Source organism: Diospyros lotus, chromosome 8 (assembly GCF_014633365.1).
Source record: "Diospyros lotus cultivar Yz01 chromosome 8, ASM1463336v1, whole genome shotgun sequence".
Classification (NCBI taxonomy): Eukaryota; Viridiplantae; Streptophyta; class Magnoliopsida; order Ericales; family Ebenaceae; genus Diospyros; species Diospyros lotus.
In genome coordinates this window covers 24,744,793-24,816,881 of record NC_068345.1, presented here as the reverse complement: position 1 = coordinate 24,816,881, position 72,089 = coordinate 24,744,793, and the positions used below count along the sequence as shown (strand labels likewise).

General features: G+C 37.6%; 1 protein-coding gene, 1 long non-coding RNA gene and 1 other non-coding gene across 3 annotated transcripts; 1 reads left to right on the top strand and 2 right to left on the bottom strand.

The window, feature by feature from the left end:
* The first annotated feature begins 23,791 nt into the window (after positions 1-23,791).
* LOC127808855 (subtilisin-like protease SBT3) lies at positions 23,792-26,560 on the top strand. Its single transcript, XM_052347522.1, has 2 exons — positions 23,792-23,994; positions 24,130-26,560. Exon 2 carries the CDS (start codon positions 24,132-24,134, stop codon positions 26,442-26,444), a length of 2,313 nt encoding a protein of 770 aa, XP_052203482.1. The 5' UTR covers positions 23,792-23,994; positions 24,130-24,131; the 3' UTR covers positions 26,445-26,560.
* Positions 26,561-31,246: 4,686 nt separating this feature from the next.
* On the bottom strand, positions 31,247-35,561 carry LOC127807261 (uncharacterized). The gene is made up of 3 exons (XR_008024625.1): positions 34,619-35,561; positions 34,367-34,451; positions 31,247-34,058 (listed from the first exon to the last, which is right to left on the bottom strand). It is a non-coding gene; the product is annotated as an uncharacterized LOC127807261 (long non-coding RNA).
* Positions 35,562-56,759: 21,198 nt separating this feature from the next.
* On the bottom strand, positions 56,760-56,863 carry LOC127809030 (small nucleolar RNA R71). The gene has a single exon (XR_008025039.1). It is a non-coding gene; the product is annotated as a small nucleolar RNA R71 (small nucleolar RNA).
* Positions 56,864-72,089: the final 15,226 nt, after the last annotated feature.

The window sequence follows — 72,089 nt, the reverse complement described above, 5'->3', positions numbered from 1 at the left end:
GAATTAATGAGCTAGCTCAATCCATTAGGGTTTGAGAAACTCTAGGATATTTCTCTATAAATATCCCTTTATGAGTTGTCCAAAATTGAAGAGAGTTTTTGGTGTAGTTTTTCAAGAGTTGAAAAACGTATTGCCGTTCACTCTTCCCCATTTCTTTTTGGCATCAATTTGAAATGTGGGTGTTCTTTTTCGTCCATACACAAGCCGTGAAAAGGAGAATAAGCTATCACTCCTATTCCACTCTCCTTGCTAACGGACGCATGCCGCGTATCACGAGTTAGAGGCCGGACGCTTGGACGGCTCAAATCTGCGAAGGATTCGAAAATCTAAAGGTTAGATTTATTTTATTATGTATGTGATTGTTTCATTTTGACGTTAATCCAATCGCCAGGATCGGGGTAAGGTTCAAAATTTTTGAACTACGTTACTTACCCCGTAGCGATCTTGCTTTACTTTCACTAGGACTATAACTGGTTGGAGGATTTGCATGGACTATAGGAATCTTAATAAGGCCACAAGGAAAGATCACTTTCCTCTACCTTTCATTGATCAAATGTTGGATAAATTAGCTGGTCATGAGTTTTATTGTTTCCTAGATGGTTATTCTAGCTATAATCAAATTGCTATTACCCCTGAGGACCAAGAAAAAACCACTTTTACTTGCCCTTATGGAACTTTTTCTTTCAGACGAATGCCATTTGATTTTTGTAATGCACCTGTTACTTTCCAACGATGCATAATGGCCATATTTTCTGACATGATTGAAAAGTTCATTGAGGTGTTTATGGATGATTTTTCTGTGTTTGGTGATTCATTTTATTTATTCTTGGCTAACTTAAAACTTGTTTCTCAGAGATGTGAAGACACTAAGCTTGTGCTAAATTGGGAAAAATGCCACTTTATGGTTAGGGAGGGTGTGGTACTTGGCCATAAAATTTCTTCGAGAGCTATTGTAGTTGATTGTGCCAAAATTGACATAATTGTCAAGTTACCACCTCCTACATCTGTTAAAGGAGTAAGAAGTTTTCTAGGCCACACAGGTTTCTATAGGAGGTTCATCAAAGATTTTTCTTAGATCTCTAAACCCTTGTGCAACTTGCTTGAAAAAGATGTGTCATTTGTTTTCGATACTGCATGCATGAATTCCTTTCTAATTCTTAAAGAAAAATTAAATTCTACATCTATTATTGCTACTCCTAATTGGAACTTACCTCTTGAATTGATGTGTGATGCTAGTGATCATGCTATAGGTGCAGTGTTAGGTCAACAAAAAGGTAAGTTGTTTCATACCATCTATTATGCTAGCAAAACTCTTAATGATGCTCAACTAAATTATGTTACTATTGAGAAAGAGTTACTAATCATTATTTTTGCCTTTGAAAAATTTAGATCATACTTGATTAGTTCGAAATTTATTGTTTTTACTGATCATTCTGCAATCAAGTATCTTCTTTCTAAATAGGATGCCAAGCCAAGACTTATTAAGTGAGTATTGTTGTTGCGGGAATTCAACTTGGAAATCAAAGATAAAAAAGGTGCTGAGAATCTTGTAGCTGACCATCTAAGTAGATTGGAGAAACATGGCAACAATGAGCTAACACATGATGAGATTAGAGAGGAGTTTCCCAATGAAAAAGTACTAGCTATCCAGACCTCTCAGATTGCTTGGTAAGTTGATTTTGTCAACTTTATTGTAAGAAATTCTTGCATGATGTTAAGTATTACATTTGGGATGAACCTTACTTGTACAAAATTTGTAATGACCAAATGTTTAGGAGATGTGTGCCTAGTGAAGAATATAATGACACTTTGACACACTGAGAATGCCTTAGAATATGGTGGTCATTTTTTAGGGAATAAGATTGCTACAAAAGTCTTGCAGTTAGGTTTTTATTGGCCTACTCTTTTTAAGGATGCCTTTAACTTTGTTAAAAATTATGATAGATGTCAGAGAATAGGTAACACATCTAGCAGACATGGGATTCCAGTAAACATAATGCTTGAAGTTGAATTATTTGATGTTTGGGGTATTGATTTCATGAGATCATTTGTTTCTTCATTTGGAAAAAAATACATCTTAGGTGCTGTGGACTATGTTTCCAAATGGGTAGAAGTAGTGGCATTGCCTAAGAATGATGCTAGAGTGGTGACTAGATTTCTGAAAAAACATATCTTTACTAGGTTTGGCACTCCTAGGGCAATTATAAGTGATGGAGGTTCACACTTTTGTAACAAATAGTTTGATGCTTTGCTTGCCAAATATGGGGTTACCCATAAAGTTGCCATTGCTTATCATCCACATACTAGTGGACAGGTCGAAATTTCTAATAGGGAGATTAAAAGAATATTGAAAAAGATAGTGATTGGGTCTCGGAAAGATTTGTATCAAAAGCTTGATGATGCATTGTGGTCAAGTCAAGCTAAAGACTCAAAATTAGGACTATCATTTCCCTTTTTCCTCAACTTTTTAGTTTCATGATTTCTTTATTTCTTTATTTTTTTAGCTATTTTTTTCTTTCTTTTTGAGTCCTGCTTTGTTTCTTGTGTTTTCTAGTGTCTGCAGATTTCATGGATGGTGGTTGTGAGTCAAATTCAGACTGTTCTTCAGGAAGTTCAACACCTACACCTTTCTATGTGCACCATTGTCTTTCCCCTTTAGCACGTGAGCCGCATGTTTCAAATTCGCAATCAGGGGAGTATTGTTTTTATTTTCATCTTCTCTTGTTTTTAAACATTGAGGACAATGTTTAATTTAAGTGTGGGGGTTGGAAAATCTTTTATTTTCTTGATTGTTTGTTTGAAACTTAAAAAAAATATATATAAAAAAAAGAGAGAGAATAATGTGTGTGAATGATGATTCCTTTAAAAATAAAATGTCTTATTTTCATGTGTAGGCCGAATTCATGTTTGCTAGTTAACTTTGGTCAATGCATAGTTAGTTCAAGATTGGGAATTGTTCTATTTGATTATTGATTCTAGATTTAGCAGTATTAAGGAAAATGAATTAGTTATGCCGGATTATCATGATTGTTGAAATATATACTTCTCGACAAAATTCATGGGATTTTATGATCATGCATGATGGATTATGTGAGAATAATATTGTGATTATTTCTCGAAACTAGGCCTAAATAGAGTTGAAGTAAAATGGGATAATGAAAAAAAAGAGAAAAAAAATTATTATTGTTATTTATCTGCTCCTATGTTTTGAGCTACTTAGTAGTAACTGGGGGTTGAAAGTGTGCTCCTGCATTATCCATCACATCAAATGGTGATTCAAAATACGAGTATGCAAATGCATTCTAAACAATTATTTAGGGGAGCAACCGAGTGTCTTCATCACAAAATGTCAACATTTGTGTCAAAAAACCAAGTAATGCTTAGGAAAGATTGAAAAAAAAAAACGAAACAAAAGCAAAACAAAAACATCCCTGTTACTCCTTATGTTTGTAGTAGTGGAGAGAAATGATTACAAGAAAATTTTTTCATTATTTAATTGTGTTAGTTGCAAGGTTTCATGAATTAATTTTGAAGTATGCATGGCATCAAAAGTGATGATTTTACATGATTAATTCTTTCAATTAATGCTTTTGGATTTAGAGTTAACATGATAATATGGATATATAGTAACCAAGGTTGTGATTAATTATGCATTGATATGTTGTTGGAATTCTTAATTTTGGCCTATCATGAAAATAAAATATTTATTGTTTTTAGTATCTTCTTTACTTTGCTTGAGGACAAGCAAAAAGTTAAGTGTGGAGGTATTTGATAGAGTTTAATTGTATGCATATTTTTATCCACTTTTCATCTTAATCTTGTACTATTTTTTCTACATAAAATGTGTTTATATAGATTTTAAATTATTTTAATCTCTTTTTGTTGGAACCCAGCAAAGGATATTATTTCCAAGATTCGAGTATAAAAAGAAAAGAAAAAAATATTATAAAATTAATTTCAAAATTAATATTATAATAAAAATAAAAAAATAAGTACTATAAATAATTAATGTTATAATATAATTAATAGTATATTATATATTATAAATTATATTATCTTTATATATATATTATATTATATATCCTTAATAGTAACGTGAATGCTTGAGTTTGTGATTTGTGTGTGTGTGTATATATATAATAATATATTAATATAATAAATGGAGTCCAATTGCAATACAATTGGAACTCCATGCCCTATGTGTATATGATATATATAATAAGAGTAGAGGAATTGGAGAACTGGTGGGCGACAACCATTAAAGAAAATCAAGAAGGGGGAAAGTTAATGAGTCTAGTATGTGCGATGGAGGAAAGGATGGCAGCTCTTGGCTCAGTAAGGGGGGTAAAGCTCCAAAACTGCATCTTTGGGGGCTTTTCCCTTCTCTGCACCTTTACTGCCCTGTCTGATCCAGTGTCATGTGTTCTTCCTTTTCTTTTTCCTTCCCATGCTTCTAGAATTTTCATTTGGACAATGAACTGCTCTGCCCGGGCAAACAACTCGGTCATTGAATCTGACTCGAAAAAGGCTAGAGATCTTCTAAGCGGGGCGTATGTGGTCATTGAGCAAGGCTGATGCTGCTAAATCAATTGGGAGGTCCCTCACTTCTTGTGCTGCTGCTCTAAACAGCTCAATGTACTGTTTTAGGGATTCATTTGGCCTTTGTTGCAAGCTCATCAAATACATGACACTTTTCTTCTTCGGGACATAAGTAGAGAATGCTTCCAAAAACTCTTTCTTCAGCTGCTTAAATGATAGGATATGCCTGGTCGGTAACTCAGTAAACCACTGTTGAGCCTGTCTTGCCAGCGAAAGCAGGAAAACCCTACACCTGGTGACCTTGTTCCACCCATGCAACACAGCTATTGCGATGAAGTGTTACAAGTGTCTCTCGAGGTCCTCCTTCCCTAAATATACTGAGAGCTACGGTAGCTTGAATCCCGATTGCATTGGATGTCTCTGGAGCTCTTCGAATAGTGGGAATCCCTTCGTGGGTGCTTCCTTCGGTGTCATCACCACTTGCTTCTGTTCTAACACTTCCTCTATGAGGCGTTTGAAGTTGGGCACCTTGAGCGTTTCTTTTTTCACTTCATACCTACAGGGAGACGAGATGCAAAGAGCTCTGGAGTGGGTAGTTTTTTCAGTCTCTTCATACATAAGAGCTTTCCCTGGCCTCCTGTTATAATCTCCTCCCCAGTTAGCCCTTTTTGGGATTCGGTCATTAAACTTGGGGGTCCCAATCCTTATCCCTTACCATGGGGCTCTCTGAGGGTGATCTTGGGATCTCTAATGCCCTTCTCTTACGCTTGGTTGCTGTTAGGAAGCGGCCAACCGTGAAGCTTCGATTCTACCTTGTTTGATCTGTAGAGTCGCAAACACGAACTCCTCCAAGTCGGTCCACACGATCGACCCTTTCCACGAACACCTCGAGTAATGCTAGTAACCCTAGGCACCTTTGAGAGATACAAAATTTTCCTTATCTTTTTTCCAGCTTCTTAAGTGGCATATTTATAGAGTTAAAAAACCCTAATTGTGCCTTTGGAAAACCCCTAAACGATTTAGGCTCGGCCCATAATCACATTGGGCCGAATCTCTCTTTTAAATTGTGGAACAGGCTCGACCTAAGTGTGTGACCCCTTAGGTCCACCATTGAGCTAGATGTAGGGCCAACTCTATTGGGCTATATGAAGGCCCAACTCATTAGATTAATTAAACTTATGGGCTTCTTAATTAACACATCTCATGGGCTTCTTAATTAAACTCTTTAATTAATAGTTTTAGAATTAATCAAATTAATTCTAAAACCCTACATATCATGGTTAACATCTAGCAACATGCCATGAATACCTAGCCAACGATGAAAAAACACGAACCTTTTCAATTGCCATTACCGTGCAGTAAAATCCTTTCATCAATCTATGTCCCGATTGAATTTAGGGTATGGTTTTATGACGAAACCCTAATCATTCAATAACTATGTATCCATTCCAAATTTATGACTTGATAGGTGAAATCAAAACACCTTTTGATTTCCACCTCACCTTGGCCAAGGATTTCCTCAGTCATGAAATCATCGAAATACATAGGACATCTTCTCATCTTATTGATAAGTAATGAATCCTATTTCGACATTCACAAGCCTTCATATGTGATAAGGTTACACCAAGTGATAATTTGTTAATGACTCCATTGGAATCCAAAAAGAATCAAAGCGTAACCAGTTAAATATAAGACTACCATGATGTCTCAAGTCTAAGGATCAATCTGCACTATTGCAACACAGGAATTGTTGAGTTCTAACCTAGTCAAGAGGGGGGTGAATTGACACCTTTTAAAACTCTAATGCAAAACTTATGCACGTATATATATGAGAAAACAAATTTAATACAAACCAAAATTGTAGTTGAGAGTACGGGAGCACTTAAATACTATATGGATAATATGATATCTGCCAGCTATGCTAGAATGTGTTTTGGTCCAATATACTCTTCAAATTACAACTTGGTGAAAACAAGTGATTTGAATGCACATAATAGCAAGTATAATCAAGCAAGAATAAGTAAAAGTGAAAAGAAGAACACAACGATGTATAATGGTTCGGCCCTTATGGCTTACATCCACTACCTAAGGATTTCTTTGCTTAGGATTTTCAACCAAATCCACTATATGAAACTTTTGTTACAACCACCGAAGCCTTCACTTGGCTTCACCACCACCAAACTACTTCTGGAGTCTCACACTCACTAGTTTGGATTTTGTTCGCTCTTTACAAGATACAAGAATAGTAGAGATTGAGAAATAGGGTTCTCTCAAAATAATACAATGAAGCATAGAGAACTCTCTTAGTTTTCTCTCAAGAAGATAGAGGAAAAGAAAGATTTAGAGAGAATGAAAATCTCAGCCAATAATGTAGAAAATAATAGGGCTTCCAAAAGTTGTTCCAAAGCCTTCAAGAGACCCTTTTATATAGAGTTAGAGAAGACTTTCCTTGATCAATCTCAGCCCTCCATGTGTTAAGTCTTCAAGCCAATCTTAGCCCTTCATATTGAATTCTTGATTTACCTTCCATAATCAGCTAACTTGATTGATCTTCGAGATCTTTGACTTTTGTTGATCTCCAATCAGCTTTGAATGAGCAAATCAATTCTAGTAATGCATAGCTAATTTTAAGGATTAAAATATCATCACAATCCTTCATAATTCTTGCAAAATTGTCCATAAATCAGAAATGATCAATTATGACTTCTAGATGATCTTCAAACACCTTTGATTGTGCAATTGACCCCTCAGCTTCCAAAACAATCATAGCTAATTTGAAATTTGAATTTAAACCTCCAAATGGTGTAAAATCCATCCAAATATTCTCAAATAATGAAGCAAATTTGTCCAACAATGAAGATATCAATTATAACTTCAAAAGCTCATAATTGATCAAGTTTCCATACAAAAACTGTTGACAAGTAGAGAATCAATTTGTGTAGCTGAATATATGCAAGATATCCTTTGAATATTCTCCCATAATGAAGATATCAATTAGCCATAATGAGTAGGATACTTGATTCCATGATTTGAGTCTCCATATCCTTTTAATGAGAGAGAATCAGCAATAAAGGAAAGTAATATCAATCAAGGTTTAATTTTCAAATCTTAATTTCCTCCATTAATGTTGAACAATAATGCCGAATCTTTAACATCTCCATTTAAATGCAATTCAAAAAATTCTTCCATATTTAACTGAGTAGAGGAGCTTTTAAGAACCTTTAAATTTACTCCATGATTCTCTTACCATATTTAGACCAATGAGATGATGTAGCCTAGATGAGTGTGCTCCACATGGCTGTCATGTCGTGAAAATGCCACATTAACAATGCCATGTCGCCAAGTTACATATACGGCAACTCTATATAGTGGACTACTCCAATCTCCTCAAAAACTTCCATATAGATCTTTCGAACTTCCCATATCTGAACAAGGATTCCACATATATATCTTCTAAACTTTCCATTCCAAGAAGAACTTTCCATACATAGCTCAAATACTCAAATCTCTAGGAAGCTCTCTAAAAACTTGTTTCCATATATAATGAAATCTCTATATAAGTATAAGAAGTTTCCATATATAACCTGTGTCATGAAATCACTAGAGAATAGCTTTGTAAGCCTTATGAAGGCTTCATGCTTTGTTAGTACATAAAATATAAATAAGCATTCACATTCACACATGCCAATCATTAATCATCAAAATCTACACTCAACAAGAATTCCAATTCGACATTAAAATAACCATTAGGAATTTTGTAGCAGGTCAGTTCAGTGTACTTATTCTTATAATAAGCACCCACATATATGCACTAGTGTCCCCACATCAATGTCCATGAAACGAGACATTCTCCTAATTGAGCATGCATCATATGTGCTAGTCTATCCAAGTTATTAGTGTCCAATCCTAATAACTCTATGACTAGGAACATTTAAGATCAAGGCTTGTAAGGAATATGTTTCATGATCGTCATCTCTATGCACGACCATATTCCATGAGCCTATTTGATCTATGGACTTTGTCAAGAATGGATTACAATAAATAATGACAAGCATCAATGACAAATAAAAACATCATGCCTTGTAATAATAATTGATTGTTCCTAAAGAATCAAAATGTAAAGTATGATCAATTACATGTAAATATAATTGGCTTGTGGGGCATAACTCTAACAGTTGCCCCAAGTGAGGAATGTGAATATCCGATGTCAATTCATGTAAAAGAGCAGTTATCCTTTGCAACTTTCTCATGCTCTATTCATTGTTCGTCTTGAGCTCATCATTTTGGTGCTTTAGCTCTTCAAAGTTCTTCTATAACTGCTCGTAATCTCCTAGCGGGATTGTGGGCGGAACCATCCCGGAGGGTGTTGGAGGCACTGAAGTCGCCGTAGGGTTCCTTCTTTGAATCGATGACTGTCCCAGGGAGTGTTGTTCTTGATTTACTGGTACTGTAGTAGGGACTTGCCTTCCTTGCCTTGCCACCTGTCTCCCTATTCCGACAGCATGTACTTCTCCTTGCTCTGAATGCTCCATACCCCCCAATCTGATAGTCTGATGGCCTTCCAGCATTTGAATGTTTCCCGAGCGTCCCTCGTTGTCTTGGTGGTCTTCCAAAAGTCTAGGCACCATAGGATGTACCTAGCTGGGGTCTCATGTCCTGGTATGGGCGCTCATCCGGGTAGGGTTAGGTTGGTTTACCTAACCAGTTGATCTTGTCCCTCTCGGCATCTCGGCTTAAGATTGGCTTTTTGTTGCAGTTTCCCACAGACGAAGCCAAATTGTTGTTGCCAAAATATAATAATTAGAATTTGTAGAAGTGGGATGCTTGTAGATGCCAACTGTCTTGGGACTCGATTGAAGTTCGGTCACAAACCAGAAGTGGGCTTCCGAAGGGGTTCCTTCCGAAAGAATGCTTTTGAAGGGGTCTTCCGAAGTAATGCTTCCGAAGCAGTCTTCCGAATCTTCGTATGCACCGTACTTGCTGACTCAAGGGTTGTCTTCTGAAGAGTCCTTTCAAAGAGTCCTGTGGTCGAGAGGAGTTCTTGCAATTTGAAATGCTTCCGTAGCTTTCCTTCCGAAGGGACCTATACTTAAGAGGAGTTCCCTCTGAAGGAACTAGATAAATCTTCTAGAGTGCCTTCTCTTTCTTCTACAGTTGGGTCTTTCGAAGGAATGAATGTTAGACTTTCGAAGGGTCTGCAAACAGTGAACAAGGGTGAGAAGGCTCGCGTGATTTTCCTCTTGCGGAGACCCTTTGATGCTTAAGTCAAGAATGGAAGGAAAATAATCTTGCGGAAAAGAAAATAGGCTAAGCTTTTGAAGGAAAGTGAAAGTGATGCACCGATGTTCGGATCCCCTTTTTTGGGAACTGTAACTGGCTTTTATGGGGCTCAAGCTTCGAGGACACGTGCCATTTCCTGATGCATTTTTTCCCCAGGACCCTTCTGAAGGGTCCTTTCGAAGGCCTGCTTCTGAAGCAGCCGGTCAACAATTGGTTTTCTCCAATCAATGGAGCAAACGGAAACTTCCTTCTGAAGGAAGCTTCCGAAGCAATTGCTTCACCTTGCACAATTGGGGCCTTTTATTTCCTTCTAATTATTGGGGCACAACAAAAATCATAAATGGTTGCACGAAAGTAAAGAACAATACTATTTCGACGGGAAGTAAACAAACAACAGCAAGGAAGCATACGCCGTCAAGAAATTCAATACGTTAAGAAAGTAAAGAACTTCGTGCCATCTTAGAGGAAGGAACACTGACTTTTTTTCCTTCCTGGGAGCACGAACGCCACTTCCTTTATGACTCCCTTTGGTTATTGTGTTGTCTAGGAGATCTGCAAATCTGTTTCAACTCGTCGATTTCCTTGCTGGGAGCACGAACATCGCTTCCTATGATTCCTCTCTCTATCATTCGACTTTTCATGATCTCAAGGACGTCGGCGGCGGCCTTTGGTTCTTCTTCGTGCTCTTCATGCTCTCTACCTTCCAGGGTAAGGTTTAGGGTTTAGGGTATGGTTTGAATGTCTATGGGTTTAACCGCGGTTAACCACATAACCAACGTGGTTTTAATTTTTGTTTTGTTTTTTCTTTTTTCTTACACAGTAAATGTGGTCCCATTTAAATAGGCCACATAGCGTGCCACTTGTGCAAAGGCACATACCCGGGGATAAATTTAGAGAGCTGGCCAAAATTGCAACTAATTTCATAAAATCAGTATTTTTTGCCAAAACTGAAATGATTAGATATAATCGCAAAATTCCGAAAACGTTTGGTTTTTTTGTGCTAATTTACCTTTATTTAATTATTTGAAAAATCATGAAGTGCTTACCTTACTTTTGTGAACTTCAGATAAAAAAGTACATTGATAGATAGCCACCGAGCCAAGCGGTCTAAAGAAAATATAAATTTATTTTTATATAAGCCACCCCTTTTGTATAAAAATCATCTTTGTAGTTTAGATAATAAACAATTAAAGTTATACATTATACTAATTGTGGAACCCTTGCTCGGATACCCCAGCCAAGCCAAAAAACCCAAGCGAGAGCCCCACGAGGGGTAAAGAAACATAAGAGGAACCACCCTGACCTGCCATGCATGCTCAACTAGGATCGCTTGCACTCATACAGAAGAAAAGACAACGGAAACATAACATACATTCTAGGCATGCATACAAAAGATCACCAGTCTCAGGGTTACATGGTATATACATGTACATATACAAAATCGTGCCAAGCACTCAAAAGCTACACAACCATGGCACAACATCAAAAGATACACACACCAAACAAGGATCTGCTAAGACTACCCTGTACACCACCTATCGGGATAGCTCAAGGACTGTTAACCTCCCAACACTTAGCCTTTCCCTTATTTTAAATGAAGAGAAGCAAGAGTGAGTTATAAGACTTAGCAAGCATATAAGAAGGAAATGCTAACAAGAGCAAGGAGCTAAAGAATAATCCGCGCCAAAATGAAAAACTTATATAAAGCATGTCAACCAACCATGTAACGAACAATAGGTACCAACAACATAACAAAGATATGCACATACTGGATCTTAGGGTCCAAATAAAATGTACTAGCACCCAAATCCATATCACAAATCTACTATTGCCCTGAAGGCAAGTTGTACCTGTAACTCAAGCCGAAACTCACTCGGGTGGGAGAGACCAACACCCGTCTCGATACGATAGAACATCCAAAAACATAAAATTGATTCTCATTGCCCAACACCATACAGTTGTAATACTAGAACTGGCACCAAGAACCATGCTATGCACATATAAAATGCAGTGGCATAATGAGCAAAAAAAAATGATATATAGGCCCTATAAACCCATGCATCAAGCCCTGCTCTCCCATATAGGAAGTCACATATGATGCAGTGCTCGTGCCTAGCTAACCTAAGTATTAAAAGCATCTAACATGTTCGTGGCAAAGCACACCAGTAACATGAAACACTCAAATGCATTTGAAATAACAAAATATTGGAAATAAATTATAGAGGGCACATGCATTATACTCTCAGCCACAACAACATGCAACGAGAACCTACCCACAACAAAAGCTAGATTCATTCCAACTTCAAATAGAATGGAGAGCCGAGCCCTTTATAGCTCACAAGAAAAGACCCATCATATGCCAAGAATCTAAGGAAGATAAAGAAAACTAACAAGGATAGGCCTATAATCCTCAAAATATACTGTTTGTAACTCAACATTAAAGAAAATAAACCATTTTCATAAGAAAAGGCTCATCATCTTAGAAAGACCCAACCAACATGGAGAAAACTAGCAGTCAATAAGCCTATAATCCTCAAATAAAATCATCTGTAACTCACAATGAGGAGATCCTCAATAAATCCTCAAATAACAAGCTTATCTAAAAACTCCAAGTATAACCTTTAGTAAATCAACACATGGTAAGGAAATAAGTAAAACGAGATAAATGAGCAGATCTCTCTCTCTAGCTGAATAAGGATGCTATAGAAATAAGAAGGGAGTAGATGCTTGTCTTAAATAGAGAAAAACTAGCAATTAACAAACTTTTCTAACTAGCAAATTCTCAAATAAAACCGCTTGTAACTCAACGGTGAGAAAGCAAACTAGAGAGATAACAGTGAAGAAGAATTGACTTGAGTTGAAGCAATAATGGTAAAGGAAGGATATAAGCTTTCCTGACAGAAGAAGAGACCGTTTCCAAAAGCTTGTCAATGAATACTTCTTCTTCCTCTATTTTCTTCTTCTTCTTCTCCCTGCTCTCTCCTGAGCCTCAGTAAATATCCCTCTCTTCTTCACTCTCTATGTATATATATATGGGCAAGAGACAGAGATGCATGGATCTAAATGCATGGAAAAATCAAATGAAAAGTCATCCACCATGACCAGAAATTCGGGATCTGGGTTGAGAAAGTGGCCTAAAAAGTCGCTTTCTAAAAAGCTTATCTGGATGCTAAAGAGGGTATTCGAATATGGGAAGGTCCATCCGAATATGAAGGCACTCATCCAGATGCAAGACACAAGCTACAAATCAACATATTCAGATGCAAGACATATATTCGGATATGAGAGGCATTAAATGAAAAATGAAGATTCTGGACAGTTTCGACATTTCTTCAAAATCTGGGCATAACTCTCTCGTCTGAGCTCAGATTGAGATGATTTAAGATGTTATGGATGAAAAGAAAAATATCTACAACTTTCATGTTTTGCGTTTTGAGATATTCGGGCTGCATCAAGGTCGAAATCGGGCTGCAAGGGGTAGCCAAATTCCTAAAAGCATAGGGCATCCGAATGCCTTTACTCATATCTGAATGCCACAAGCCACATCCAAATGTCTCACCTCCACATTTGAATGTCACTCACAAGAACTCAAGGAAGACATCCGAATATGCTAGCCTTTCATCCAAATACAAGACTCAAAGGCACATATCTCATATGCCATCCGAATGTAAAACACAATTCTCTAACAATATATCCGAATACAAGGTCTCTCATCCGAATGCTAGACACAACAAACAAGGGCATATCCGAATAACCATGCCACCCATTCAATTGGCTTCCCTCATACCCGAATGCTTTGCCCAAACACACCCACTTATCTGAATATCTCTATTCCCCACACCCTTTAGCTGTAAACACCATCACTTAGTACCCAAATTACAAGATATATACATACATAGGCACCATGGAAAGTAATTATGCAATTTAAGGCTCAAGACATGCAAATAAAAACCCATTATTCAATAACCTTGACCCCTAACATCGGGTCATTACACTAATACTGGTATTATAAATAAACTTGAAAATGTCAAAAAAATAATTTGGTTTGAAATCCAAGAGAAAGCACTAGCAGGCAGGAACGTGCAAAGAGTTTTGGAACCCCTGGAAAGCCAACCCCAAAATTTGCCAACACATTCTCCATGCTCTTAGTCAACTTAGCCAAAAGACCACAATCAACTAAATGCCTCATTTTTCAAGACTTAGCAGTCTATCAAGCTTGTGATTTCAAGATTGAGACTCATCACTTCATCTTAAGGTGTTGATGTCTTTCAAAAAGACAATTATGCTTTCAAATGATTTGTCTACATCATTTGGTATTCCTTTTGCCAAAGTAATCCTTTTGGCAATAATTTTTATCTCAAAAAAACATTGAGCTCAAATTAAAATTGTTATTATCAAAATATAACAATAAATTTATAGTTGCGAGAGAGTTTTTAGTTTTTGAGAAATCTGTAAAATAAAAAATAGTCAAAGGGTGGGGGGTGTCTCTTGCTCAGGTTCTTCAATGCGTAAATCAATTCTATCAAAAATCAGAAGAGAAAGTAGTGTGTTTTGTGTAGAATTTTTGGCACCCTTATTTATATATAGATGCTAAAGGTAATAGATTGGAGGATATTCATATCTTTCGAGATTTTTTGTTTCGTCTTTCAAGTCATCAATTTCGAAGGTTAGTTAGCATGCTTCAATCTAAATCGCATCCATAGAGTCTCTGAGAGACTTATCACTCTCTTGATAAGTCTTCCCTTAATGTCCAAATGGGAGTTACCAAGGAGGTATTTGCGAGACCTAGACAAGAAGGCTCCCAACACTTTGTGGTTTCCTCTTTTATCCTTTAGGTTTCCTCTTTTTCCTCTGTTAATTGCTCCATACTATTTCTTCTAAGTTTCTTAGAGGAAAGAGTAATTTTGCTATTAGCTTTTGCTATTTGAGTTAGTTTTCACGCTCCATTCTCTTGGGAGGATTTCACTCATTGAGGGATTCTTACACCATTTACCTTGTTTATCTTTGCTAGAATTTCAAATAATGGTCCCTAGATCGTTTTTTTCGCATTTTCTCACTTTCAATGCTAGGCTTGTCCTATATCATTCTCACACTTTTGTGTTTTCAATTTTATTCTGTTCCCACACTTTTTGTGCTTTTAATTCTAAGTTTTTCTTCGCTTCAACTTTGCTTTTTCTAGGGAGAAGGGGTATTATGCTTGCTCCCCAATCTTTGTGGATGATGGATGCTAGATCATTCTTGTGTTTTTTCATTTTCAGTTTTAATCTGGTCCCATGCATTTTGCGCTTTTAATTCTAAGTTATTCTAGATTATTCTTATGCATTTATCACTTTTGATTTTGGATTATCCTAGATTGTTTTCGTGTTTTTGTATTTTTAGTTTTTAATCTAGTCTCATACATTTTTCACTTTTGATACTAGATTTTCTCTCTATATATCATTCTTGCAATTTTTGCATTTTTTATGCTAGTTTTATGATGGATGATGATTTCTAGATCGTTTTCATGCCTTTTATGCTTAAATGCTAGGTTTTAGATAATGAACCTTACATCATTCTAGTGTATTCCACGCTTTGATGCTAGTTTTAGATAATGAACCCTATATCATATTCTCACATATTCTATGCTTCAATGCTAGGTTCTAGATAATGAACCTTAGATCATTCTCGTGCACTCTACAGTTTGATGCTGGGTTGCTTGTTTACTATGGTTTTGGCCTTTTTTGTGTGTTCGTTGTTCTGAAAAACAAAATGCACAAAAAACAAACTACAAAAGGGTAAAAGTCATTTTATTCGGGCATTGTATATCGAATGACGTTTATAACCATTAAGACTCTTAATCTTGCTTATGATACTTCCTTGAAGTATATACAAGTGTTATGAATTCTTCTAAGGACTTTAGGCATTCAAGCTATGAAACATGCTTCTCAGGCCTATCTTTCATTAGATCAATAAGAACTTACATTATTTTCTTGCTCTTCTTGCCTTGAGTTATGCCCCTTGCTTCCAGGATAGTTAATTTATTCATCCTTCTAGGTTTTTGTGTCCACAAATTCTCTAAGTTGCCCTTCCTTGATTAAAGCCTCTATTTGATTCATTAAGTCATGACATTTGTCAGTAGAGTGACCATGAGTATTATCGAATTGACAAAAGGCATCCTTTTTTCTTCTTATAAGCTAGGGAATTCGATAAAGCCCAATCTTTCAATAGCTTCCAAAATAGTGGAACTTGATTTTGTGAGCAAGGTATAATCCTTGAATTGGAGCCAGGGATGACCATTAGATTTTTTGTCTTTCTCTGTCTCTAGCTTGTTGATGTCTATTTTTCGCAAGTGTATGGATCGCACAAGTATTAAAGTAGTGAGTAGAATATCGTTCCCACGAGGATCGGGTGATAATTACCAAAATTATATTAACCCAAATGTTATTTAAACAATTGATTAAGGGAAATTAATTTAAGAAAAGAAAATAATAACACACAAAGTAAAAATGGAGAGTTTCAAGATTTGGAGAGCACTAGGGTATTTTAATTTCACCTAATTAATTCGATTTAATTTAAATAGTTGATAATCCAAATTTAATTATTCATGCAATGATAATTAACCACACAAGTCAAATTTTTACTTTCGTTCCAATTATATTCTTATGGTCTTTATTATCTAGATCAAGTTATAGATTTTTCCTTCCGGTTTAAATCTATATCAACATATCAATCAAATATTGGCCAAGTATTTGATAGCATTAAGCATAATAATAAACACTTGCATGAATAAAGAAAATCAATTCATGAAAATCAAATTATCATAATTAGACTACATCAAAACACCATAGTTATAGAGTTTAGTTCATATTACAAATGATAGAATCCATAACAAAACAAATGAACATAAATATAGAATTTAAAAGACATGGAAGAAGAGAATAGAAATCTTTTGATGTGTAGGATTTCCTTCTTCAAATGTTGTCACCAATTTTTGAAGAAATCATCCACCAAGAATGCTCAAATTCTCCAATCTTTCAAGCTCTTTCACCTCCAACTCTTTAATTTTTCAGCCTTCCTTCTCTATTTATACTCATCAATTTCTTTTATTCCTTAATTTTGTCCTTAAAACATGGGATACCCTACCTCCATAATTTCTTCCTCCATGTTTTCCTCTGTTGTCTAGAAAAATACCCAAAATGGGGTAAATTAGGTTTTTTAAAAATTAATTAATAATTTTAACTCTTTTAAAAACTCTTAAATTTGTGATCTTAATATGTGGTGATTGCAGCAGAATTAATAACAATAAAATCACACAACCACAAGGAACAAAAAAAATTTATAGAGGTTCGGCTTTAAAGAGCCTAATCCTCTCTATCAAGACTTAACTTGAGGCTCTCAAAACTTAGCATAAGGTTTTTACTAGGGAGAATCAACATTAGCTTTTAATTGGAGTTAGAACCAACATACAATCTCTTGTCTAAGAAAGAACCACCAGCATACTACTAGCAAATACAATTCCCTCACACAACAAGTGAGTAAAAATAACAAACTTACAACCAGAGACAATTATAAACAAGTCACCAACGGTTGAGAATTCTATCAGCTAACACACTTCCAGCACTTCGAACATTTTCACTCTTGTTTGAATGCTCTATCAAGTTTGTTCTACCTTGAGCCTCCATACTTATCCTATATATATACATCTTCCAAACACACTAGCCATTAAAGAAATGGTTAATATGAAGTTTGAAATTCAAAAAAATGTTTAGGCTTTCTCAAACAATAAAAAAACATGTCTCACCTTTAATTCAAAATAAATTTATTTTTTTCATGAGAAATCAAGATTTGAAAATTCAAATATAAGCTTTTGAGACATAAATGATTAAAACAATAAAATATGTCTAAAAATAATTCTCCTTTAATTCAAAATAAATTTACTTTTTAACTGAGTAAGAGAAAACATGTTTAAAAATAATTCTCCTTTAATTCAATATTTGAAAATTCAAATATAAGCTTTTGAGACATAAATGATTAAAATAATAAAACATGTTTAAAGACAACCCACTTTTAATTAAAAATAAATTTACTCTTTGTACCCACTTTTAATTTAAAATAAATTTACTTTTCGAATGAGTAGAAAATACATTTATCTCATAAAAATATTTTTGTTAATCATCAAAACTTAATTAATATGAGCAAGTTGGCTCACTTCCATGTTTTTCTCTCCATGTTTTCCTCTTCCATGTTTCATGCCACCCATGTCCACTCAAAAGTTTAGGTCCCATATTCAATACAAGATAATCCCTCAAAATATCAAGAATTACAATTTAAAGAATTTTGTAAGATATGAGATTAATTTGATTAGACTTTTGAGCTAGCATTCTTAGGTCCAGTTGGGCCTAATTCTTCATTAAATAGGCAGCCCAAATAGCCCTTAAAATGCCTCTTAATCCATCTACAAATCATCCCAACTTGGAGAAAATGAAATGAAAAATTTGTAGGTAATGTTGAATTTGACAACTTTGACCTTTTGTCACTCCAATAGCCATAACTTTCTATAAAAAATTCAAATTTACGTATCATTTGAAGCGTAAAAAAGTATACATATAGAGCTCTCACATATATTTTTTTCATAATTTTTGGACATTTTAATTGGTACAACTTTTATTTTCAAGCGAACCGTTGAGTAGCGAAAATCCATAACTTTTGCTCTTCTTTCTCACTTTTCCTTCAAATCCTGTCAACATGATAAATTAACAAAAATTAATATAGAAAACATATATAAGCATAAGAATTAAGTATAAAATCAAGTAAGAATGGTATAGAAAATATGTAGAAAATATAAGCACATCACTTGTCCCTTCATCAAAGTCTCTTTCCTTTTTCTTCTTATCTCTTTCTTCATTTCCTCCAATTATTTGCATTACTTTAGCTTGCATAATGTACTTGTTGGCTTGGACAAACAAGTTTGATAGGGTTGTTGGTTGGTTAAGGGTAAGGGACTCTTGAAGAGGTGTGGACCGAGTCCGTTGAAGCATAGTAGTGACAACCACCCCCCACCTGCAAGTCTTGTATTTTTAATGTCACTTTTTTGAATCGATCGTTTGTTGGAGAGTTTCTTCATTGCTTCGCCAGATGCTAAGGAGGTAGGTAGTGTCTTTCTTCCTCTAGTTGTTAATGATGAAGGCTTAGATGAACTCTTTCCTTACTTGATCAAAAGAAGAGATTAAACCCTCAGCCAAGTCATTAAACTAAGCATACGCGTGATTAGTCAAAGTTAAAGGGAAGGCTCAACACATGATTGCATCTTCCTAACTATGAATAAGCATGAGGGACTCATAATTTTGTATATGATCATGTGGATCACTTTTCCCTGAATAAGTGGCCAACTAGTGCATCTTGAACTTTCATGGGAGAGATTTCTGCATAATTTCCAAAATAAAAGGATTTTTCCTCCTCTGTTGGTCCTCTTAAGCTAGCACCAGTCACTTTTGTTCCAAAATTTCTTCAATCATCTTCTTCATATTTGTTGTTTCTCAAGCATTGAATATGGATGGATTATCTACTTCTTGTGTTCTCCTTAGGTGACCTTTTGATAGGCTGCACCTTATTTGATGGTTGTACTTTCCATTATTTCGGGTTATTTCTCCTTTCAAAGTGGTTTCTTCCTAACCTTGTTCCTTTTTTTTTTTTTTTTTTTTTTAAGTAGGTCCCTAAGGTTATGCAGGCTTTGGGAAAGTCCTGGGAGACTCTCTCAATAATAGGCACTTCTGGAGTTCTCTAGAGGCAAGTCCTCATGGTCCTCTGGGAGGCTTGACAGGCCTTCAATCATAAAGTTTTGTAGCATTGATGGAAAATGAGCATGAGGTATTTGCAAGTGACTAGCCATTTCCTAGAGAGCCAAAATACTCTTCTCATGTTGTTTCCAAAAAGCTTCATATTCAACGACATGAATGGTTGAAGGAGCTAATCCAGATGTCTTAGTGGCTATGAAAGGAAGGGTCTTTCGTGGTTAGTGGTAGACGAAGAGTCTCCTATGGTCTTTGAGGGACTTCGGGAGAATAAACCTCGGGTTCTTCTTGGCTTTGTTGATTTCCAGCTGCAATTGATCTCGTTTAGGCCATTGTTATTTTATTTTAGCACTTATTTGTTGGTGTTCTGGAGTTTGACTCAATTGATGATGCTTAAGCAAAGTTGGTATGGGGGCCCTATTGCTCGGTTGGTAGTCAAGGGTTATGGGTCAATGGGGCGACATCCCTTACAAGGGCGTAGGGGTAAAGCCCCTAAACCCTAAATAGATATCTAGGAAAAGGCTTAGTCTTTCCTGTCAGCCCAAGAGATTTTCTCGTTTCTGGGGGAGGAAATAGTCTTTCATTGTCGGTTCAACAAATTTTTCCTCAATCTCTCAGAGGGATGTGGTTAGCTCTTCTGCTTCCCTTAGTGGTTTTGCGGAGATTGTCAACTTTCCTAGATACCTTCATTAGCCTCTCCAAGTTGACTTGGAGGATTCAAATTGTTAAGAATCTTTTAATTAGGTTCTTGATTGATTTTCTATGAACATCGTCAATTGTTGTTATTGAGATATAGCAATAAATTTATAGTTGTGGGAGAGTCTTCAGTCTTTAGGAGACCTGTAAAATAGAAGATGGTCAGAAGGTGCAGAGTGTCTCATGTGAGAGCCCTCCGATGCCTAAATTAGTTATGCTAAAAATCATAAGAGAAAGTAGTGTGTTTTATGTAGAGTTTTTGGTATACTTGGATTTATAGAGGTTGAACCTGATAGATGGGAGAGTATATGGATCTTTCGAGATATTTTGTTTAACTTTCAAGGTGTTAGTTTTGGAGGTTAATTGGCATGCTTCAAATGAGACTGCATTTGAAGAAACTCCAAGAGACTTGTCACTTTCTTGAAAAATCTTCCCTTAATACTTGGATAATAGTTAATGAGAAGGTTTTCAAGAGACCTAAACAAGAAGTTCTCCCAACCCTTCATGGTTTCTTCTTTTATGTTTTGAGTTTTTTTGGGTTTGTTTATTCTTGGATTTATTTTTTTTGTAAGTAAACAAAAAAATTATTTAAAACACTCTGAATCTTATTTGAATGCTTTGTATATAATTAAGCCCTTGACCTTATCCACTTAGTCTTAAAATCTGTATAATTGGCTAGTTTTTATAATTAAGATTATCAGACATACTCTTCAGGCTAATAACAAGTATCTAAAAATTGAAAAAAGTAATAAAAAGAGATGCAAATACTTGAATGATGTCTTTCATATCCTAAAAGAAATTCATGCGAAGCACTTTTAAAGGAATGGATCGGAGAAGATAGATAGATACCCGAGTTTGTTATAGAATATCACAAAATAGGTATTGGGTTGGAATACGAGTAAAGAGTCTTAAGACTAGGGGTGTGCGCGGTGCTGTTTGGCCGGTCTGAATCATTTTCAACACGTCAAACCACTAGAGTGATTTTTCAATTAAACTAGACCACGGTCTAGTTTTGGTGCGGCCAAACCGCACCGCATTTGCGGTCTGGTTTGGTGCGATTTACCGCAATTTGAAATGCTACTTAAAATCACTAAAAATGATATTTAAAAATGGTAAATAAATACACAAATATTGATAAATAAATAAATCAAAGGTAAATAAATAGGAGCAAAAAATAAAAACAAAATAGTGTAAAAAATAAATAGGAGGGGCTGTTAATTATTAGATTTTTATAATAATAATTTTTTTATAATTTTTATTATTATTTTCTAGGGCGATTTGGTTTAAAATCAAACTGGCAATTGTCCAAACCGCAAACTGCATGGTTTGGACATGATCCAAACCATTTTCGACCACCGAAAAGAAAACAACCGATTCGATTTGGTTTGGTTTGGTTTGGCTAATTTTCGCGATGCACTGATTTTTTTGAACACCCCCAATTTGCCATATTATTTGTTTTTTCTTAATAAAAAGATATCATATACGGTTAAAGATGAGGTCTTTTCAGATAGAGTTTTAGTTTTAGATAACATCAAATACTAAATTTATTATTGGATAATGCTACATGTCCCGGAAAAGTTACAGGAAGTTTTACAGGAAACTTTTTAATTTTTTTTTATTTTTATTAATCTTTCTCGGCATTTACGCCCCCCCCCCCCCCCCCCCCTATTTAAAGACTTAAAAAATCTGATAGAAAACTTACTCCCCCACCATATTTAAAAACTTAAAAAAATTGATAGAAAACTTGCTATCAGATTTCTTGAGCTTATTCAAAAACTTAAATATGGTACTGTACAACAAATATTAAGAAATCTGATAGTATAACGCCATCCGCATAATAATATTTGAAAAACTTAAAAATATTCAATATGAAGCCCAACTTCTTTGCCTTTTAATTTTTTGGTTGCTCATTTGGAGACCTAATCTCTTACAATATTATCAACAATCATGTGGATATGAAAATGAGTTTAATTTCAATTCTTGTCATTGTGCATTTTGTAACTGCCATTTGGTAAAAATTTTAAATAAGGATTTTGTTGGATATGAAAATGAGTTTAATTTCAATTTTTGTTGGCACTAAACACTTATTAAATATATTTTACCTTTTAACATCAAATTGTTTACTTGGCCTTTTAATTTTTTTTTCCTTATTTTTTTCTCTTCTTCCCTACTTCTCTCTTTCTTCCCTGCGCCTTCATCCTCCTCGTTCACTCGACTTGCGCATGATCGAGCTACCACTGTCGTTGTTTGTAGCGGCAACTACCTCCTTCACCAGTCGTCAGTCGCATCGCCCGTCAACGCCACCCGCACCGATTGGATCCAATTAGACCCGACTAGATCCGACCTAACCCGATTAGATCTGATCCGACCCAACCCAACTAAATCCGATGCATCATGCCCAGATCCATCATGCCAAGACCCTAATCTCGATGCGGTGTCTGCATAGTCTTGTATGCCCAATGCACCCCATAGTGCTTATTTACCCCTTACTTTAGCCATGAGAAGTGAGCTATTGATTTTTCTACCATTCACAGAGTTTTTAGTGTCAAAAATATCTCAATTCTCCTGGTCCAGCTTCTGGCAAGGGATCTAGTCGGACGGATCTGAGGGTCGGCGACGGCAGCTAGAAAGAAGGGGACCACGGATCCGATCAGTGAAGGCTCGACATAGGTGGAGGTCGATGACGATCGTGTGTAGGCCGAGCGAACGAGGAAGAAGAAGGCATGGGAAAGAAAAAGAGAAGTGAGGAAGAAGAGAAAAAAATAAGGAAAAAGAAAAAAAATTAAAAGGCCAGGTAAACAATTTGATGTTAAAAGGTAAAATATATTTAATAAGTGTTTAGTGCCAACAAAAATTGAAATTAAACTCATTTTCATATCCAACAAAATCCTTATTTAAAATTTTTACCAAATGGCAGTTACAAAATGCACAATGACAAGAATTGAAATTAAACTCATTTTCATATCCACATGATTGTTGATAATATTGTAAGAGATTAGGTCTCCAAATGAGCAACCAAAAAATTAAAAGGCAAAGAAGTTGGGCTTCATATTGAATATTTTTAAGTTTTTCAAATATTATTATGCGGATGGCGTTATACTATCAGATTTCTTAATATTTGTTGTACAGTACCATATTTAAGTTTTTGAATAAGCTCAAGAAATCTGATAGCAAGTTTTCTATCAATTTTTTTAAGTTTTTAAATATGGTGGGGAGCAAGTTTTCTATCAGATTTTTTAAGTCTTTAAGTAGGGTGGGGGTGGGGGCGGGGGCGGCGTAAATGCCGAGAAAGATTAATAAAAATAAAAATAAAATTAAAATTAAAAGATTTCCTGTAAAACTTCCTGTAACTTTTTCAGGACATGTAGCATTATCCTTTATTATTCTATCTACCCCTTTCCTTACTTTCCCTACAACGTTTTCAGTAATGTCCGAGTCACAGTCACAGTCACAGTCATACCCTTATCTTCTTCTTCTTTTCTGTCCCACTTTTTTGTTTATTTATTCCCTTGTCCATCTCCATCCCTTGAGTGAAAGGAGACTCTCTTTCTCTCCTTTCTTTTACTGTTTTCCGCAAACCGATCCCTAAGTGGCCAAAACTTTCCGTCTTCTTTAGATTGAAGAGAAAGGCCAGTGCAGTGTCCCTCCAAACAAACTCTTCACCACTCGTATCCAGAGACTTTTTCATCATTCAGAATAAAATTATCAGGTACGTAGTTTTCGGAACAAAAAAAAAAGTTATATTGTATACACACACACACAACTACGTCATGGAAGATGCATCCATATAAGTAGCATATACACTTGATTGTTGACTGATCAAACTTAATTCCGGTTGCAAAAGCTATGGGAAGCAGCAACAGGGAAAGCAAATTTCTATCTTTGCTGGTCTGCTCATGTTCGTGGCTTCTCTTTGCCCTCCAAGTTAGCACAACTCTGGCCAAGAGGTCCACCTACATTGTCCATATGGACAAGTCCCTCATGCCCAAGCCTTTCTCTTCCCATCTCCATTGGTACTCTTCCATTATTGATTCCCTAGTAAATTCTAGAGACCTTGCTTCCCCCACTGAAACACTAGTTCCTCATTCCAATCCAAGCCTTGTCTACACTTACGATAACGCATTCCATGGCTTCAGTGCTCTTCTCTCCGAGGAAGAGCTGGGGAAGCTAAAGAAGTCCCCGGGATTCGTCTCGTCTTTCATGGACCGCCAAGTGGAGCTTGACACCACTCACACCTTCGAATTCCTCTCCCTCAATCCTACCACCGGACTGTGGCCAGCGTCCGACTACGGGAGAGATGTCATCGTCGGCGTAATCGACACCGGGGTGTGGCCGGAGAGCGACAGCTTCAAGGACCATGGGATGACCCGAAATATTCCAAAGAAGTGGAAAGGGGTGTGCCAGGAAGGGCAAGAATTCAACTCTTCGCTGTGTAATTTAAAGCTTATCGGAGCAAGATACTTCAACAAGGGCGTAATAGCCGCTGATCCCAACGTTACAATCCGTATGAACTCGGCGAGGGACAATGAGGGTCACGGCACTCACACTGCTTCAACTGTCGCCGGAAACTACGTCCGTGGAGTCTCATTCTTCGGCTACGGTTTGGGAACTGCAAGAGGGATGGCGCCACGAGCCAGGCTTGCTGTCTACAAGGTTATCTGGAATGAAGGACGTTATGCTTCGGATGTGCTTGCCGGTATGGACCAGGCCGTGGCCGACGGCGTCGATGTGATGTCCATTTCGATGGGTTTCGGTCGAATCCCTCTTTACGAGGATCCTATTGCCATAGCATCATTTGGAGCCATGGAGAAGGGCGTGTTGGTTTCTACCTCGGCCGGAAATCGTGGTCCAGAGCGCGGGCGCCTGCACAATGGCATTCCATGGGCCCTGACCGTGGCCGCAGGCTCCGTCGATCGATGGTTCGCGGGGACTGTGACGCTAGGAAATGGGTTTACCATCAAAGGATGGACTCTGTTTCCAGCCAGAGCTTGGATACAAGGCCGATCTCTTCTCTACAACAAGACTTTATCTGCTTGCAATTCGGTTGACCAGTTAACTGAAGCCCCGGGTTCCATTGTCATATGTGACAACATCGAGGATTTCGGGACACAAATTGATGTTCTTTCAAAGACAGATAAGTCCGCAGCCATCTTTATCTCCAATGATTCAGATCTATTTCGTTCCAAACATTTCCCCTTTCCAGGGGTTGTAGTTAGAGTGAAGGACTCGCCTCCACTAATCCACTACGCTGAAACTGCCACCGAACCAACAGCTAGCATCAAGTTTCAACAGACCTTCGTGGGGATTGAGCCTGCACCCACCGTTGCTATCTATAGTTCGAGAGGCCCTGCACAGAGCTACCCGAGTATCCTGAAGCCAGATTTGATGGCCCCTGGGACTTTAATTCTAGCCGCTACGAGTCCAGAGACGTATGTTACTCGAATTGGTCAGAATATATACTTGTCAGCCGATTACGATCTGAGCTCGGGCACGTCCATGGCTTGCCCTCATGCTTCCGGCATTGCAGCGATGCTCAAAGGGGCTCACCCAGAATGGAGCCCCGCCGCCATTCGATCGGCCATGATGACCACGGCAAACCCATTTGATAACACTGGTAATCCTATCGTAGACGTTTACTACGGCTCTCATGAGGCCGCTTTGCCGCTGGCCATTGGAGCTGGCCAAGTTGATCCCAACAAGGCGCTTGATCCCGGCCTCATATATGATACTGCTCCGCAAGACTACGTGAATCACCTCTGCTTCATGAACTTCACCGCCAGCCAAATCTCCACCATAACCAGATCAAGCAATTACAGCTGCGCCAAGGCTTCGTTCGATCTGAATTACCCTTCCTTCATCGCTCTGTACACTAACAAGAGAACCAATGTTGAGACATTTCGACGGACTGTCACGAATGTTGGAGCTGGAGCGGCGATTTACAAGGCGGCAGTGAGAGCGCCCAAGGGTTCTAAAGTTACAGTGTCGCCGGAAAGATTGGTGTTTGGCAAGACACACGAGAAGCAAAGCTATTCATTGAACATACGGTTTAAGGTTGACAACAGAGGATCGATAACACATGGCTCACTCGTTTGGATTGAAGAGAATGGAAAGCACACAGTGAGGAGTCCCATTGTTGTGTCGCCCATAATCGACAATTAGTGAACTGAACCTGATTTAATCTTGGACAGAAAATGGTCTCTGCCATGAAAATAAAATTGTCTTTGCTTTGGTCTTTGTTCTGGTTTAAGGTAATAAAGTGTTTAATCTTACGTTTATGGATGTTTTTAAACAATAAGCTTGTAAATTATTTAATATAAAAATATGACCAATTACTTAATGGAAGCCTCAAACTAAGATCAGCTTCTCACTCCAAAATCTGCTTACCAACTCTATCAATTAGATGAGAATTGGGTGAGTAATGATACACCAACGTAAATGATTTCACAAATGTTGAATTCTCACGTCAATTCTTGACAATTTATATAATCCTCTAAACTGGATAACTCTACCTGCAGGCATGAGCACAGTTCTGGAACCGGCGGTTCTGATTTCAATTCCCTGATGGTTCGATTCTCGTTTCCAACGATTTCGATTCGAACAGATTTAATAAAAAACAAAAGTTTGAACTTAATTTATATAAATCAAGTTACTTATGTATTTTTTTGAGATTTAAAGGAATCAAACCTCACCTAGTTCACTTACCATTTGAATTTGTAACCCTCTTATCTTAATCAGAATTATTTTTTGAAATATCAGTTATTGTGGTTTCAGGTGTAATCTTATATAAATCTTCACTATTATTACTAGCAGTCTCTTGTTGTCGATATCTAAGTTACACTTTGATCCAATCATCCACTCAAATTTATGCCTCAATTGATTCTAGAGTCATACTTGTACGTGTCTCATTCAAATACTCTCTCCCGCACTAAATGCTAATCCAACCGCCATTGTCGAGACATAAGTTGCTAAAATTTGTTTAGTAGTTTGTGATAAAATAGAAAAATTGTTTGAATGTTTTTTCCACCATTCTAAAATTGAAAAGTCTTTTAAAGATGGACACATATTAAAGTCAAAAGAAATTGTTAGATATAAATTAATTTTAGATGTAGAATTTATCTTTTGCCTTTGAAATAATAGTTGTTACACCTTACTCATTTTAGAAAATTTCTCCATATTTAAAAACTAAGAAGATTGTTGAGTAACTTATTAAAATTAACACTAAACTTAATATACATATCATAAATTAATTTTCTAATGTAATTCACTTTTTTTGCAACATCGTAATCAGTTTTTTCTAAACATTCAATGATGTGTGATTTTATGCACAACTAATTCGGACAAGTGCACCCTAGTCAAATATGCATATAGTGATGAAAAGAGTGTCGATCCCACGAGACCTAGATCACAATACCAAAATAATTTTAATTTAACTAAGTTAAACTAATTAATTAATTGGATGAATAAAAATAAAAATAAAAATAAATGAAAAACTGAATTCCTTGTGAGAAAGATTAATTAATTAATGCACTAGAGTTTAGATTTCATTTAATTTGGGTTATGTAATTATTTATTCAATCCGATTCAAAACCAAAAATATCCTTACTGTATTTTTTAATTATTTGCATGTGATGGTGGATTTCTCTCAATTAATTAATAAGCGTTCTCAAGTATTTTTTACATATATTAATCCTTTATTACTTCAATTTTATCGTCAAATTTTTTAGTAGATATCAACGAAATAAATAAGCATTAAGTTCTTTGGAAACCTCTAATCTCGAAAGGGAATTTGACTTACTAAACTTCCTCGATTCTCACACATGAGCTAATCATCTTTCGATCCCATAGTCAAGCATGTGATTTATATTGTTTATGAATCTAATTTATAACAATCATTTAGTCAATCATGGATAAATCATTAAATAATTAAAAGGTAGTCAATCTTTTAAAACATTAAACACAATAATATAAATTCTTCAAACAAATAATAATCGAGTTTTGAATCAAACTAAACAAATAATCACATAATCTCAAAATTAAAATCCATTCAAACTCTAGTTAAAATAAATTAATTAGACATTATTAAAATAAAAATTAAATAAAAAAAGCGAGGCTCCCTGCCCAGATCTAAATTAGATCTGGATCACAATTTCTGCTTTCAATTCTTCCCTGTCGGCGGCTTCAATTTCTTCGTCACTGTGCGCCTATTTCTATTCAATTTCTTCTTCAGTGCGTCGCAGCTCTCCAGAGCCTCTTTAATTCCCGTCCTCATCTCAATTTAAATAATATATATATATATATATATATAGAGGATGTGCACGGCCGCCCTAGCTTGAATCCCCTTCCAATTTTTCTTTCTCCAATATTTTATTATATATATATATATATATATATTGCGCATGTGCCATGCCCTTAACTCCCCCACATTCACGCCACTACCACCAATACATAAGTTTCGTTTGTTGCAGCTTAATTAAAGAAATTATAGTTTATAACTTTTTAGATTATATCTTCTAAAACTTAGAATAAGTTGTGAACCTGTTTGCTGCAGCTTCTTAGAAGTTGTAGTTAAGTAGTTGTGGTATTTGATACCATAAGCTGTAAAATAACTTATTTTTATATAATTGTCCATAATACCCTTAGTAGTTATAGAATGATAATTTAAAAATTAATTAGTGTATATGTATAAATTTTAAGTGTTATAAAAAAAATTAATTAAAGTATATAGAGAGAGGAAGATGACGAGAGAGAGGAAGAGATTTGAAAATGGAGATGGTAGTGGAGAAGAAAAACCCATGATTGCGTAGACAAGAGGGTAATTCTTTGCTAAAAATAAGAGCAAAATTGTCATAAAAATGTAATTATTTAAGCAGAAGTTGTAAAAGCTGGAGTACCCCAGCTTTAAAAAAGCCAGCTTCTACCCCTTCTAAAAGGTAGTAGAAGCTATAAGTTAGAATTCTATAACCTAAAACAAACACTACATCCCAACTTTTTTGAACCTAGAAGCTAGAAGTTACAGCTTTTAAGCTGCAACAAACAGGGCCATAGACATATTATATATATTCTTTATAATATTATATATATATATATAAATAATACAAGGTGATACATAATATAATACATATATAAATATTATGACATAACATATAATATAATATTTAATATATTATAACTTTAATTATATTATAATATTAATTATATAAAATATTTATTTATTTTTTATTATAATATTAATTTTGATATTAATTTTAAAATTAATTTTATAATTTTTTTTTTCTTTTTACGCCCAAATCTTCAAATTAAGATCATTTGTCGGGTTTCTACAAAAAGAGATTAAAATAATATAAAATTCATATAAACACACATTTATGTAGAAAAATTAACACAAGGTTAAGATAAAAATTAGATAAAAATATGTATATAATTAAGCTCTATCATTCAACATACAAATCCATAGTCAACTCCTAGTGTGCCAAAGTCGACCATCACAAAGCCATAGTTAACTTAGCTGAAAGCCTATTATGCAAAGTTGATTTAACCGAGAACCTCTCTTAGACAGTCGACTCCCACTTGATGAGAGTCGACTCCAACTTCCTAGAAGTCAACTTTAGTGACTAAAGCACATCATAAGGATTTTTCAATGCTAGATTATTTTCCCACATTAAATAACATTTTATAACTCAGAGATTCTTCCAATTCACACGTTTAAGATCCATTAATTCCAACATATTCTCAATCCCAACGATAGCAAATTCAAGAAGGTGTTCCATATAAATTTCTTTAGAAAGTTGTCCATTCAAGAAAGTTGTCTTCATATCCATCTAAAATAATTCATAATCATAATATGCAACTAAAGTCAAAATTTCTCTAATAAATTGAATGTGGGAGGAAAAGTTTCACCATTACCCCATATTCTTGGGTAAACCCGTTGGCCCTATGAAGCCTTAAACAATTTAACCTTTTCCTTTGAATTTCTCTTCCTAGTAAAAATCAACTTCCATTACACTAGCTTAATTGAATTAAGAGACTCATGAAGGCAATCATGTGTACAGTAGTACAAGTAAAAATAAAATTTTTACTGTGTATCAAATATACACGTTATACATAACTTGAGTATTTAAGCAACACGCATATTCAATAATTGAATATAAATAAATTCATACCTACTGTCCGATGTAAGATTGGTGATGTGCACCCAGGTGCTCTGATACCAACTAATGCGAACCTGCGATGGAATGAACCCAAAAGAACTCACAAAAGATTGAAACGAACCCCCAAAAAGCCAAAATCGTATATAAGGCAAAGAATTCTCGACCTGTTGATTTACGAACCAATAACCTAGATTATATTAAAATCTAGACCTGTTGATATGCAGAAACAAGAACTAATAATTGTGTTGTTAAACACCACAAAGACTGCCCAGATCTTTGATAAGTTCAAGTCTTGAATGGCACAAAGAAATCAATCATTTGATAAGTTCAAAGTTTTGTTCATTGAAAAACAAGATATAAAAAAAGAGAAATCTCTCAAATTCAATTCATAATCTCCTTCCCTCCCTTCTTGTTTACAATGGAGAAGCCTTTAAATAGGCAAAAATAATTAAATCCTAATTCTACTTGAAAACTAATAAAAATCCTAAACCTAGTCATAAACTAAATCCTAAATCTAATGGGTTTTAGTTAACCCAATCCAAATAGAAGTAGAAATAACAAAAGTAACCTAATCCAACTACAAGTTGGAATAATAAAACTAGCCTAATCCAACTACAAGTTGGAATAACTTGCTAAACAAGAATCCTAGTCAAAAAGGAATTAGAAGTCATACAATTATATTTCCAAACTAAAAAGGAAACAAAAATCCAAAAATCTAGAAAAATAACAAATTTTTCGCCAAATTAATTAAAGTGCCAATTTGACACTCTAAATGACAGAATTTGCCCAAAAAACCAATGGGCTCAAGGGCTTTAGCACATGAGTTCTTCTCAATGGCTCATTTCTGTTTGAAAAACACATACTATTCATCCAATTCCGACACAGTTGACTGGATTGATTGATCCAATTGTTTCATTGTTAATCGACCCTCCATGATTCTCATCAGTTGGGGTACATAAATAATTTTTGAACTAAGACCATGTCCAGCTCACATTATGGTGGTTCTAGTCTGTCCACACCTAGTATGTCGAATGGTACCATTTCGGTCACCTCTTCCCGTGCCAGACACAGAGATTCTGTGTATCACCAGTGCGCATATCTCAAAATTCTACACGTAACAATTACATGTATAATTTCTATGGTAGTAGAATATTTTCAGAGGAAGCAAAGGAAGAAGAAGAAGAAGAGAAAGCTACTTAGGGAGAGCAAGAGAAGAAGGTAGAGGCCCTGCCTCTGTTCTTTATCAATTCCCTCCCCTTTCTTCCTCAATTTCAATTAAAATTGAAATTCGTCGCCTCTTACTATGTAATCAATTGTACAATCAATAATTGATTTCATTATGCACTATACATTTTAACTATTTGATATTCGTCGCCTTGCAACCTACTGTGCAGTCAATAATTGATTTTACTATGCACTATGCACTATTACTATGAACTATACTGTTGTTTAACTTTTGTATATTAGTTTTGATGATGAAAAACATCTATTGATTTAGTCCCTAAGTCATGAGTCAAGATTATAGTTTTCAACATATATCAATTTCAATATGAAGTATTATTGCATTCAAATGAAAACCAAATTAATTTAATTCTTATACATATGGAGATTTGCAAAAACAAGTATTAAGATTTAAAAGAATTTCCTAAAGTGATTTTCAAAATTAGCCTTGAAATCGTTGGTTAAAATGAAGTTAAAATTATTCTAAGGCAAAAGACCAACTAGAACATATTTTTAAAAATATTTTCATTTTGAAAAACTATCTTCCGGTATTTCAATAGCTAATATCCATTGGTGATAAAATGATTTTTAATTAATTTTTCAAAAAATAGAAAGTATGTATTTTGAAAGTGGTAAAATTGCTAAATTCTAAGTTTGTACTAAAACCAAAATTCTACTTTCTTATTCTTATGGATTTTGATTTTCTAAATATTTTTATTGAATCTAAATAGAGGATATTTGTTTATTTACATTTATGTATTAAAGTAAAGAGAAGATAAAATATAAATAAAAGAAAATATGGACATTTACTTAAACTAAAGAAATGTAAATATGTTGTAATGCTCTGGATTGTGTTGTTAAGCAAACCCTTTTGAAACTCTGTCATATTTATGTGCATGTTTCAAAACCCCTTTTGAAACGGTTTCAATGTTTTCTAAGTGTGTATGCTATTTCGAAACATCTATGTAATACATGTGTTTTCAAATCAGGTTTTGGACCATGTTTCGAAACCTGTATGCTATGTTTCGAAACCTACATCTTATGTTTCGAAACCTTTGACATTCTGTCAGTAGAGAATTTAAATCCAAGATGCATATGTTTTGAAATCTTTTTTTGAAGTATGTTTCGAAATCTTCATTCTCTATTTTGAAACCTCTATCAGCAGATCATGTAAAAAATCAAGATGCTTTTGGTTTGCATTTTTGTATTTATCTAAAAGCTTCTCAATCATTTATTTAATGCTTTCTCCATGCTTTAAGAATTCAAATTCAAATTTGAATTGGAGATCATGTGTATAATCATAGTGGGCATAAGATTTTGTCTCCCACTCAATGTTGTCTCTAAGTGTAAGTCCAGCTAGAAAGGCTGTATGTTTCGAAACATGTAGTCTATGTTCCAAAATCTTAGTATAAATTTGTGATGTTTCAAAACTTGTATGCTATGTTTCAAAACCTTCTTTTCTATCTTGTCTCTAATGGCTATAAATGGCCAAATTTCTATCTCTTGATATAAATAGCAGGTGTTTAAAGATAAAAATATAAGACAACAAGAGAGCACACACTGGAGACACATACACAAGCACAAGTGGTGATAAAAACATTTGATTAAGCTTCCAAAGAAGATCCATACATACATTTGTGGTGCTATGAGTGTATAACGGAGGAGCAAATAAAAAACAAGGCGTATCATCTCATTAGCTCTCCTCACCTCAATCTTAGAGGTTTGTGCAACCATTGGTAAGGCATTTCATTGCTATAACTTTCATTATGATGTAAAGATAAGTTTTATTTATCTTGTAGATTATTGAAGGGTTTGAGTTGAGCCTAAAACCCATTGTGTAACGACCCGCTCCTACTTACGGGCGCCACCAGTAAATAATCGACCAGATTACTCACCCGACAAACCACAACTGAAGGGTTGGACTATATTTCAACAGGAAACGCCCTAGGTGGGAACTAGGCTTCGTCCTTCCCTTCGCTCCACTCAGGAATCGGTCCCAACTCAAATAAGAAAAACTCAGCGGACCAAGACCCGAAACCCGAGTGAGCTTCACCTCTCTTCAGCTCACCCTATAGCAAGCCAAAGGTGACCGAGGCACAAAGCTAGCATACAAACACTTCGCTGAGTATTGGGGATTTATGAGAACATACCTTGCTGATCTTTACTCGATACGAAACTCGGCTTCTCCAACTAAGCCATATACCACGAACAATCCCACAATCATTTATCACACTACGATGATTTCAACAATTAAATACATCTAGTGCTCAATATCGTTTACATTCAATTACATGAACACATATAAAAATTACAGGAGATTACACAACATCACATCTCAGGCAACTAGCTAATTGCCACAACAGCCTCCCGGCACCATCCCTGCTTGCATCTGGACTTGAATCATCTACACACGAGGTAAAACCTCATGAGTCATAAAGACTCAGTAAGGGTGTAATGCATGTAAATATGAGTATAATCATGTTTATGTATGTCAAATGCATGCAAATGAGACTAGGTCCACTCATCCTCACAACCCACTAAGGTTTGAGGCATCAGCCTATCAGCCCCCACCACTAGTCCTCCATATAGCCACAGGTCCACTAGTTCTTGCATCACACAAGATATAACCACTACATGCCAGTGCAACATAAAAACATTATCAAGCATATTTACCAACTTGCAAGGCCACCTCCACGTAGGGCCGTCCCTTACCTAGCTCGAAGCCTCATCTCTACCTCGGCACGAACTCCAGCCCGAACTCCGAGCTCTTCTAGGATCACTGCCTCCCCGGTCGAACCTAGGTACAATACACACAAACCCAATTCTATCAACATTCGGCATTAAACCAATGCCCTCAACTTCGTCACACACACCATCAGAACCATCTGTCAATTTTCCAATCAATACGACATAATTCATTATCTCTCATAATGAAATTATTTTGGAAAGAAATAAATTAATTACCTCGATTAATTTGGAGAAGAAAACCGATCAGACGCCCACACTGGCGTTGGCTCTCGAGCTGCCGCTTGCACCTGAAATCTCGATTTTTGAGCTTCCGACACGCTCCTCAAGCCTCGATTTAATTTTCAGGACTTTTCCCAAATTTTTTGAAATTTTTCCTATTTTTCCAGATTTTCCACATTTCTTTTTATTTTCTTTTTCTTTTTTTTTTCTTTCTTCTTCATTTTCTTTCTCCTGCGTGCCACTGTTCATCTTCTTCCTCGCGGGCTTGCGCGCACAGCGCGCTTGCACGGCTGCCATTGCAGCCTGGCCTCTCCAGCCGCCACCCGTGGCCAAGGACGCCTCGCCCCATCATCCTCGGTCGCCACCAGCTGCCCAAGACGTCGCTTGCAGTCGCTGAGCGCCACCGTGGCCGCTCCCGGCTGCTGCAACAGCAGCTCTACGGCTGCCATGGCCACACATCCGGCCATCCCCATCGATTCCGAGCACCTCCTCGCGCTTCCCCCAATCAGCGACGACACCATCGCAAGCCAGCTCGCGTGCTTGCTGGACCAACTCCGCCGCAGCTGGCTCACCCGCGCACGCACACTGCTCGTGCTGCTGTTGCTGTTCGCTCGGCCATGACCACCATCGCGGCTGCTCCAAGCCGCAGCCATGGCCGATTCTTCTTGCTTTGAGCTGCCTTCAATCTGCCAGCTTCCTCCTTAAGTGAGCAACCTCGGCTCCCCATGTGTGCTTCCAGCTCTGCTCAAGCTTCGAGTGGCCCTGCCTCCCTTGGCCATGGCCAATTCTGTGGCTTCTTCAGGCCGCTACAGCTGCTACCGGCCTCCATCTTCCATCATCGGCCTCTCTCTCCCACGCATTGCTCTCCCTCTCGGCCACTAGCTCTCACTCTGCTCCCCTCTCTCGGTCACTTCAATTTCAGAGGCAAAGGAAGAGACAAAGGAAGCTTCCTGGAAGCTCTCTCACGCCCACAGTACATATATATATATATATATATTTATACATATTACACATTAGCCCATCAATTTCCTCATAATCTCACTTGAAGGTTTTTGACAATTGCACTTGGAGATCTACTAATTACACTTAAGCCCTTCAAGTTTAAGTTAATTACCATCAAGTCTCACAACTCTTAATTTTCCAAAATTGATAATCGACTTTTTAATCGAAATTATCGATTTTGTCCTGCGCCTACACGAGACATTTATTCGACCCGAAAACACTTAAGGGTTGCCTTACTCAGAAAACCGAACCACCATTAGGATCCCCTCGGCTTCCAGGAGGTCCCCTGTAACCATTCGGTATTGGCACTCATTCAGGCTTATACAGAATTTATTTCGAAAATTATTCCCGGTCGGACCGCCACCAGCGTCATTGATCTCATCTCGAGACGCTCACCAACTCCTTGCCTTCTTCCCTGGACATCCAAGTCCCGAGGCACTCCAAGCTGCCAATTCGACAATTTTTATTAATTAATTTCTCAAAATTTACCCTTAGGCTTCCCGGGCCACCCGGGATCCTTTCAAAATAATCCAAAATTTATTTATTTTCAATACCATGTAATACCGGGTATTACACATTGTGTCAAAGGTTTGAGTTGAGTCTAAAACTCATTTGGTGTAAGGTTTGAGTTGAGCCCGTAAAAACTCATTATACAAGATTTTGGGGTGAATCGTGGTAAAACCTTTGTTGTGGTTGATCATTAGTAAAAGTGATTGGGATTGAAAAATCCTTCAAGTGGGTAAGCTTGAAGGTAGTAGACTAGGCGTGGTGCCAAACCACTATATATCTCATGTGCAATTACTCTTTCGTTTTTGCTTATCCTTTATTGTTTAAGCTTTCAAAAGAATTGTTTTCAAAAACTAAAACATATCTTCCTTGAGCATAAGCTTACATATTCATATAAGCATATCTTTGATCTCAAACACCTTTGGTATACTCTTACTTATGTAAATCATCTTTTCCAAAGATCATTATTTTGAAATACAACTTAAAAGATTTCGAATCAAGCAAAACATAAAAGTATATTTCGAAACATACATTCTATATTTCGAAACAAGCTAAAACAGTGAGATATATTTCGAAACATATATAGTAGGTTTCGAAACTTGCAAAACAGAAAGTTTTATTTCAAAACATAGTATTCTGTCATCAACCATTGTTTTGATTATTGAAAAATTTATACAAATTCCAATTCACACCCCATTTTAGGATATATTTACCATCATTAGAACCAACATATGCACTATTGGGAGCGGGGGTCTAGAGTTAACTTTTAACCAATCAATTCCTAAGACATTATGGGCACACGATGGCGATACCAAACACAATACTATATGGTGTGTGACTTTCTAGATTCACTACCTGCTAACAATCAGATAATACTGAAACCGCTTTCGATATCGGTCAACCCCTTGACCTATCACCGGATCTTCTTCAAATCTTGAGGACATTTCGAGAGTTCCTGAATAACGCCACAACGGGTTAGGACAGTATAGGTGGAAGTGAAGTTTCATTTCAAGTGAACCTATTACAGTTGACGATTATCGCGCACTATAATTCTTCCATCACTTAACGTCCCGACTAAGCGAGAGTCATGAAGTGACAAACTCAGTAACTATGTGCTAGACCTCATTAATGTGACCAGATGACACATGAGGAAACACCTTTCCTGAATTTCAATTTTCTTTGCCTAAAGACTTTCCCATCACATTAATAGTAGATCACATAGAATGTTCATTCCATCAAATACTGACAAGGGTGGAAGATCCTATTCCCAAGACTTGTCTCCATATACCAGCAATATGAAACCACATAGATGAACGTTCTTACCTCCCAATTGGAAGGTTCGGCTCATTAGTAAATCCTACACACTAATACACAAAACAACCGTGTCAGTTCAAGTCTAAGGATCAAGACACTATCGCAACCTCATAACGTGCCCATTATCCACCACGCTATGTAGTCAGTCATAGGTGTCACATTCGGTTAATCGTTCCCCAACAATCACCCATAAGTTTACTAGATACATCTCATGTCATATGGTGAGTGGCACACTATCCTTCCAACAGTATCTCCATATTGAATGAGATAGTAACCTTTGTGCTAGTCCATACTTGATTAATCGGAGTCCCCATCCAAACAATCTAAGGACTAGGAATACTTTAATAAGTTATGTTACCAGATAATCTTGTCACATAGTCTCAACACCTTGAGAATAAGAATCTCACACAGAAAATCTAAAGACTCATTCATATAATTGATTGGAGAAAATATGAATGAAGAAAACCTTGTCTTTTATAGATACAAAGATACAGTGAATGCATTAAAACACTCCCGCTAGATGTCATCCAAATCTAGCATTAGGGTACACAACACTAACAATCTCCCACTTACACTAATGCTAATTTACATCACATGTACATATAGTGCTCCACCATCGGCAAGTATCAGATACCCATCTTCTTAGGATGACGATCCAGCTGTGACTGAGTCATAGCCTTGGTGAATGGATCAGCTATATTATCCACTGAATCGATTCTTTACAGCTGCACATCCCCGCATGTTATAATCTCTCGAATCAAATGAAACCAACATTTAATGTGTTTCAACTTCTGATGAGACATGGGTTCCTTCGCCTGCACGATAGCTCCATTGTTGTCAAAAATACAAATGTATTGGTAACAAAATGGCCGGAACCACATCAATCTCCGAAAGAAACTTCCAAATCCAACCCATCATAATTGAGTTGGCAACACTTGCCACCACATCATATGTGGAGCTCGACCTTCGGCTTTGAACCCATCATAAACATCACATTTACAGTTTTTTGGCCTGATGGACTATTTAGTTCCCACCCACTGTCCGGCTAAGTGCAATGAGTTGAACATCACACTCCCTCACATTTTAGTTACTTGGTTAGGTGAGACCCCTTGAACATCGCCCCATCTCATGGTTAATAGGAGAAATCAAACAATCTTTCATTAAATGCACCCTTACATTTACAGTTTTTTGGATACATCCAATCAAACTGATGAACCCCTACGATAGTGCAAAGTCATGATAAATCAAATTTACTGTTTAGATCTAATATTAATTTTTTTGTAAATAAGAAAATATAAAAACAAACCATGCCAAATCATCTACAACTGAAGGTCAAGGCATACCCCGAACCAAAAGAAAACCATCAGAGAAAAAACACAAGCACCCAAATACAAATGCTCCCTTGAACATCGCCCCATCTCATGGTTAATAGGAGAAATCAAACAATCTTTCATTAAATGCACCCTTACATTTACAATTTTTTGGATACATCCAATCAAACTGATGAACCCCTATGACAGTGCAAAGTCATGATAAATCAAATTTACTATTTAGATTTAATATTAATTTTTTTATAAATAAGAAAATATAAAAACAAACCATGCCAAATCGTCTACAACTGAAGGTCAAAGCATACCCCAAACCAAAAGAAAACCATCAGAGAAAAAACACAAGCACCCAAATACAAATGCCCCCTGATTCAGCCTAACAAAAAATATATACAAAATAAAAACACCAACCAGAAGGCATTCGTAGGCAACAAAACAAACATGAGAACCAATGGGACCCAAAAGAAGACTATAAGGAGAACAACACCAACTCTGAGAGCCAACAAAGCAGAGCAAGAAATGAAAGGATCAATGGAAAATAGAGGATTGGTCAGCTGGGAGACACCAGAAATGACTCAAAGCACTACTCTAAAGAGATGGCTAAAAGCAAATAGTGGCCAGACAAGCCCATACAACACACTGGATCTGATGCTCCAATTGTGACGCAGACCTCTCTTAACCACTAAAGCATCTGTTGTTACGCTCTTACCAAATAAAGTACACCAATGCATGAAGAGTTAGTCGGTTAGCCACCTGCCAAAGACCCTTTCCTTTCCATCTAGACACCGCCCAAGACACCCCAGTCTCCCAACAATGCCAGGGCCAACTAAATTTCTTAGATCTATGGAAGCATTACAACACTTGACGGGAAAAAAGGGCAATGGAAGAACAAGTGCTTATGATTCTCTGCCCTGCAAAGGAAACATCTATTCGGAATATACAAGTACAAATTAATACTATCAAAAGTAGATAACCTTTCCTGAACCGCCAACTAAAAAATGAACATATGGGCTGGAATACCATAGTGGGACCAAACCAGACGATGCCATGGAACTTGGGGCCGCTACACCAAAAGAGCCCGATAGGTAGAACAAACAGAGAAAACCCCATTCGAGGCAGGGAGCCAACAAAGCTCATCGCACCGCCCGATCCTAAGAAGGGTAGGCATATGGTCCCAAATAAGGTCTAAAGAGGGGGAGTGGTCCATCTTAGGCCAAACCCATAAACCATCTGAGATTATATCTAAGACTCTAGTCAAACTAGAAATACTTAATTGACGAGGCAATTGGCATGAGAAATGTTCTGTGAGCACTCCAAGAGAATGCCACTGATCATGCCATAGGAATACACTCCGACCATTCCTAATCCACCAACCAAAATAGGATCTAACCAAACACCAAATAGAAAGCAACTTTCTCTAGTACCAAGGGCATGCATACTATTTTGGAAGCAACCAGAAACATCTTTCTTTAACACGATAGGTATGGACCCACTTAACTTAAAGAGACTTGTTCTCTCTCAAGAATAGGTGCTAGATTAGCTTAGCAACAAGGGTTTGGTTCCAAACATACAAAGGTTTTAGACCCAAACCCCCTTGCTCCTTTGGATAACAAATCTCTCGCCAAGCTCATCAGGTTCCATCATTCATTCCACCACACAACCATTGCATAATAAAACAAACAATAAATTAACAAAGATGACCATGGGCTTGCACACAAAATAAACTCGAGATTTAAGAGTTAAACCATGCCACACATCAACTTCTTGATGGAGTCTTAGTTCACTGCTTCTGCTGCAATCAACTCCTTGACATTATCTGCATTTACAACATTTGTAAAATAAAGACTAAAAGAATCTACTAAAGGCTTATGCCTCAGTACATTCTTGAATAAATTAATTATTACAAATTTAAATTAAATCAAACAAAGCCCTGTAACATTCATTGATTCATTCATACCAAGCCCATGCTCATCCTAAACATACATATCCTTCTACTATTTCAAAATAATTTTGAAAACATTTATCCTGCATATGTTAAATAATACAATCCGACATCCAAACAAGCATATCTAAATTCTCGTGTTAATGTATAATGCGAATTACCACACAACCATAAAAACGAAGCAATTAGAACATGTTATTTGGCTGCCAAAACTAAAATGCCGATTAAATGCAATATTTAACACATACATCCACGTATATGCATTAAATGCCAACCTGAGGCTCTGATACCACTGAAGGGAATCACTTGTACGACGGTATAGGAAATTTTTTTTTTATCATGTATTAGATACACATAATGCAATATAATATACACGGCGTACATGGTTTGGGTATTTAAGCAACATGCATATTCAACAATTGAATATAAATAAATTCATACCAGTTGTCCGATGTAAGGTTGGGGTACAAAAACAATTTTTGTACTAAGACCGAATACACCTCACCTTGTGGTGGTCCTAGTCTATCCACACCTAGTATGCTGAATGGTATCGTTCCAGTCACCTCTTCCCATGCTAGACACAGAGGTTTTTCCTATCACTAGTGTCCGTATTTCAAAATTCTACGCATAACAATTACACATATAATTTCTATGGAAGGAGAATATTTTCAGAGGAAGAAAAAGAAAAGGAAGTTGCATAGGGAGAGCGAGAGAAGAAAGGAGAGACCCTGCCTTTGTTCTTTATCAATTCCTCCCGCCCTTTTTCTTCCTCCTCAATTTCAATTGAAATTGAAATCCATCACCTCTTACTATGCAATCAATAATTGATTTCACTATGCATTTTAACTATTTGAAATCCATTGCCTCTTACTGTTTAATCAATAATTGATTTTACTATGCACTATGCATTTTAACTATTTGAAATTCGTCGCCTCTTATTATGCAATCTACTGTTTAATCAATAGTTGATTTCATTATGCACTGTGCACTATATGTTGAGCCAAATTGCTCCAATTAACCTATTGTGTATTTTGGTACTTAGCAAAACATAATTTTAGTAAAATTATTTTTGGTATATTTAAATCCCCTAATGTAATTTTGATGTATCTTATGCTGGAAAACTTATTTTAAGTATTATAGTATTTTGTGTATCAAAATGAACCAAGAAATGCTATTTGTTCTAAGTAGAATATTGGCACACTATAAGGGAACATATAAGAAAATGTTTTCTTTTTGGAAAATTATCTCCCAGTATTTTGATAGCTAATATTGATTATTGTTAAAATGATTTTTAATGAATTTTTCAAAAAATTGAAAGTATGTATTTTTGAAGTGCTAAAATCGCCAAATCTGGAATTTGTTCTAAAACTAAAATTCTAATTTCTCATTAATTTGGATTTTGATTTTTTAGATATTTTTATTGAATCCAAATAGGGGGTACTTTCTTATTTACATTTATCTATTAAAATGGAAGGTAAAATATAAATTAAGAAAAATGTGGACATTTACATAAACTAAAGAAATGTAAACATGTTGTAATGTATATATGTTATGGATTGTATCATCAAAGCAAAATCTTATTTTTTCTTAGAATCTGGACTAAGAGTCGACTCCCAGTAAGGGATAGTCGACTGTGTGTTATACAGAGTTGAGGTAACTGAGAGCAGGTTTTGGCCAGTCGACTGCCGGCTTCGAGAGTCAACTATGGGTGTTACGGAGTCGACTGTCGATTAGAACAGTCGATTGCCAGACTCCAGCGGTCGAATTTTTATAGCTGTTGCAGGTCGTTTGGAAGCTCCATTATAAATATCAAGAAGAGATTTTTGGAGAAGGCTAATGCTCTATCATTTCCTATCTTCCTAAAGCACACCCAAGCTCTCAAGAGACTTAAGAAAAGCAATCCAAGGCTCAAGCTCAAAAATATATCCTTTGGAACCCAAGGCAAAGGAGAAGAAGATATTCTCTCCATTTGTGGTAAATTGTATTTGTATTCATATTTTCCTTATATAATTATTCTCATTTTCATATCCATATTTGTCCAAGATTGTTGGACTTAGAATTACACTATAACTACTTTAATTGTGGATTGTGGTAGCCTTTTAGAGCCCAAGTAATCTAGGTGTGTATTGTTGTATTAGTTTCCGGGGTGAGCTAAGAGGAAACCTCGGTGTGGAGTAAAAGTTCCCTAGGTGAGCTTGTTGGAAAACCTATGTGTGGTTTTAGTGGAACCTCAAGTGTCGGGTTGACCTTGAGAGAGTGGAGTAGGTGTTGGAGACACCGAACCACTATATATTCTTGTGTTGATTATTGTCGTTGTTTGCATATTTATATTGTTATCAATCCTAAACAACATATATATATATATACATATAACAAGTGTATTTTGTGTATAAGAAAAGCTCAAGAGTTTTAAAAGGGAAGAATCGGTTTAATAGGTTTTTAATCCTCAATTCACTCCCCTCTTGAGTGACCATTATATTACGTTAAGGAACCAGCACTATACACTATTGGCAGGGGGGCCAAGGGTCAACTTTTGACCAATCAATTCCTGAGATATTTTGGGTACACGATGATGATACCATACGCAACACTATACGATATGTGACTTTCTAAGTTCACTACCCACTAGCAATTAGATAATATCAAAACCCTTTTCAATATCGATCAACCCCTTAACCCATCACCTAAACTTCTCCAAATTTTGAGGATGTTTTGAGAGTTTTTTAATAACGCCTAGCAATGGTTCAGGATAGTATAGGTGGTATTGAAGTCTCATTTCAAGTGAACCTATTACAATTAATGATTACCATGTTTTGATCAAAATTTTGGCCGTGACTTGGCTTAAAAACTGAGGCTTTAAAAGGTCGGTTTGGGGGCTAATGATGATCGTTTTGGGTCGATCTAAAGCAGGCTAAGGCATTAAAGATCACGAATGTGATGGTCAAGGGGGTTTGAGGGCTCGATTTCGGGTATAAATAGAGGTCGAGGGCCAAGGGTTTTTCTTTAAGTTAGAGCTCAAATTCAAGGCTTTAGAGTGAGAATCAAGGGTTAAGGATAAGGGGCTTTTGTTCCTTGCATTTTGTAAAGTTTTTTTTGGAGCATTTGGTGTAATTTCGTGTGAGTTTCAAAGGGTTTCGTGGGGTCACTGGAAACCTAGGCGGAAGCTTCAACCGGATCTTTAACCTGCTAGTTGAACCACTTTTAGTGGTTGTTTCAGACCCAAAGTGGTGCCATTGTGATCGATTTGGGGTGGAGGTTAAGGTAGAAGCAAAAACCAGTGATCGTCGATGGTCAAAGCCTAAGAAAAAGATCAGCGTGTGAAATGCATGCGCTAGTCTTCACTTAGTACACGCACAAGGCGTGTGAGCAAGAGGTATTTTTTATTTTTTTTAAAATATTTTTAGAAAATTATTTTATGAATTATGTTGTTGAAAAATTTTGGAAAAATATTTGATTAGGTATTTATTTTGAATTTATCGAGGTAAAAATAAGAAGAAAATATGAAGAAATTATGGAAAAATAGGTGTTGATATTTCTTTGAATAAATATAATGGCCAGAGTATGTTGAGTCTCAAGGTTAAGAGATAGTGCAATTTTTGAAGGTCGGGCACGAAAATTAAGGTCGGGTACGATATTCGAGACGTATTAAGTTTTGTTCAAAGGTGAGTGATTTTACCTTAAAAACTTATACGTGACATGTTTGCCTATATTATGCTTTATATTCATGAAGGTTATTAAAGCGTATGTAATTTATGAACATATGGTCATATCTGTACATGTACTGGTGCAAGAGGATGCGTTATACACCGAGTTGCCTGCTAGCATCGTGGATTGGAAAGAAAAAGTGCTCCGCAACCATACGATTCCCTATGTGAAGGTCCAGTGGCAGCGGCATACCCCTGAGGAGGCTACTTGGGAGCTAGAGGAGGACATGAGGCGACTTCACCCTTAGTTATTTGCCTAGCCAGGTACGAATTTCGGGGACGAAATTCTTTTAAGGGGGGAGGATTTGTAACGCCCCGTAAATGGCAATTTAATTTAATTTTGGGGTAATTTGATTTAAAAGAAATATCAAAATAATTTGTTGTGATTAAATAAAAATAAATTATGAGATTTTAAGGAAATAAGAAATTAAGGTAATTGATTAATTATTTTAGGAATTTCTGGAATTAGAAAAAAAAATTGAAATAAATTAAATTGTGTGATTTTTAGAAGTTTCGGGCATTAATGTAATTAATATAGGGGGTGTGTGTGTAATTTATGGGAGTTTGGGGGTGCTGGCGTGAATTGCAGAAAAGGCCCAAAAGTCACCTTAAATATAACATAAGTTATATATAGGTTGAAGGCGTGTGCGGGTGCGGGCGATTCGCGCGCGAGGCGGCCAAGCAGCGGGCGAGGGTTCGATTCGCGGTAGGCGCGTGCGCGAGGGTCGGATTTTTGGCTAATTTAATTAGCCTAGGCGTCGAAATGACATCGTTTCGCTTAGAGGCGGTGGCCTCCCTAGTGGCCGCTCCAGCGCTGCCACGTGGTGCCTCCCTCTGCTCATTTTTTAGCCAAATTTAAGCCCAATTTCGGGCATTTTTTTACAGCAACGAGCAGCAAAAAAATTACAGAAAAGAAGCAGCGTGCACGGGAGAATTTGAGAGACTTTGGGGGCCAAAAATCAGATTAAATCTAGTTTAATTCAATGTTTAATTTACCAGGTATGTAGCTAAGCTAGTAATTAATATTTTGTACAATCAGAATTTCTTTTAGAGCCTAATTTTATTAATTCTGGCAAATAATTGGGATATTGCATATGGTATAATTTTTACCGTGTTTGGTTGAAACGAGCCTAAGGCTATCCTCGTAAAGGCAAGTTCTTTATACCCTTATCGTCGATTCTTTCGTTGTCAATTTATTTGACCTCCCTTCGTTGGTTTCGATTGTTAATAAATTATGAAATTTTAAACGGTTTATTTTAAAATTTAATTTATTAAACTGGTTTCAAGAGTTTTATTCGTTAGTTGCCTACGGGGGTTTGTACCACCCCCAAGCCTATGGGAATGATGTTGTACTCACCCGGGCCTAGGTTCTTAGCTGTTCGGGTATTATTATAGCTTTTGGTTGTTTATAGGCTAGAGCGGTTGGGCAGTGGGTGCAAGGATTAGCTTTTCGGTGACAGTGTGACTGTTGTACGGTCTATCTTAGGCCGTCGGCTGGTCTCTTCTAGTCACTAACTGCTGATCGGTGCCAGGCACTATTGATTAGCTCTGCCGTTATGTGATTATAGCATGCCTGGTTACATTTTATTCTTGTTGCATGGTTTGGTATGCACATGGGTACAGGCTGCATGTTGGGATTATCATGATTTGGTTATGCTTGGTCACGGACATTCTAGCTTGGTTATGCTGCATCCAGCACGGGCATATGCATGCCGCGTGTGATTTACTATATGGGCGGAGCATGGCCTGATGCCTGGATGTATGAGCGCCTTGTATCACGTTGATGCTCATTACGCCATTGCATTTTATATGCATTGCATGGTTACTGGTAGTATTTAGTTCTCGGACGGGAGTACCGTTCCGAGGGAGCCTATGGCTCGGGTGTCGGGAGTACCGACATGGATACAGGTGACGGGAATATCGACCTGGGAAAGTGCGCACAGGTTTGTGGAGATTTATGTTACCTTTCAGGGCAACGGCAAGTTGGTATGGGACTTGGGTGATAGGTGTCTTATGTGGGCCCCAAGGACCGGTATGTGCTTTTATTATGCGGCACTGTTGTGTTGTTGAGTCACATGGCTTGTGTGTATATGTGGGTTTATATTTGGAGTGATCTCCTCTTCTATTTCATTTATAGCCTTCCTTTTCATATAAACTTGCTGAGTCTTGCGACTCACCTTGCTTTCCATCATTCCAGGTAAGGGTAAAGAAAAAGTCGAGGGTGAGGACCGCGCCATCTAGCAGCCAGTCGTGTCGGTAGGGTGTACAGTTAGCTACCCCCATCTTCTCTGATGTTTTGTTAGGAGTTCTGACTCTCATTTTTTACTGTGCCCGGTTGTTCCTTGTATCTTTTATTTGTTGGCACAGGTGTCTGTATATTTTTATATACTCCTTGACCGTTGTTCCAGCAGGGTACTTGTGGGCGTGCATGTATATTGTTTTGCTTCCGCTGTTGTATTTTTCGTATGTATGCATGCCAGGGTATTTTTGTCTTATGTCTATTTCTCTTCCCTTATGTAAGTGCTTTCGTTCAGATAGACCGGGTGGTTGGGATATCCGGGCGGGGGTGCTTACAATGTTGGTATCAGAGCGTCATTGAGTCAATTTGGGGGACAAGTAACTGTACACCAAGGCTATTAGGTAAAGTTAGAGTGTTAGGTCATGTTCTAATTAATTTTGGTTATGTAGGACTCATAGACGCACGTCGTAGACGAGGTCGTGGTAGACCGCCGACGCAAGGTAGAGGGCACCTTGTTCCTACTGCTGAGGTACAGGCGACAGATACAGGAGATGAGAGATAACCAGGGCCTCCGGGCATGCAAGAGACATTGGCAGGTCTTTTACGGGCCGTGGACGTACTGGTGGCATCTTAGTTACGTCAGGAGCGCAGTCATGATGGTAGGACCGCTATGGCCCAAGCGTCATATTCAGGTACTCCGAGAGTAGGGGATAGTTCTGGTGCTGCATTGCTTAAAGATTTTATGGCCCTACGTTCACCAGAGTTTAATGGAGGCGTCGACACGACAAAGGCCGAGGATTGGCTACTGGCTGTGGAGAAGCATTTGCCATCTATAGGCTGTGCAGAGGCCCATAGGGTTCGATTGGGGACCTTTCTGTTGCGAGGTGACGCCGAGTGATGGTGGGAGACCGCCAGACAGCGATATGGTGATGGGGACTCGACATGGGCACAGTTTGTCGCGGCATTCAATGAGACTTATGTACCGGCTTAGGTCAGAGAGTAGAAGGTGTTCGAGTTTATTGACTTACAGTAGGGAAACAAGACAGTTACACAGTACGAGATTGAGTTTGTGGCGTTATCTCGTTATGCTCTAGAGTTAGTGACCCCTGAGTCTCGTAGAGTCAGCAAGTTTCAGAGGGGGCTACGACCAGAGATTCGTCACGCCATGGCTGGTATTGAGGCACCAGACTTTCCTACAGCTGTACAGCGGGCCCACACAGTGGAGAGGGACCGATTGGAGGCTCGATCAGATCAGTAAGTCATGAAGGGCGCAGGGAGTAGCAGTAAGAAGAGAAAGTGGGATGCGGGCAGTAAGAGTTCAGGCCTTCCATAGTGCCGGCAGTGCGGGCAGAGACACCAGGGGCAATGCCGGGATGTATGTTGGGACGTATGTTATCGCTGTGGTCAGCCGGGACATTTGAAGAGGGACTGTCCATAGGGGCCTAGACCGGCTACACCGGCCCCACTAGCTACACCGGCCACAGGGCAGGATATCATTTGCTTTCGCTGTGGACAAAGAGGTCATCGGGCGAACGTGTGCACCCAGCCAGCACAGATTGAAGGGCCAAGGATGGGAGGTGTAGGGCCCAGACCAGCACAGAGGCAGACTGCACCGAGGGAACAGGGTCCAGGAGCACTACTACCCCTACCAGCAGCACAGGGCTCAGGGCCCACAAAGAGAGTACAGATGTAGGGGAAGGCATTTGCAGTGTCAGCCGTTGAGGCAGCTAAGGGCAGTGATACGGTACAAGGTATACTTTCTCTTCATGGCCATGATGTAGATGCCTTATTTGATACAGGTTCTACCCACTCTTTTATAGCACCCCATTTGTTGCATAAGATTCCGATCCCATGTAACCCCTTACCATATGATTTGTCTGTTTCGACATTGAGAGGGACGGTATTGTTGGGGAGTGAGATGGTCAGGGATTGCGAGATAGGGATTCACGACCAGGTATTTTCAGGGGATCTTATGGTTTTGGCGATCCAGGATTTTGATTTACTGTTGGGTATGGATTGGCTCTCACGGCACTATGCTCGAGTTGATTGTCGACGGAAGGTGATTTCATTTGAGCACCCGGGGAGACCAGTTGTTACATACCGGGGTGTGAAGCCTATGGTGACTACGCCGATGATATCGGTTATGCACGCCAAGAGGCTTATACGACGTGGGTGTGAAGCCTATTTTGCATTTGTGACTGTGATAACTGGGGAGAAGAAGGAGTTGGCTGCCTATCCTATGATGCGAGACTTTCTAGATGTGTTCCCAGATGAGTTGTCGGGACTACCACAGCACCGGGAGATTGATTTTGCAGTCGATCTGATGCTAGGTACGTAGTCTATTTCCAAGACTCCTTACCGTATGGCCGCTAATGAACTGAAAGAACTCAAGGTGCAGTTGCAAGATCTTTTGGAGAGGGGGTTTATTCAACCGAGCACATCGCCATGGGGGGCTCCAGTATTATTTGTGCGTAAGAAGGACGGGTTTATGCTACTGTGTATAGATTACCGACAACTTAATCAGGTAACAATTAAGAATAAGTACCCCCTACCCCGTGTGGATGATTTATTGGATCAATTGCGTGGTGCACCGGTGTTTTCCAAGATCGATTTTCGGTCGGGTTATCATCAGGTGCGGGTCAGAGATGAGGATATTGCGAAGACCTCATTTCGTACACGTTACGGGTATTACGAGTTTGTGGTCATGCCACTTGGGTTGACTAATGCCCCTGCAGCGTTTATGGATCTGATGAACAGGGTGTTCAAGGAATATCTGGATTCCTTTGTCATAGTTTTCATTGACGACATCCTAGTTTACTCACCGAGCCCTGAGATACATGAGGTGCATTTGAGCATGGTTCTGCAGAAGCTCAGAGAGGAGCAATCGTATGCCAAGTTTTCTAAATGTGAGTTTTGGCAGACCCGAGTTGTATTCTTGGGATACGTAGTCTTAGGCGAGGGTATCTCAGTAGATCCAGAGAAGACCAGAGCCGTGATGGATTGGCCGAGACCGATGACAGTGATGCAGATTCGAAGTTTTCTTGGCCTTGCTGGGTATTATCGACGATTTATAGAAGGCTTTGCACGACTTGCATCACCCATGACAAAGTTGACAAGGAAAGGAGTCAGGTTTATTTGGGACGAGTCTTGCGAAAGATCTTTCCAGGAGTTGAAGCGGCGTTTGACATTAGCGCCAGTACTGACGATACCCAGGAGTGGTGAGTTATTTACTGTATACAGTGATGCCTCATATGCAGGGTTAGGGTGTGTTTTGATGCAGGATGGTCGAGTGAATGCTTATGCACCCAGACAGTTGAAGAGGCACGAAGAGAATTACCCTACACATGATCTGGAGTTGGCAGCTGTGGTATTTACCTTGAAGATTTGGAGGCATTATCTTTATGGTGAGAGAGTCCAGATTTACACGGATCACAAGAGTCTTAAGTACCTCTTTTCACAGAGGGAACTCAATATGAGACAACGTCGTTGGTTAGAACTGCTTAAAGATTACGATTGCGAGATACTCTATCACCCAGGTAAAGCCAATGTGGTAACGGATGCATTGAGTCACCGTGGAGCATCAGTTGCAGCTATGATGGTGCAGGAGTGGTTCTTACTGGAGCATATGAGTGATCTTACTATCTCAGTAGCATTAGACAATCCCACACTCTATTCTGCTGCCATGAGTATCCATTCAAATCTAGAGGGTTAGATTCGCGATCGACAGCGACAGGACGTGGAGCCTGGCGAGATCATGGCTGATATGGAGAGATTTGGGCCGATGGAGTACCAGCTAGCATTGTGTCAGACAGGGATCCTCGATTTACCTCACGATTTTGGGAGGCATTGCAGAGTTCTATGGGAACCCAGTTGACTTTCAGTACAGCCTTCCATCCTCAGACTGACGGGCAGTCGGAGCAGACCATACGGACATTGGAGGACATGTTCCGTGCCTGTGTACTGGATTTTCATGGGAGCTAGGATGACCATTTGTCGCTAGTGGAGTTTGCTTACAATAATAGCTTCCTGGCTAGTATTGGGATGGCACCATTTGAGGCATTGTACGGGTGACCGTGTAGATCACCGCTTTGTTGGACTGAGATTAGGGAGCGAGCGTTGCTTGGACTGGAGTTGGTAGAGCAGACGACAGAGGAGATCCAGTTGATTCGGGCTAGGATGAAGGCAACTCAGGACCGTCAGAAGAGTTACGCAGACAAACGACGCCGAGATTTGGAGTTTGATGTGGGTAATCATGTTTTCCTTCGAGTCATGCCGATGAGGGGTGTTCGACGCTTTGGAGTATCTGGCAAGTTGAGTCCTTGCTATGTGGGACCGTTTGAGATATTTAAGCGAGTCGGACCGTTGGCTTACCGGTTAGCTTTACCCCCTCAGTTAGCCCACGTACATGATGTCTTTCATGTTTCTATGCTTCGCAAGTACATGGCAGATCCCGGGCATGTTATTGATTATCATCCACTCGTGGTGCAAGAGGATGCGTTATACACCAAGTTGCCTGCTAGCATCGTGGATTGGAAAGAGAAAGTGCTCCGCAACCGTATGATTCCCTATGTGAATGTCCAATGGCAGCGACATACCCCTGAGGAGGCTACTTGGGAGCTAGAGAAGGACATGAGGCGACTTCACCCTTAGTTATTTGCCTAGCCAGGTACGAATTTCGAGGATGAAATTCTTTTAAGTGGGGAGGATTTGTAATGCCCCGTAAATGGCAATTTAATTTAATTTTGGGATAATTTGATTTAAAAGAAATATCAAAATAATTTGTTGTGATTAAATAAAAATAAATTATGAGATTTTAAGGAAATAAGAAATTAAGGTAATTGATTAATTATTTTAGGAATTTCTAGAATTAGAAAAAAAAATTGAAATAAATTAAATTGTGTGATTTTTAGAAGTCTCGGGCATTAATGTAATTAATATAGGGGGTGTGTGTGTAATTTATGAGAGTTTGGGGGTGCTGGCGTGAATTGCAGAAAAGGCCCAAAAGTCACCTTAAATATAACATAAGTTATATATAGGTTGAAGGCGTGTGCGGGTGCGGGCGATTCGCGCGCGAAGCGGCCAAGCAGCGAGCGAGGGTTCGATTCGCGGTAGGCGCGTGCGCGAGGGTCAGATTTTTGGCTAATTTAATTAGCCTAGGCGTCGAAATGACATCGTTTCGCTTAGAGGCGGTGGCCTCCCCAGCGGCCGCTCCAGCGCTGCCACGTGGTGCCTCCCTCTGCTCATTTTTTAGCCAAATTTAAGCCCAATTTCGGGCATTTTTTTACAGCAACGAGCAGCAAAAAAATTACAGAAAATAAGCAGCGTGCACGAAGAATTTGAGAGACTTTGGGGGCCAAAAATTGGATTAAATCCAGTTTAATTTAAGGTTTAATTTACCAGGTATGTAGCTAAGCTAGTAATTAATATTTTGTACAGTCAGAATTTCTTTTAGAGCACAATTTTATGAATTTTGGCAAATAATTAGGATATTGCAGTTGGTATAATTTTTACTGTGTTTGGTTGAAACGAGCCTAAGGCTATCCTCGTAAAGGCAAGTTCTTTATACCCTTATCGTCGATTCTTTCGTTGTCAATTTATTTGACCTCCCTTCGTTGGTTTTGGTTGTTAATAAATTATGGAATTTTAAATGGTTTGTTTTAAAATTTAATTTATTAAACTGGTTTCAAGAGTTTTATTCGTTAGTTGCCTACGGGGGTTTGTACCACCCCCAAGCCTATGGGAATGATGTTGTACTCACCCGGGCCTAGGTTCTTAGCTGTTCAGGTATTATTATAGCTTTTGGTTGTTTATAGGCTAGAGCGGTTGGGCAGTGGGTGCAAGGATTAGCTTTTCGGTGACAGTGTGACTATTGTACGGTCTATCTTAGGCCGTCGGCTGGTCTCTTCTAGTCACTAACTGCTGATCGGTGCCAGGCACTATTGATTAGCTCTGCCGTTATGTGATTATAGCATGCCTGGTTACATTTTATTCTTGTTGCATGGTTTGGTATGCACATGGGTACAGGCTGCATGTTGGGATTATCATGATTTGGTTATGCTTGGTCACGGACATTCTAGCTTGGTTATGCTGCATCCAGCACGGGCATATGCATGCCGCGTGTGATTTACTATATGGGCGGAGCATGGCCTGATGCCTGGATGTATGAGCGCCTTGTATCACGTTGATGCTCATTACGCCATTGCATTTTATATGCATTGCATGGTTACTGGTAGTATTTAGTTCTCGGACGGGAGTACCGTTCCGAGGGAGCCTATGGCTCGGGTGTCGGGAGTACCGACATGGATACAGGTGACGGGAGTACCGACCCAAGACAGAGCGCACAGGTTTGTGGAGATTTATGTTACCTTTCAGGGCAGCAGCAGGTTGGTATGAGACTTGGGTGCCAGGTGTCTTATGTGGGCCCCAAGGACCGGTATGTGCTTTTATTATGCGGCATTGTTGTGTTGTTACGTCACATGGCTTGTGTGTACATGTGGGTTTATATTTGGAGTGATCTCCTCTTCTGTTTCATTTATAGCCTTCCTTTTCATATAAACTTGTTGAGTCTTGCAACTCACCTTACTTTCCATCATTCCAGGTAAGGTTAAAGCAAAAGTTGAGGGCGATGACCGCGTCATCTAGCAGCCAGCCGTGTCAATAAGGTGTACAATTAGCTGCCCCCGTCTTCTCTGATGTTTTGTTAGGAGTTCTGACTCTCATTTTTTACTATGCCCGATTGTTCCTTGTATCTTTTATTTGTTGGCACAGGTGTCTGTATATTTTTATATACTCCTTGACCGCTGTTCCAGCAGGGTACTTGTGGGCGTGCATGTATATTGTTTTGCTTTCGCTATTGTATTTTTTGTATGTATGCTTGCCAGGGTATTTTTGTCTTATGTCTATTTCTCTTCCCTTATGTAAGCGCTTTCATTCGGATAGACCGGGTGGTTGGGATATTCGGGCGGGGGTGCTTACAACCTGGCTCCATCTGTCGATTACAAGAAGACATTTCTCTCTTGTTTTTAGCTCCCAACATCACATTTAACTTCTTTAACCATTTAACACCTCATATGGCCTTCCATCTAACCCACACTTAGCTAGCAAGCCACAATCAAACCTCCATAGAATTAATTCGCACATTTCCTTCATTCACTTTTTCTTTTGCAAATTACCCGGTTGTTACAAAAGTTCATAAGGAGTTTTCTCAATAGATTTTGAAGGCACTTATGTGTGATTTATGCACAATTAATTCAAGCAAATGTACCCTAGTCAAATATGCATATAATGATGAAAGGAGTGTCCATCCCACGAGGATTAGATTACAATACCAAAATAATTTTAATTTAGTCTAAGTTGAACTTAATTAATTAATTTAGTCTAAATTTTTTATGAGAAAATTAATAAGTGAATGCAACTAAGGTTTAGATTTCATTTAATCTGGTTATGTAATTATCTTTTCAATCCGATTCAAACCCAAAAATACCCTTACACTATTTTAAAATTATTTGCAAGTGATTGTGGATTTTCCTTAATTAATTAATAAGTTTTCTCAAGTCATATTAATCCTTTATTAATTCAAATTCACCATCAAATTTCTGAGCGAATGTCAAAAGAATAAATAAGCATTAATTTCTTTAGAAACCTCTAATTTCGAAAGAAGATTTGACTCACTAGGATTCCTCGATTCCCACACATGAGCTAATCATCTCTCAATATCATAGTCAACCATGTGATTTATATTACTTCTGAATCTAATTTATAACAATTCTTTAGTCAGTCATGCATAAATCATTAACTCATTAAAAGATGACAAATCTTTTAAAATATTAAGCACAACAATGTAAATTTATCATGTAAATAATAGTAGATTTTGAATTAGATTAAACAAATAATAACATAATTCCAAAATTAAAATCCATCCAAACCTTAGCTAAAACAATTTAGCTAGATATTAAAATAAAAATAAAATAAAAATTGAATGGAGAATAGGAGAGAAAGCTCCCTGCGACGTTGTTGTTGTTGTTATGCAATGGCTTTTCCCTTCTTCTCCTTCTTTCCTTTTTTGCTCCCCATTCATCTCCCTTTTGTAATGTATTGGCTCCTTGATTTGTTCCGCTCCAATTTATCTGTTTCCTTCTTTTTCAATTGCGGTTGGCAAAATTCAATCCCATTACATCTTTTGGCTATTGCGCATGAGGTTGGCTGCTGCTCACATTCTTCTATCTTCTCAATTCTTCCTTTATAATATTTGATACATACACGCATGCAACTTCTCTTCTTTTCTCCAAATTATATATATATATATATATAATTCAAACCATGGTGCCCGATGTCTACTTTTAATAATATATATATATATATAATCATGCGCATGCCATGTCCTAATGCCAGGTCTTCAATTTCAATTCTTGCCAGCTCCTTTCTCATTTATATTCCACTCCTTTCTCCATTCAATTTTTATTTGTATTTTTAATTTAATGTCTAAGTAAATTGTTTTAACTAGAGTTTGGATGGATTTTAATTTTGGGATTATGTTATTATTTGTTTAATTCAATTCAAAACCCACTATTATTTACATGAGAAATTTATATTGTTGTATTTAATGCTTTAAAAGATTGGGTATCTTTTAATGAGTTAATGATTTATGCATGACTAATTAAAAAATTACTACAAATTAGATCCATAGGTAATATAATTCACATGCTTGACTATGTTATCGAGAGATGATTAGCTCATGTGTAGGAATCAAGTAAGTTTAGTGAGTTAAATCCCCTTTTGAGATTAGATGTTTTCAAATAAATTAATGTTTATTTATTCTTTTGACATCTGTTCAGAAATTTGACAATGAAATTGAATTAATAAAGAATTAATATGACTTGAGAAAACTTATTAATTAATTAAGAAAATCCACCATCATATGCAAATAATTTTAAAATACTATAAGGGTATTGTTGGGTTTGAATCGGGTTAAAAAGATAATTACATAACCTAAATTAAATGAAATCTCAACCCCAGTTGCATTCACTTATTAATTTTTCAAATAAAATATTAAGTTTTGAATTAATTTCTTCTTGTTAGTCTTTATTCTTCGTTTTACTCATCCAATTAATTAATTAAGTTCAACTTAGGCTAAATTAAAATTATTTTGGTATTATAATCTAGTTCTCGTAGGATCAACACTCCTTTCATCACTGTATACATATTTGACTAAGAGGGCACTGTTATGTTGCCCACAGTGGGGCAACACAGTAGTTGCCCGACTGAGAGAGGGAGGGTGGGCCCCATGCATATGGCATGGGCCCCACATGCATGGGGCCCACCCCCCTCTCTCAGTTGGGCAACTAGTATGTTGCCCGATGGTGGGCAACATAACAGTTGCCTTGACTAGAATACACTTGTCTGAATTAATTGTACAAAAATCACACATCAAGTTTTTGGTGTCATTGTCAGGAATTAGTTTATTGCATATCAAAACTACATAAGCTAGCCTTAGATTGAACGTCTTTTTGTTTTCTTGTATGATTTATAATTTTAATTATTATTATTATTATTATTTTAGGGATTTTATTTTTAATTTTAAATTTTAGTATTTTTCTTTTTCTTTGAGGGGTTTCTATTGCTTGACACGCACTAGTAGTGGAGAATTGATACCTCGTGATCAAGAAATTGAAAAAAATTTGAAAAAACACAAGGAGAAAAAGATCAAGATGGAGTAAGAACAAAAAATCCAAAATAATCCAAGGACGTTGAGCTCATATGTTACACCTACTTTGGATGGCACTACATCAAGCATCAGGAGGCCCAATGTGCAAGCAAACAACTTTGAGATTAAGTCTGCAATTATTCAGATGATTCAAACGAGTGTATAATTTTTTGGCCCTAATGATGATCCTAACTCTTATATTGCTAATTTTCTTGAAATATGTGATACTTTTAAGCGTAATAGAGTTAGCGAGGATGCTGTTCGACTTAGGTTATTTCGTTTCTCCCTAAAAGATAAAGCAAAATAATGGCTTACTTCTTTTCCTGCAGGTTCTATTACTACATGGAATAATTTGACATAAAAAATTTATCTAAATATTTTTCACTTGCTAAAACGGCTAAATTAAGGAATGACATAACTTTTTCACAATTTGGTAATGAATTCTTATATGAGTCGTGGGAGAGATTTAAGGAACTGCTTAGGAAATGTCCTTACCATGGTCTACCTGTTTGGATGCAAGTGCAAACTTTTTATAGTGGCATTAATAAAGCTTCTCGTCCGATATTAGATGCAGCTGTAGGTGGTACCTTTATGAGGAAAACTCTTGAAAAAGCATATGAACTTTTGGAGAAAATGACAACCAATAGTTATCAATGAGACAATGAGAGAGCAAATAAAAAGGGAGCTGGAATTTATCATGTTGATTCTATCACTTCCTTATTTGTTCAAATTGCTGAATTAAATAAGAATTTGGGTAATTTGGGGGGTTTCAGCTATGAGTGTTTCTTCTTCTTCTTCTTTTCATTTTCTTTCTTGTGAACTTTGTGGGAAAAAGGGACATGCTAGTGTAAATTGTCAAGTAGGAAATTCTTTTTCTTCTCAACAAGCTAATTTTATTTCTTATGGTGGCAATAGGTCAAATTTCAATCCCTACTCCAACACTTACAATCTAGGATGGATGAGCCATTCTAATTTTTATTGGAGTAATAATCAACAAAAAGCACCCCTTGGCTTTCAAAAAAATAATAATAATAACAAATTCCACAAGAGACGAAGCCAAATTTGGAGGATATGATGGTAAAGTTTATTAATAATATAAAGGCAAGAATGCAAAGTTTGGAAACTCAAATTGGATAACTTACCCAAGCAATTTCAGAAAGACCACAAGGAGGATTGCCTAGAAATACTTGATGTTTTACCCTTATACTTAGTTCTGATAATGAAAAACAATACTTTATCATCCTAAAAAAGGGGGAGATTGATGTTTTACCCTTATACTTAGTTTTGATGATGAAAAACAATTCTTTATTTTATTCCTAAGTCATGAGTCAAGCTTATGGTTTTCAACATAAATCAATTTCAATATCAAGTATTACTTTGTGAAAATGAAAATCAAATGAATTCCAGGTATCGAGATTTGCAAAACCCTATTTTTCTAAGTCTGGAAGGTTAGCGCATTATAAGGAGACATATAAGAAAATATTTTCTTTTTGGAATACTATCTCCTGGTATTTTGATAGCTAACATTCATTGGTGTTAAAATGATTTTTAATGAATTTTTCAAGAAATAGAATGTATGTATTTTCGAGATGGTAAAATTGTTAATTCCCGAGTTTGTATTAAAGCCAAAATTCTATTTTCTTGTTGTTATAGATTCTGGTTTTTTAGATATTTTTATTGAATCCAAATAGGGGGTACTTGCTTATTTCCATTTATGTATTAAAGTAAATGGAAGGTAAAATATAAATTAAGGAAAATGAAGACATTTACTTGAAATGCATGTTGAGATGTAGGCATTTATATCTAAGTGTGTATGTTATTTCGAAATGCCTATGTATAACCTATGTTTTGAAACTTATATGGTATGTTTCAAAACCTCTGACAATTTTGTCAGCAGAGCATTTAAAAATCTAATATGCATATGTTTTGAAATCAGTTTTTGAAGTATGTTTCGAAACCTTCATTCTATGTTTTGAAACCTTTGACATTTCTGTCAGCAGATCATTTAAAAATCGGGATGCTTTTGCTTTGCATTTTTGTATTTATCTAAAAGCTTATCAATCATTTTTTTAATGCATTCTCCATGCTCTAAGAGTTCAAATTCAAATTTGAATTTGAAATGTAAGTGCTTTTTTAATTAATCATAGTGGGCATAAGATTTTGTCTCCTACTTAATGTTGTCTCTAAGTGCAAGTTCAGCTGGAAAGGCTCTATGTTTCGAAACATGAGAAGTACGTTTTGAAACTCTAGTGTATATTTGTGTTATTTCAAAACCACCAAGCTATGTTTTGAAACCTTGTTTTAAATCTTGTCTCTAACGACTATAAGCAGCCAGATTTCTATCTCTTGATATAAATAGCAGGTATTTGAAGACAAGAATAGACACAACAAGAGAGCACACACTAGAGACACATACACAAGTGCTGATCAAAGAGTTTGATTGAGCTTCCAAAGAAGATCCATACATGTATTTTTGGTGCTATGAGTGTATAAAGGAGGAGCAAATCGAAGACAAGAAGTATCATCTCGTTAGCTCTGCTCACCTTAATCTAAGAGGTTTGTGCAGCCATTGGTAAGGCATTTAATTGCCATGAATTTCATTGAGTTGTAAAGATAAGTTTTATTTATCTTCTTAATTGTTGTAAGGTTTGAGTTAAGCCTAAAACTCATTTGGTGTAAGGTTTGAATTGAGCCCATAAAAACTCATTATACAAGGCTTTAGGGTGAACCGTGGTAAAACCCTTGTTATGGTTGATCACTAGTAAAAGTGATTGGGATTGAAAAATCTTTCAAGTAGGAAGACTTGAAGGTAGTGGACTAGGCTAGGTGCCAAACCACTATATATCTTGTGTGCATTTACTCTTTCATTTTTACTTATCCATTATTGTTTAAGCTTTCAAAAAAATTGTTTTCAAAGACTAAAACATATTTTCCTTGAGCATAAGCCTATACTCATTAATATAAACATAAGTACTTATCTTTGATCTCAAACACCGTTCGTATACTCCTACTTACGTAAATCATCTTTGCCAAAGATTATTATTTTGAAATACAAGCTAAAAGATTTTAAATCAAGAAAAATAGTGAGGTATATTTTGAAACATATATAGTAGGTTTCGAAACCTACTTAACAGAAATATTTATTTCGAAACATATACCCTATATTTTGAAATATAGCGTTCTGTCATCAATTAGTGTTTAAATTATCGAAAAATTTATACGAATCCCAATTCACCCCTCATCTTCGGATATATTTACCATCACTAGAACCAACAATACTGAGAAGAATTCAAGGGAATGTGTAAAGGCCATCACTTTGCGAAGTGGAAAAGAACTTGAAAAAGAAGAAAAAGATAAGGAACATGCAAAAAAGGAAGAAAACAGAGATCTTGAAGCCAAAGAAGAGGACCATGAGTTATCAATGGAGAAAAATGGGAGTTTTTCTCTTAATTTAAAATCTTACAAACCTTCTCTTCCTTTTCCCAAAAGATTTTTTAAGGCTAACTTGGATAAACAATTTGATAAATTTTTAGAGGTGTTTAAAAAGTTGCATATTAACATTCATCTTCTTCATGATATTTTTCATATGCCAAGTTATGCCAATTTTTTTAAAGAAATAATTGTAAACAAAAGAAAGTTGGAGGAATTTGAGATGGTGAAACTTAATGAAGAATGCTCAGTAATTCGACAAAACAAATTACCTCCAAAAATCAAGGATCCAGGGAGCTTTTCTATTCCTTGCAATATTGGTGAAATTAATTTTGATAAAGTTTTATGTGACTTTGGTGCAAGCCTTAATTTGATGCCCTTTTTTTATTTTTAGGAAGCTTGGATTAAAAGAACCAACGCCCACCATTATTTCTCTTCAATTGGCTAATAGAAGTATCAAATATTCAAGGGGAGTAGTGGAAGATGTTTTGATAAAAGTGGATAAATTTATTTTTCCCGTTGACTTCATTGTTCTGAACATGGAAGAAGATTATGATATGCCCTTAATTTTAGGGAGACCTTTTCTTACCACAGGGAGAGCTTTGATTGATGTCTAGTAAGGAACACTTAGCCTTAGAATTTATGATGGGATAATTACTTTTTATGTGTTTAAGGCTATGAAACATTCCAATGGCAATGAAAATGAAGTCTTAATGATAGATGACATTAATGATTTAATAGATAGATTTGATGAGCGTATAGAAAAATGCATTGCTAATTCTTTTGATGAACATGAACAAATTTTGGATGCCAAGAACAAGGCTATGGTCGTGGGCTATTTGGGAGAAAAGCAAAAAGGTTGTCCATTCAAAGGAGACAAATTGTTGTCTTTGGATGTTTCTTCTTCTTTAAAAGCAAAGCCACCAAGTCATGAAAAGGAAAGGTTGATTAGGGTGTTGAGGGAGTAAAATAAAGGAATTAGATTGAGAGTTGTTAGCATTCAAGGAATAGGCCCATCAATGGGCACACACAAAGTTTTGAAGGAAGAAGGATTCAAGCCTCCTTAAAGATGGAGATGTAGTCAAGCTAATGACTATAAAAAAACGCTTGATGGGAGGCAACCCATTTGAAATATTATTTATTTCTCTTTGCTTTTTATTTCTTTTAATTTTTAGAATGTCTTGGATTGCTTTCTTACTTCATCTTTCTTTTTGTAAGACTTGCTTCAGGAAAAAATTTGGTTCTTCCTCTTCCAAAAGAATAAGCCCAGTAATTTCAGCAATTCCAAGGAGGTTTGCATCAGGGGAGTATTCTTTTTCTTTTCCTCTTTGCTTATTTTTAAACATTGAGGACAATGTTTAATTTAAGTGCGGGGGTGGGAAATGCAATCATTCTTATATTTTTTTTCCTGATTGCTTGAAATTAAAAATAATAATAAAAAATAAAAATATAATATGCATGAATGAAGATTTCTTTTTAGAAAAATATTTTATTTCCATGTCTAGGCCGATTTCATTCCTTCTTTATTAACTTTTGTTCAGTGCATAGTTAATCCAAGAATGAGAATTGTTCTATTTGGTTATTGATTCTAGGTTTAGCATTGTTAAGGAAAAAGAATTGATTATGTCAAATTAACATGATTGTTAATATAGTGGCCATAAAAAACCACGACAGTAGAATTTATAGAGAGGGAAAGCCGGAGCCGAGGTAGAGCGAGGTTGACAACTGAAAGGAGTCTATTGGTGGAGATAGGCATCGGGTAGCTTTGGTCCGCGATGTACTGACTGGAGTCGTAGATGATCTCAAGGGGCCTTTTCAGTATCACTTGGGATTGGCCTCCTATGTGCTCGGGACATATTTGCTCTCATAGGCACAAGTTAGAAGGCACGCGGGGATTCCTCACCCGCGTATGCCCTCCGATGCTTAAGTCAGTACTAGTAGTAAAATAGTACAATAGAAAAGTAAGGCATGTAATTATACCACAATGATACCTTTCCAACGAGAGAGGGTCGATCTCGGTACTGTTATGGGGAGTCGGGGATGAACCTGCACATTAGTAACATTCGGAAGGGCTTAAGAAGAATCTCTCCCGGAGAGTCGGACTACCTAGGGGGCCCTCCGGGAGAAGGTGAGCCTCACGGCGGGCCTGCCTGGGCGTAGCTCCGAGCTTGATGAGAGATATCTCGAGGTGGCACTTGCTTGACCACTGCTCCCTAAAGGGATATATCGCATTACACGGATGCCACCATATTACATTACCTAATATAAACATATTATGAGCGACATACCATAAATACTATGCTATATATATTATGTTTGTTGGAAATGTATGCCCTAAAGACACGTTTTGTTTAATTTATGGTAATGATGCTTCTTTTAGTCAGTTTATGGCGCATATATTATTTGCATTTAATTGTTGGAAAAGTGTCCATGCTATTAAGTAAGTGATTCATGTGATGGGTCGTTCTTCACAGTTAGACATGAATCATGGGTACTTAATAAGCAAGAAAATATTACTCTTGATCTTTTGATAGAACTAGGCATTCTATCATGATAAGATCATTGTGCAATAGATCCTAATGGAGGATGGCTTGCCTTAGCCAGTAAACAGTCCGTTTACTCTAATTATACAAGCACATTCGGAATGCGTAGAGTGGACCTGTGATAAAAGCTAATGACAAAGTACTAATTATCATGGAGCTAGTCTATCACTGCTACTACGTGGACGAGTACTCTAATACTTGAGTATTAGTTGGTGGTCTAGTGAACCTAGAGCTATATTCTTAGATTCACTGTAGGTGAGGTCTATCAAAGATCAATAACCTTTTGAGTTGGGAGTATGGTTTCTAATTAGCTAAGACAGACTAATACAAGATAGTTTCTGTGATTCACCCCCTTGTGATTGTCCAAGAATAATCAAATAATCCAGGGCCCTGGGAACGTGACTTAAGAGTGTGCTTCTGGGTAGCTCTCAGTGATAAGCAAGTACATTCGAGTAGTCACGGATTATTGGACTAGTGATCTAAGGATGGTAGAAATCATTTAGAGAGGTGTTAGTACATTATTCCTTTCTAAATGATGGGTGTTACGCAGAGGGGTATTTTCGTCATTACACTAGTAGGTCAAAGACATTGCATATGCAAAATTATTCGTGGGGTCAGTGTTACCATATGGTGATAGTTGGAACACTTAGAATGACAAAATATAGCTACTAGGTAGCAAGGATATTTTGGTCATTTTAGTAGCCGTGAATAATTTGTCTTTTGGTCCCCGGGGTAGCTCGATACAACTCATGTATTATTTAATACATTTGGCTTGTTGGGTGAATTACATTGAGAGAGAATTATTTTATTCAGAATGGTTCATAATTAATTGGGCTAGAATAAAATAATAGTTCATTAGTTTTCAATTAATTAATTGGGCTAACCCAATTAGAAAATTAATTAAATGGACTTGGCCCATTAGGGTTTGGCCCACTAGGGTTTTAACCCTAGGGTTCTCCCTATATATTCTCTCCTTGGTTGTTTTTCATCCAAGTCGATTTTTACTCTTCTTCACCGAAAGAGAGGCCACGAGTTCAAGTCATACTTCAGAAGATCGAAAGAGAGCCTTCAAGTTCTGATGCGAAGGAGCCGAAGGATTGCAGGACAGCTGTCGTCTCCACCACGAGAAGAAGCTCCCGCCCATCCTCCGCCTGTCGCTTCATTCCGTCTGGTAATCCGAAGGAAATGTAAGTTTCCTAGATTCTAATCAATACGAGGAAAGTTTTTATTTAAAAACGCTTCCGTTGCATGCTATGTATCCTCGTTATCATCCTTCAATGTTATGTTGCATGTTAGGATGTAGGACATGAGGATGCCTCATAATAGTATTCAAATACATTACATCCTATCACAGCCCCTGGATCCACTACTTAGCTACCGCGTTTATGCCTTAAGCTTGTACACACACATGAATATATTATACATGGTTCAGTAACTTATATATACACTCATACATATGGACGCACACACGCAGAGAGGGAGAGATCTTCTCGAGAGACCTCAGAGATACCTCTCCGAGAGACCTCTTGGGAAGAGGCCTCGCTGAGAGGCTTTGGCCGGAGGCCTCGCGGGAGATCTTGGGATGAAGCCTTCCCGAGAGACGGATTGCTGTGGAGGACGAGAGGCTTCCGAAAAGAACAGTTGTTGAGAAGAAGCTTTGCCGAGGAACTTTCTTGGCCACCAAGAGCTTTGGCTTTGTCCGAGAGAGATGGGAGCCTTGATAGAGATAGTTACAGAGGGATGCCGCCACCATCAAGATGCTACCACCATCGGGAATTTCCATACTTTCTGAGAGAGAGGATCTACTCTTCGAGAGACACAAATCTTCTCCAAAAGGACCTCCTTGCTACTAAGATAGAGGAAAACCTCTTAGAGAGGCTCAAGGCCTCTCCAAGAGAAAATACCATGAAAAGATATCTCTCCGAGAGAGAGAATCTTTCTTAGAGAGAAAAAAGCAAAGAGCGAGAGAGAACATGAGAGGGAGGCACGCAGGAGGGAGAAGAGGCCATGAACAATGGCCTTCTTCTCATTTTATACACCCTTGAACTTTCCTTTTATTACATATTCACTCATCCCCTAAGTTTGGCTTAATTACACTTTTGCCCTTTAAATTCTATATGGCTCATTTGAACTCTGATTTAGATAATTTATTTGTCGTTCGATCACAGCTTTTTCTAGGGATTTATACCCAGGCTTGGGACCACTTTCGTGATTCACTCACCTAGTCTAAATGATCAAAATACCTATAGGTGGCTAATGATCAAAATACCCTTAGGTGGACGCTCGGGAATTCTATGGCATAATAATTGCCCCCCAGTCTTTGCTTTGACTATTAAGTCAAAGGGAAGACTAATGTCACTATCGCGTCCACCTGCCTTGATGGATGAAATGACTCTCTTAAGATTCATGGCTTCACACCGACACTAAAACGAGGTCACTTATTGAAGCAAGTCTCGATAGCCATACAAAAGACATAACCCACCATGCCAGGTGGGTGGCTGATTGATGCTCAAAAATATTAAAATTTTATTATATTTATACCCCTAGTTTAATCTTAAAATTAGTTTTAATTGAATATTTATATGCAATTTGTGGTTATATGCATGTTTAAAAAATTAATATAAAAATATATATAATATATAGAAAAATAGTAATAATAAAATAAATATAATATAATATATATAAATATAATACCTATATAAATATAAAACATATATATATCATATAAGTGCATGCGTGAAGCATATATATAATATAATATATAAGCATATAATATATCATATAATATATATAACATTATAACATATTATAATGTCTTGGCAGCCATGCGTGAAGCTCAATCCGATAAAGCCAACATTCATTTGGATGCTTCACAACCCATTCGGATGGATGAAGTCCAAGTACTGTTGAAGATCAAACTCATTCGAATGACTCGTCCCTCATCCGGATGTGCCCTCTCCAAATTGTTCAACGCTGTTTCCATCACCATCATCGGAATCCTTTTTTGAAGATTTTGTCAGAGCACGCGCAAATGACTGTGGTGGCACACGACGTAATTTCTTCTTTGACCAGGGCCATTTGCAGAGTATATACATATATATATATATATATATATATCGTCGGCTTCAAGAAAAAAAGAAGACCCCCATCTGCCATTTAACCAGAATAAGGGGAAGAAAGCATTGTTTACGTTATGTTTTCTTTTCTTTTTTCTTTCATTCCAATAGTGTTGTTCATTTACTTTGTTTCATCAATACAATGTTCTTCATTTTCTGTTAGTTACATTCTGCAATTTCTTTTCACGCTTGTTTACATTCTGTAATGTTCTTTAACTATTCATTTACGTTTCTATAATTTTAATTTATGTATTTACATTCCAGCATTTTACTTCCTGTCTCTTTAATCTTTAGTTGGAGATGTGTGGCTAAGCTTAAGCTTGGGCCAAGGCAAGGACTGTGTCCAGTGCCACTGCTTGCCCAAGAAAGCCGAACTCCGATTAAATTAACAGAATGCTTATTTGAATTGAGAAATGTGTGTGTATTGAATCTTTGGGTTTGAGTTGAAACATAAGCCTAACTTAGAGTCTCCATGCCATGTATGGAGGTTACTTAAACTGGAAATGGTTTCATACTCAAGCTGGAATGATTAATCTGCGATCCAATTTATGGTGGTTTCTTAATTTAGACTCTCTCATGCCATGTATGGAGAGTGCTTAACCTAGAACTACCATGACCTTGAGTTGTGGTTACTTATCGGATCTCAAATGTGTGTTAATCTGTATTTCAATTTATGATAGTTACTTAATCCAGACTCTCTCATGCCATGTATGGAGAGTGCTTAACTTAGAACTATTATCATCTTGGGATACAGTTAACTGCATAACCTCAATTTAAATCAGTCGATGTTAATATTTTGATATCTCTTTGGTAAATCAGTGGGCTGGCACATAAATTGCTTTGTCCCAAGATTGCTTCCATACACAAACATCATCTTATTTTTAATATTGAAAAACAAATCATTTAGCTGAATTGGTCTGACAAACTCATTCAGCGCATAAAAATCTTTCGCCGCATTTCATTTCTGTTTTGATCTCCCAGTGAATCGACCTGAGCTTTCCCAGAAAATTAAATTGTGCTACAGGGCACACTCGTACACTGGCGAGTATAAACGCCTTGTGCCTGCATGCTTGTTTCTTCTTTGTTTATTTTGTATGTGTTTGTTTGAAATAAATGCACAAGGTTAAGCGCAGCCAGTGGCGAAAGACACGAATGCGTAACTTGAAGCGTCTAAGATAAGAAATGAGCCGCTAGAGAGAAAGAGATCAGCATGCCTCTAAGGCGTTACGAGAGGGGCTTGAGGAAGCATAGGCTTTACCGCCGAGGAGGTGCCCGGAGACTTGCTCATAACCCGGGAGTAAAAAATGATATGGTCGCAATGAGATTTTTTGTCATAGGCGACGACATAAACATAGATAGATCAGACTTTGAGTGCTCAAGGGCACTAGATTTTCTAGATAATGACTTTTGGGCATAGAAAAGCTTGCACCAGTGGTTTCGCTCTATTTAGACTCGGGTTTGAGCTAAGACGGCTTTTCCCAGGATCGAATTGTCTCGGCGAGCATTATCTCGAGATGATGCATTTGCTTACGATGACTCTTGCTAATACCTGGGATCATCGCTCATTTAATTTGATTTGCTAAATTCCTACAAGTGCCTCAAATTGAATGCAAGAAATTATGCTAACAACCTAAAATCATTATGCCGAGAATGTTTCTCTCTCCTACCATTATCAGTGGCTCTACTTACCCTATCCTAAGGATTCCCTTGGTATTCTATCATAATCAATTGGTGAAATATGGTTGTCCATCTTCTGTCATTCTTCTTGATTTAAACCAGTTCTCTTGGGCAGCTTATGCCAATGCCTTCTCCACAATTGCCCTCTACCTGATAACCATGCTCCATTTTATCTTGCCTTGAAGGCCAATATTCATTGTCTCTTCTTCTCTTACTTAAAGATGTCCTGGAATATATTTCCACATTAGATCATTTCTCTATTCTATCTCTCTTTAAAAAGTTATTATCTTCTGGTCCTCTGATATCATTACTATACGAGCTCCCGAAGCTCTTAACATTTATTCTTGGGCAAGGATTGTATTCCTTAAAAGGAGTTTCTAGTTCGTGTCTCAGATCAAACCTGTCTTTCATCTCCATGGCTGCAACTTGCAGTCTTTGTTGAGATTTCAACTTTTCTTCATTGACTTGCTCTAAGAGATTTAGGATTTCCACATTACTAGCCTAGTAGGATAACAATTCCTCCTCTCTGCAACAGGGTATGGCCTTGATCTGAGTAGCCTCTTTTTGGGGAGATCTAAGGTGCTTGAATGAAGCTTCTTGAGCAGCAACAGTCCTTGCACGAAGATTAAAAGTGGTTTCCAAGTGTTGTTTGTGACAATTGTATCTGTCAACAAACTGCTGCATGGAGTTGTCTTATCGGGTAGACGGCTCAGCCTCTGCGAGCGATACTACAGTGCTAACAAATTCCATTACTCGTTGTTTGAAGGGTTGATAATCAATGAGCAAGCCATCCAGAGCCCTGAAAGCTGGACTAGCATTTCTAGCCATGGCCTTGTGGTCACGAAAATCCGTTAACTCTACACTAAAAAGCTGGCTCTGGATTTTCTTTGCTGCCTCACGGAATGTCGCTTCGATTGGTTCTGTGATCTTACCTCCTTGCCACGTTTTGGAAGGCTGCTCGAGACATGATTGCCCCTCGGGCAGAGGAGATTGCTTATCGAGTTCAGTTAATGACTGATCACACAGTATAATGGTTGTGGCTTCAGCATTCGATACATTGAAAGCTACCTTCCTAGATGTAAGAAACAGAAGCTGGTAGCACTAGCCTCTGAATTGAAAGCTTAAAGCTTAATGGATGGGAGACTCTAAACAATTCCATGCCACCGGAATCTGGAGGCTCGACACGGTATGATAGCGATGACTAACTGGGGCGAAGTTGCTCATGCTACTTTTACTGTCCCTCAACCTTTTACCGAGCTACTACAGTTGCCTGTGATATGGCCATCTCTAGCCTGAACGTCTCGGTGGGTTTTAAGTATATGGGACCCCTAGGTCAAATCGTTTATCAAACTAGTTTTTAGTCTAGGTACGCCCTCATTCTTACCACCGAGTAGTTTTCAAGCGAAGCTGCTCCCATCAGGCCACTTGAGTTAAACCCACGAGCTAGGCAGAGATCAGTGAAAAGTTACAGCACGGGCCTAGCCTCCTAGAGTCAAGCAAATCATGTTTGTCCTAGGAGCGGCCTAGTGCTAATTTTTTAGAGAGACACCTAACATTTGATGCCTATTTCGCCACTCAGGAACATTACGCACATTACTTTTCTATTTAGATTATCCGCTAAACAAACTCGAAAGGGTATGTTATCGAGCATTGACAGTTGCGTTCTTGATGAGGATTGAGGTGTGCTTTCTAGCTTCTCCCATTTACCATCGTAGCCCGAGCTTGGGATCTACTCACCATAAGGAATACGGATCGAGGTATGCGTCTTTAGTTTGAGCCTAATGTCCATGCTCAACTTGTGTAACACCATTGATGTCCACTACGCTCCTTCGACGTTTATCATAGTCATTCGGGCACATTGAGTTCGTTACTTGTCATTCAGATTAATCCTCGCCCAGTGATCTTTATTCTACGTCCTTATCGAGTCTTTTCATTCCATCTTTTTCAAGGTTGGTCCGCCATAGAGAGTCTAGGTTGGATTCGTGGTTTGTCACTGAATTCCCACTGGTCGTTCCAAGTTTTCCAAGAGGCTTAGCGTCGAATCTGCCTAGGAGTCAAGGTTAGCTCTCATGCTCAGGACTGGACTCAAGCAAGGAATCCAGGTTAGCCTGTGGACATGGCATCGAAACACATCTGGGGATTCAGGACAAACACTAAATCCTTATATACGCTTGGCATTTCTTCATTTTTTTCTTAGACTTATCTGCCACAGGGGGTCTGTGTTCGACTTGAGACTTATTGCTAAATTTCCACCAGATGTTCCAAGTTTGCCTGGACACTTTGCACTGAATCTACCGAGGAGTCAAGGTTAGCTCGTAAGCTTAGCGCCGGACTCACGCAAGGGATCTAGGTTACCCTATGGGCATGGCATCGGGACGCGTCCGGGAACCCAAGAAGGTTCGAGACCATTGCACTAGATCACCACTGAGCGAGCTTATCTGAGAAGGTAGGGTTAAGCCCCATTTCTTCCACGTCGCTCCTTTGAGTTCGTTCGACACAAGGAATCTAGGTTAGACCCGGGATCTTCTTCTGAATTAGCACCGGTCATTCCAAGTTTGCTGGGAGGCTTTGCACCAGATCTACCGAGGAGTCAAGGTTAGCTCATAAGCTTAGCACCAGACTCAGTCAAGGGATCCAGGTTAGCCTGCGGGCATAGCATCGGAACACCTCTAGGAATCTAGGCGAGTCTAGGGTCTTAGCGCTAGATTACAATTCATCGAACCAGACCTCTTAGGATGTGGGCTTACCTTTATCTTTGCTGGCCTACCGCCGCTATACCGGGTAGCTCTGTTGTAACACCCCCAATTTCTTGAGCGTGTTATAACTTAGGATTTTGGGAATATAAACACTTTTCATATCACAATAGCTGTCATACATCACACAATATCCCAAAAATCCAAATTTACACCTTCTCAGCTTAACAAACCCAATAATCGAATAGCTAAGACAGGCATTAAAATTTCAAATGCAGAAGCTAGATCGAACCTGATATGGTTCACAACCATAATACTTTATTTATCATAAAATTGTTCAAGATGTCTACAAAATGTATTGCATCATCTCTCGCAAATGATAACTGAACATCTTAAACATTTCCAAAATTACAAAGGTTCGCACATAAACATAGATATGCTAAACATGCTATAAGCAGTAAATTAAGCTTATCCTTCAGCTACCTCATTTCCCTTAGAGCTGCTTCTCGAACCTGGAACGTTTGAATATTCCAGGGACATAGTCCAATTAGAAGATGAATCTTCTAGTGAGAAACTCCAAAAACAGTTTATATCGATGCATGATCAGGTATAAAATGTATGAGAAGACAACGAGAACTACTCCGAAGTGCCTCATGAACACGTCAGCCTCCTCCAACGAGAGCTTTCTCAATGGCGCACGCATAGCGCCTCTCGGGAGGTCCCTAACCATGTCACTTCGGCCCGACCTCATAGCACTCATGCAAGCACCACATTCGTTGTTCCTTAGGCTCACGGTCTTCCCCACGAGAGCTTTCTCGATGGCGCACGCATAGCGCCTCTCGGGGGATATCCGACTTTTGCCCTCGGCCAACAACAAATAAGTACAATAGTATGGCCACACGAATTTTATAAATGCAACAGTTAAAAAGCTAATAGCATATAATTTTCAGAAAAATACATTTCATATATGCATCATAATTTCACGTAAGAGAATAACATGCGTTTATGTGTAACAACTTCATGAAACAAGTCTCATGCAATAGAAGTCTCTCATAAGAGAATAAAAAATAGGATTTAGAGTATAAGAGTCTCACCTTATTAGTTTATCTCTTAAACGGTACGGTTTCACTGCAAACGGCCTAGGTTTTTGCAGAAAACACACGTTTTGGTAAACCTAAACTCAAATATTTTTACATAAAGTTGAAGGGTATTAATTTAGGGGTATAACTGGAAAATTTGGAGAAAAATAAGCCCCTCACGTGCCTTGGAAAGTCAGGCCACGCGCCCTCACGCGCAGGCATTTTCCGACGCGTGTAACTCACGCGCAGGCAGCAGATTTCGGACAGCAACGACTCAGTTTGGTATTTCGGCCATATCTCCCTCGTTTTAACTCCGATTCGACCCCCGTTTGAACCTACGCCACCCTCTCTTCCCCCTATACAGGATTATAAAAAAAAATTGGACTTACCTCACTTTTTTGCTGACTGATTTTGGTGAATTCCGGCGAAGACCCGCAACTCCGACAAGGCTCGTTCTCCGCCGCTTTCTTCTCGCCTTCTTGCCGAACTCCCTTCTCTCTCTCTCTAGAGAAAGCTCCCCCTCTTAGAGTGATTCACTCCTCAAACTTGGTTGGAATGATTTGAGAAGAAATCATGGTACCTTTTTATAGATTTCTCCAACCAATCACATTATGCCACTTATCAAAATCTTAGCCATGGACTCCAAAGACTCAAAGCCATAATTAAGTGGCTTTTGAAATCCAAAACTAGAATGAATTGATCTTTTGAAATCCAAGCTAAAACCCCAAACTTCTTTCAAATAACACTTTGGCCCTTATTTCAAGTCCTCAACTTCAATATTTTACCACATAAGCTCTTAATTTTATCCTTATTTCGTTTGGATAATTTTCTAATTACAATTACACCCTCAAACATCAAATTTATCGAGATACTTAAAATCCCAAAATTAATAACTCAAAATTACTCAATATATACGATTTTTCGGAAGTCCCTTACTATCATTCGGTCTTTTTAGGCTACAACTTAGCTTAACCGAAAACCATTTCTGATTTGATTTCTTTCAGTGTCATAAATCTCGCCTCGAGACGTTCATAAAAAATATACCTTTAACTTAGGTATCTAAGCTCTAGGGTACTGCCTACGACTGATTCGGTCACTTGTTGCCAATTCAAACATATTTTCGGTATTTTAAACTCACTTAAAATACGTGGCATCTTCACAAAAATATGGGGTATTATATCTGTCATTTCTT

What these genes read in the sequence shown, in the direction of transcription:
- LOC127808855 (XM_052347522.1), top strand. Translation starts at nt 24,132, where the DNA reads ATGGGAAGCAGCAACAGGGAAAGCAAATTTCTATCTTTGCTGGTCTGC.